Source organism: Amblyomma mixtum, chromosome 5, assembly GCF_055824585.1.
Source record: "Amblyomma mixtum isolate Tamu chromosome 5, ASM5582458v1, whole genome shotgun sequence".
In the NCBI taxonomy this organism is placed as follows: Eukaryota; Metazoa; Arthropoda; class Arachnida; order Ixodida; family Ixodidae; genus Amblyomma; species Amblyomma mixtum.
Window position 1 is genome coordinate 154,884,348 of NC_143016.1, and position 72,089 is coordinate 154,956,436.

The following is a 72,089-nucleotide window of genomic DNA, read 5'->3' on the forward strand; positions in this document are numbered from 1 at the left end:
GATATTCTGATGTTCATTGGCATCATCATATACATTGGAATTGTTGACCTGCCCCGACGGTACTTTAGTGGAGCGGGCGAGGTTACTTTCAACCTCAACCTACTTTCTGTATCTCTACTGAAATACCAGAATAATCTATTCTGGCCCTCTGCCATCAAAAATCATTTCTTGGTTTTTCGCTTTTTTGTTTCTTTGTTTTTTTGCACATAACGGACCCGGATGATTCACTGGCGGCAGTTTCTATTGGCAAGAGTTGGAAAGTGTCCTGGCTTTTGAACCACATCGATAAAACTTATTTCATCGATCCTGATGTTTTATAGCTTGCCTAAAATGCCAAATTTTATCAGCTGGCTTTCAGGGAGCAGCTCATTGAAGAAATCTCCGCGTATGATGAGGGAAAAGAAATCCACGCCCCCAATCCTCCCATAGAATCCATTCAACACCAACCGAAAAGAATGAAAAAAAGAAGAAACTGCAAGCTCGGATATAAGAAAACAAGGGAGGAACAAAGATAAAACCTTATGTGAAGCACTTGTCAGTGTACCTGCTTCACATCTTCACCCCTGATTGCTCTTCACAGTGGCACCACAGTCATGCCCCTGACTTGACAAGCCATGGAAAGTGCAGTAAATTTTTCTCATAGCTGAAACTGTGAATAATGACAGCTATAAACATGTGCAACAGTTTGTATATTCGTTTTCCTCTAATCAAGTTCGAGCTTAGTGCAGCCGGTAATTTTTGTTTTTGCTATAAACTTTTTTTTTGTTTTTAGCAAATTTCAAAAATAAATGCTCCTTTATTTTTGCACACACAACTCTTCTGTTTGTTTCATTCAGAAGTGTAACTAATAAGCTACAATTTAATGCATTGCAATATGTGCTGGGTGTATTAGTTCTTGTGAAAAAAAAAATTCTTTCAGTACACTCCAAATTGTGCATTTTTACGCGGCGAAAGAGTTGTGATACCACATATCCAAGATACCAAGATACCAAGATACCTCATATCAACACCATTTTCTAATATACCGAGACTTATTCAACTAAGACGTCTTTCCATTCAAAAAATCGCATGCAAGTTAGTGGTACCGAAAAGTACTGAGAACTGACGAAAACGCGCTACAGGATTATTGTGGAAGAACTTGCATTGAAATGATAAAAACTAGGCATGATGCTAGACGAACCAGGAATAAATATCAGTTCGGTAAAATGAAACATCACTAATTCGAATTTGCTTAATTGGAATTTCCGGTTAGTTGGAATTGACGTTCGGTACTTTAAAAATCGTCTTTAGTTCGATGAATGGAACCTCTTTGGGTTTTCTAAAACTGTTACCACGTAGCGAGAGATCGGGGCATCGATCAGATGTCTAAGATTATCGTCGCGGCCCTCGTCAAAATCCACAGAACAGCTAGGATCGCTTCGGCTACACGGGCAAGACCAGGAGATGTCTACGTCGTGCATCGGTGTCATCGGTGTGGAGCAAAAGGGCAAAAGACGGACCACTGCTGGGCCTACTGCTCATCGCGCCGCCACGCCGCTGTAGGTTGACGTTGATGTGCTCCTCCAAACGGCCCTTTTGTGGACAACTCATTGCTTCCTGGTAGATTGCGGGCATCCCGTCTCGCGGTCGTGTTCCCTCTCTTTGTCGAAATCGGCGCCAGACATCAGAACCCGCGCTAGGCCTCGTTGCAGGGTTAACCGAGTGCAGTGCGGCTTTAGAGAAGTTATGACTTGCGCTTGGCCTAGCTACATCATTCACCCAGTGCAGTGTACCTTTGTTTCTTTAGCGACTTCTCGCGCTTTGTTTAAATCGGCTTTAAAGCTCACGCTACGCCTCGTTGAATGGGTTAACCGAGTGCAGCGCCGAGCTTTGTTTCTTTGTGTTATAAACTTTGTACAGTGCATTTTGTTCGCTCCTTTCGTTCTTTTCAGTCGTTTCCTGAATCCGTCAAAAGAGCTGGACTTGCCGGATGATTGTTCGCCGTTAATAGAACCACGAGGCGATCGCACTGCATATACAGCACGACTTTGTTCTCTTATGCTTTTAAATAAAAACATCAAATCTCGTGGTCGCGTCCAAGGATTGCTTCGACAGCTCGGTTAAAACAAAGAGGACTGCACATGCCGTGTCGTCGCTGCTTAGAGAAGAGGCACAAAGCGGATGTCGTCCTTACTAAAGGCCGCTTCTCGGGGCCACCTCAGTGTTCCCCTCATTTCCAATCATTTGTAAGTCGCATATCAGTGAATTAACAAATCAGTCAATGCACTTTATTTACCAGAAAAATCTGGCTGGTCACCCTGGGTTTAAAGCTGTACACACAGCTTGACAAGGCCCAGGGGACCATTAGATGACAGTAGTGAACGCAAGAAAAACAAGTTGATACTTAAAAAGAACATGGAAAGTACACCAAACACTATAAGAGATACACATTACAATACCATTACACTAAAGATTGGTTTTGTGGTTTTGTGGGATTTAACGTCCCAAAGCGACTAAGGCTATGAGAGACGCCGTAGTGAAGGGCTCCGGAAATTTCGACCACCTGGGGTTCTTTAACGTGCACCGACATCGCACAGCACACATTACAGTAAAGAAAAAGAAACAACACTTTGACAGCAGATATACAGTATCAATTTGCACTATAATACATACAAAAATTAAGAAATTCAGCACTATGGCACGAAATCTAAGAACAGCACATAAGGTAAAATAGAGAATGCAAGTTACAATAGTACAGATAGATTAGCTGTTTACGTTTACATGTGCATAAAATGAGTCCTCAGCTCCTTGAGCCTAAAATCGGCTGTGTGCTTATATTAGCATAGGTCCTTCAAATCCTGCAGAAGGCTTGAATTTGGAACTGCTAATATCAAAGAAGATTTAGAAGAACTTCAGTTTCGGCTAGATGGTGCATAGTACTTGACAATGCAAACAATAGCACCTACAGTGACAAACACAGCAGAAAACGATGCAGGACAAGCGCTATCCTGCGCTCTACGGTGTGGAACTTTGTGACTGAAAAATGAGCCTTCACGTCAGTGCAATATGAGACTTTAGGCTGCCTACAAAGCCTCATTCACAGAAAGAAAAAAAATATTAGTGAATGAATATCTTTGTGTGCCAAGCTTGCATACTATTCTGTATTTGTTTATTTATTTGCGTTACCCCTCAGGGCCAGTGGCACTACAGAGGGAGAATGGTAAAGATACAAAAACTGAGAAAAAGCTAAAGTTGATTACATGCATGAATGTTAAACAGCGCCTGAATATACAATGTTAGCTAGTGCTACGCGGAACTGCTCATAATTTTCAGTGTCAGCAACTTCTGCGGGAAGGTGATTCCGGTCGCATGAGGTTCGCGGCAGGAATGACTGCGAGAAGCATTTCTTGTTGCATAACACAATTCCGACTTTGTGATCATGATCAATGCGGCGGGATGCAGAAATTGGCTGGGGGATGAGGTGATCACGAAGAGCGGGATGATGGTACAGCTTGTGGAACAGGGTGATACGAAACACTTTTCTACGCGATGTCGGTGATGGGAGGCAGATATTAGACTTCATAGTTGTTATACTCGCTGTGCGGTTGTAGTTAACAAGGAGCAAACGTACAGCTATTTTGCTCCAGCTCAAGATCATTAACTAAGTTCTCATGAGCAGGGTACCATACAGGTGTTGCATACTCGAGTTTGGATCGTATTAGTATTTGATAAAGCAATAGTTTCAAAATAGAAGGAACGTTAAAAAGGTTGCAAAGTAAGTAGCAAAGCATGCGATTAGAATTTTCAATTATATTCTCGGTATGAAGAGACTAGTTAAGACAAGAAGCAATGTGGACGCCGAGGAATTTACATGACGAGAGTCATTCCAACGAAATGTTATCGATGTAGTAGTGAGGTGGGACAGAATTTCTTCTAGATACACGCATGACCTTGCATTTTTTCATATAGAGCGGCATTCACCATTCTTTGCACCAGTTCGTGTAGAGGTCTCACTAAAGTAATGTAATGTTCTTAGCGTTGGTTATTTCTCTGAAATTAACGCAAACATGAGCGAATAGGTGAATATGAGAATCCACAAGAGAGGGGGAACCATTAATGTAAATTAGAAACAGTATGGGTCCAAGAAATGAACCTTGTGGAACTCCAGAAGACACGTCTGTAAAACTGGCATTATAACCGTAAGCAAAAACAAATTGTGAGCAATTAAGCAGGCATTCAATCGATTTCAAAAGTTACAGTCAATATTCAGTTGTTTTAGTTTGTGAGGCAAAAGTTTATGACATACATTATCGAAAGCCTTTGAAAAATCTAGAAATATACAGTCAACTACTGATGGTAGGTCTAGAGTACGATGCAATGCATGTGTAAGCAATATTAACTGTGTTTTACAAGAGTAAGTTTTTGAGAAACCATGTTGCGCTGACGTAAAAAAGGAATTCACTTAAAGGAAGTTAACAAGGTTGGTGAATATTATATATTTGAGCTTTTTAGAACACGTACTGATAAGGGATATGGGACGATGATTACTAGGGGACGCTTTGCTGCCGATTTGCAGACTGTAATCACAATTCCGATCTTCCACTCAGTAGGCAGCGTTGACTGGTCAATTGTTTGCTGGACAACTTTGGTTAATATAATGGGCGAATAAGGTGCAGTACTTTTTAAGAACTCTGTCACAATCCATGCGGCAGTCTGTTTCCCAGTGTGGTGCGCATAATCTAAGATAAAAAGCAACTAAAATGTTTTGTATATATAAGGGGGAAGCAGTTCTTATAAAATTTATTTTAATATCATAGACGCAACTATGACTTTGTCAAGGAACACGTGTTTCTCTGTGCTGATTATGTAACTTGTTGTCGAGGGCTTTTAAGAAATCTTGCTGCAAGAAACTTGCTCAAATGAAATCCATTACTTTTTTGTGACATCAAGGAATGCAATAAAGGTAAAACATCCTTCCAATTATCAGCAATAGGGTTTTGAAGTTGCAGTCTAGAAAAACGAATACAAACTTAACTTGCCTTTTACGAAGTGGCAATTTCAAAACTGATGTTCTATGATATGCAGAGTGATAATTTTAGTTACTACATTCCCTGATGTCAACACAAACCAATGGCATTCCACCAAGTTTCCTCAGCCAAATTTCTCAAAAGCACTCGGCCAAAAACTGACATAACATAGTAGATAAGTGCATAAGGACTTGTTTTCCGTGAAATTAAATGACATAGAATCAGTACATAGAAATACATGTTCCCTGCAGATTTCAGAATAGCAACTTCGTTAATTAGATATTTTTCTAGGAACAGCTTCCCCCCTTATCCTCTTGGATCTTTCAGGATTTCAGAAACTCCCATGCCTTCAAGTTCTGAAAAAAAAAGGCTGGCAGTTTAGCATTGCTAAGCACGAAATATTTTGCAAAAGCACAGTTTTTTGCAGGTGGACACTATCACCACATACTTGAAAGCGTGACTGAAGTGTCCACTGAATCAGGGAGCCAGTTATATACGAGCCTTCACCTTTTTAATTGTCACTGCCAATTTACCCAAGGTACGCCAGCGGCCCATACTCCAGCGCCGTATTTCCACAGCAATGTTGTCAACGCCAATGTGCATTACTCTAGTGCCGTGTTTCTGCCACAGCGTTGTCCCCGCATGCATGCAGTGCACATCTGTCAGTCACTACCGCAGCATAGCTCAAAGTGTGAATATCAGTATGATAGTGATATTAGTTCATGAAGAAGACGATGTGAACTGCAGAGCGTGAGAGTGTGTTGCAGTTCAACACGAGGCGTGTTCGGCTGTGGCAATAGCCTAATTAACGGACATTTACAAAAAATCGGACTTTGTACCGGATTGGTTTCCTCTCCTGATGCGCTGTATATCTTTACCGGCCTTTTAGTTATAATATGTTACTATTATGTTTCTGCCACGTAGCGCCTACCTAGGTGCTCTGTAAATAGCTGTTTTTGTGTGTGTATATACACATACACATATGTATATATATGCTTTGTATACAAAACCATGTAAATAAATACCATGAAAGAAAAAAAAATAGCCTAGTGCTTTCGTGCAGTGCCCAGGGAAGATCATCTGTTTGTGCCGCCACGGGTTCAAATCCAAGTCACGGGTATTTTTTTTTTATTTACTTCACTTGGCCCAAACCCAAAACATTGCAGGATCTTGCATGGGGTTTACCCATTGGAGCAGTGTTTTCATACTAAAAAGCACTGCCAAGTTCCCCCGGCAGAACTGCCAAAAAGGTCTAGTTCAAGACCAAAAACGACTAAATCAGGATTTTTGGGCAGAAACAAGGCACACTGTGGAACACTTGCCTGCTTTTGAAAAAGCCAGCGACAACCAACATCATCGAGAGCAACACAACCCTTCTAGAGCAACTTCGGACACTTTGCACTGATGAGATGGAACACTTTTAATGTACGGTCATAGAACTGACAACAGCAGTGACAATTAACAAAAATGAGTGTTTGCAGCAGGCTGGCTTATCCTGTACAGAACTGCAGTCAGAAGCAAATAGGACTTGAATGCCAGCAGGCTAACGCAGGTCCACCACAGTTCTAGTGCACTGCAGTTCCCCAAGGCTGACGTGTGAGTGTATGGGGTGCACAGACCACAGCACTTATGTGGGCCGCAGGTAGGTGATGTAAGGACGCGCCCTAATCTTAAGCACCAAACGTGACGTCTTTATTCACTTTTTAGTGAAGAAACTTGAAATGCTCTTTATGCCTGTCTTGTCCGCCTTTTGCAGTTTCTTCTGGCTGGCTGTGAGCTTTGGCTCCAGCAATGGTGAACACAGGACATATGCTGCAATGAATACCAGTGCAAACTCAGTGGAAAACAGTGGAATGTGCAAGGGGTGAAGGTCAGCTTGTATATTACTCTTCTATAAATCCTCTCTTTAATAAACTTTACTCTGAATACTGAGTGCTTGCTTCAGCCAATCTTGTTCCGCACTGACACATTACAAGCAGCACGGTTGCACAGCTGCATTCCAATTGGAATGCTGCAGTAGCCAAATACCTGCCACGCGGAGCTTACGCTATTTATATTGTTATTGAAGTACAACACCATATAAAAATGTTCAGTTTTGTCAAGGTGCCATACTTATGAAGAATAGGTAGGTGGCATTATGGTTCACAAAACTGTAAATGCTTGACTCAGCCAAACAAAAACAGCATAGCTCCACAGTTCAGTTTTTCCTGAATTACTCGGTATAAGTTTAATTGAAACTGCGCCATAAAAACGCAATAAAAACTTCCGTAAGGCAAGTCACGCTGGCAAAAGACACGAAGCTGAGTATATCGCACTTGAAGTGCGAGCACCAGCCATTCAGAGGTTGTTGTAGAGGCCTCAAAAAAAAACTGCAGAATGCAGATGTTCCAAGAATGTTCCAAGTACTAGCAGGTAGTGAAGAAGGGGCCCAGCTTTCAAACAAAACCAGGATGGCGGCCATTGGGGACACGGTCGTGGGAAGCAATGGGTGCGAAGTCCTGCCGCAGTTCTCCCCGAAATCGCCATTTCCAGGTTTCGTACGTGTGAAATATATAAATATTTTAGTAGTTCGAGGTCGAATTTCCGCCTTGAAATTTTTTACGCAGGAACTTTAGAGTATATTGATCTCGAACATGCCATTTTGAAAAATCGAAATTTTCACATTTTTGATCATTTCAAGACCTGCGTCTCCTCCTAAGAGGTGCACAGTTACATCACGAAATGGCGTAGCGCTAGGTATTTTTGATGTTAGCACGACACGTACCATGTAGTCCAGTGAGACGGCCCAACCAGTTAACAATCCTTGCGTACCAGTTTAAACCCCATCCGCTGACGTCTAGAGTGTTGTTTTTCCCATGGAGGACACACCTGCCTCCACACCATAATGTTCAATGCAAAATGTGAGGACCATATCATCACTGATACAAACCACGCCCTTTGATGCTGAACCATATTGTATGTGCACCAAGCAGCCTCAAGTTATGCAAGCCCAACACACGGTCATGGCTACTGTTCTGGCCAAGCTGCCTGTGGATCTCACGGCAAAGTTCATCCAAGAGAGAAAAGGTTGCACTGATTACAGACCTTGCAAACTGCTGTGGGAATGCTCTGAACTTCCTAAGCATTGGCTACTGATCCTGAAAGTTCCAATACGGGTTTGGGACATCAATGGTCATCGTTACATGACATGACATGTCACACGAGAGAAACGAACGTCGATGCCTGATCTTTCATCAATCACAATGCAGAGCTTTTGGCAGCAGCCCTACAAGAAAAGTAGCTGCATGTCATTGTGGCTCATCATGTACAAAACGAAAAGGGGGATCAGGGACGAACCCAGCCAAAGCTCGACAGCCAACATTCTCTCTGTGGCGATACACATCAATGCAAAGGATGAGTACGCAGCTCAATGGACGCAGTTAGGCAGGTGCCCATCATGCAGATATGACGAAATGCAGCAAGTGAAAACGGCGCCATGAAGTCCATGACACGGAGGGCTCCAGAGAGCATAGATCACTCCTACGTCAGAAATGACAGTAAAGAGCATTCTTGCTAAAAATGGCAGCAGTGAATCAAACTTGTGGAAGTTGCTTCCGTTCAATCTGCAATGCAAGCTTGCACTGAACTGAGGTTACCTTGGCCGTCTTCAGTATGGCATCCTTCGATGCACCTTTGGTGTAGTCTTCCAGCGGCTCCACCGGCTCAGCCTTTTGTTTCTGAAAAAAAAAAGAAAAAAAGTGAAAACTACATTTTTCTCCTTTCACGTTCATTTTCATATTATGATTTTTGGAAGAAATTTTGGCAGAAGAAAACAAATGCCAACGAACACAACGTGGACTGGTACAGGCTCCCTCCCACTTTTATTTCAAAAAACCAGACGGGGCCAATTTATACCAGGCACAATGAAAACCGCACAAACTTCACGAAGTACGCAGAAAAGGGAGACGAGACACAGGCACTGACTAACAACAGCATTGTGTTCTCATCTCCCTGTGTCTCGTCTCCCCTTTCTGTGTACTTCGTGGAGTTTGCGCTGTTTTCGTTGTGATGGAAAACCAACTAGCTCTTGATGTGTTCTTATACCAGGCAAATCATATAGAATAAAGGGACAGCCTAATAAAAGACTATTTGCTTTTTCAATTGGAGACCATGTGGCGTTTTGCTTCCTTCTCGCAGTTTGTATTACTGGTGGCATCCCGCAAAAGTCTGCAGATTAGACTGTGCCTTGATAGGACACGATTTGGCTGCTACAATTACGCCTTCCTTGGTTTTCCAGAAAGAATTCTGAAGTCCTTGGCAGCACACGTCCCAATTGCTTCTTGCTTTGTCCCAGTTCATTTCTGTGCACTCTGCACCAGCAGGGAAGTGGAATGAGGAACGAACACTCGCGATCGTACCTTCGGTGGAGGTGAGCCAGGCACCTTCTGCTTCTTCTCAGCCACTGGCTTCGTGTCCAGGCTGCAAGGGGCAGACACATATTTCAGGCACTTCCCATAGGGACAGCTTCTGCTGGCATTACCCAATCAGACCTCAAGGTGCTCACAGCTGCAGACCTCTAGTTCTTAATGCTGTAAGCTTAAGCAGCACAGATAAAGAAAAGAAGGAAAAGGGTTATGTCGGTAACTCTTATCCAGTGACACGGAATAAATGCGTTCAGGGTAATCTTAAAGGTTGAGTAGGTTATCAACGAGCCTACAGTATGTCCAGAGTACAGCCCAGTGCAGCTTATCAGTGCAGCTACCAGATGACAGGGCCAAACATGAACAGATACGGCAGTCACGAGTCTACAGCCCCTTGAACCAACTCCAGCACGGCTTCCTTTTGTAGCCGTGCAGGAGTTCGAAAAGACTGGTCACGGCCAGATGAATAATATGCTCATCTAAGGCATATGGCACGACTCCTTTGCCACAAGAGCCTTACTCGCAGTTTGAATTCAACTTGCGGGATGTTCACGACTTTGCTCATGAGGAAAAAAAACGGTTTCCAGTGCTATGCATAAAACGAAAACAAAAAAAAAACTCACAGGGTGGCTACCACTGTGTAGTGCAAGATTCAGTGACGATGGTTTGCAGTGATAGCTATATAATATTTTTATTCATTATGCAAAGAAGAAGATGCATATTCATGAGATGGCCATGCACTTCAGCTGTATCGCTATCGGTACGAATGTCTGTGCTCGACCTGGCTGACCTCAGACTATTTTCGCCACGACTCCCGTCTTCCTAGTTCCTTTCAACAAACAAACCCCCGTGGTGCTGGGTAACAATAGCCCTGGAACTCCGCAGCCTTACTCTCCTGCCCCCTGCAATGCCTGACGACGTTTATCATCAAGCCGTGCAAGTGGGCCCAGCTGCTATCTGTGCCGGCTCCCTTCGCCAGCGGGACTCGGCCATCTTCAGCGGCACCAATGAGCAGGTTGTCGACGACTAGATTCACGTCTTAAGAGCGGGTGAGCCTTTACAACAAATGGGACGATGCGACAAAGCTAAATAACATAATTTTTTATCTCACTGGCGTGGCTAACCTGTGGTATCGGAACCACGAGGTGGACATCCGAACTTGGTCGGCCTTCAAGACGAACTTCTCCAAGGTGTTCGGTCGTCCTGCTGTCCGGAAACTCCACAACGAACAACGTGCTAGCATGAACCGTCTAAGCAGGTCGGCGAAAGCTCCACAAGCTACATCAAAGATGTCCTTAACCTATGCAAACATGTAAACCTCTACATGTCTGACAAGATTAAACACGTCTTGAAACACATTGATGACGCTGCCATTCAAATGTTAGCACGCAACTTGCGTACCGTAGCTAAGTCGTCATCCTCTCTGAAAGCTGTGAGGAGCTGCGCAAACAGAGGGTCCTGACTCGTCAGCAGCCCAGATGGGATGAGTCGCTTGATGGGCTGACACCAGCAGCTGACACCTCCTCGCTGCGGCAATAGATCAAAGACTTTGTTGACGAAGAAGTGGCGCGTCAGCTCTTTCTTCTGCTAAGCTCTAGAGAGCGAGCTGCATACTTGGCTCCAGCTCTTGACATGCCATCCAAGAGCAGGTTGACGAGGCTCTCCTGCCTGCCCATCCACCACCATCTGTTGCCGCTCCACTGACATAGGCCGATGTCGTCGGCCATAAGCCGCCCCCTGTCGCTGTTCAGCTGGCATGGTATCATTTGTCACTGCAATTAACTAATAAACCTCTCTGGTGCATAGTACTGTACACCAGAAGAGCTGCCTGGATGAGGGAAGATGCAACCACTGGATGTGGTCCCACACTTGCCTGACTGGCAAAACTCTTAATGTTGGTTGCTAGCCCCCCATTTTTTGGCAGTAAGTTTTGATGGGCCGTCTAAGTAAACACACTCTAGGCACACGTCACTGATAACAAAACTTGCAAGAGTTCATTTTTGAAAGCCCCCTAAGCAAATGCGTTTGGAAGTCTCAGGAGCAACGCTGATGAGTGGTAGAGTCAAAACACTCTGGCTCTTGCTTACTGGGACTACGTACCCGAGTGATGACTTCAGGAGCAAGCTCAATGCGGGTGGCACGTAGTCGGCAACAATGGAATGCGCCGTCAGCATGTACTCCTCTGAAATGGATACAGCAAGAAGACACATCAGAGCACAGAGTGAAACGGATGCTAATACATGTGCCATTTGTTACGACAAGATGTCATGGTGCACTGACCAGATGACTGTAAACTAGGAGTGAGCAAATATATAATGAAATATCCCAATACAAATCGAATACTGTCCAGCATGCAAAAAAAAAACATTCAGAAAAAGATAGACAGATGATGTTGTCCTTATTTTTATTTTTTTAAAATAATATACAGTCCTTGCAAATGAAATAAACTGAAATACACTGACTCAGCTCTTTAAAAAAAAGAACGATGCACAGAAATGTATACTGCCAGTAATCATTAATCAATAACTACTACAACCACTCGTCCTCTATGCAATTCTCAATGCTGGACACACGAAAAAGATCAAAACTAAGAACTTCCTCAGCAGGGAATAACCGAAGGAGGTCGCAAGACAATGGTTTCAATGCAATAGAATCTCAATGACAACATCAAGCCTGACACAAAATTGTTCAATTTCCTAGCTGAAGAGCACTGTGCACATTGTGGCAAACTTCGGGTGTTTCAAATGCGCTCCTGCGACAAATACCAAATATTCAGATCGAATCAAATACTTCGCTACTTGACCGCATATTTGAAATTACCAAATATTCCCACATGCCTAGTATTAGTGACATCCAAGTGCATCATGAAAGTGAAAGATGGTGTAGTGCAGCTTGTATGTATGCGTAGCAAAGCGCTGATCACAGCACTATCTGCTGAATACTGTGTCTGCATGGCACAAGCAACATTTGGCACGCACTCTGTACTAAGGAGTCACTGTTCCAAAATCTGGCTTTTATGACTACGTTAGTAGAGCGCATCTGGCTACTCACGTGCTATGATGCAATCACACACAAGCCAATTTCTATCTTCCTGAAGATTGAAGCCTTCGGGGTTGAGTATCAGCACAATGCAAGAGATTTTAGCCAATGAGTTTACAGAGATGCAGAATTCAGGAGTGAATCCTAAGAATGATCATAACACGCTATAAACATAACTCGTTCATTTCTTCTTTAACTGCATGCACCATTTATCCGTGGCTTGCCATGTGCCCTGTCATTTAAAAGGCAGTGGGGCCCTATCAGGTTTTGGTACACCTGGCTACAGTGGCGCTGAATATTCCTTTAGTGCATTCCGTCAAGATGGCGAAACCCTCCCAGAAGATAAGGGCGTCACAGGAGTAAAGGCATGAGAGGGGGGGGGCAGGAAACGAAAGCATCACCCCTTGTGTGCCGGCTGTCGTGCTTGCTCCTCACCAGGGCGGCGCTCATGCATGCTGCAGCCACCGGAATGTTGGCCGACTCGAGTGCGGCTGCTGCGGCCTTCACTTTCTTGGTGAGCCACTCGAGGCAGTTGGACTCGTTGTAGCGGTACACTCGGTCCTCGCCAAGCTCTGGACAAGTGCGAAACAGGTTTAAAATGAGACCAAGGACAATTTAATCCAGTTTCGTCCTTAATGAAAACTGACTAACTGGCTATCTGTGACACATAACAAGGCATTTGCTCTCCAACTTTGTTCGTAATAAACACTGACTAACTGGCTAACTGTGACACATAACAAGGCATTTGTTCAGCAGCAGAAGACAGATTTCTTGCTAACTAAATCGGACTTAAAAATGGAGTATTTATGTTTCCACCGACTGATTCAAACGCCGGATACAACTTAAGTATGCAACGAAGCTGCGCCCACATTCAGGACCGCTGCACAGAATCCCTCCGCGACAAAATAGTAGTTCGATAAAACTTTTCTTGTTACCAAAACAAGCAATTAACCACACGAAAAAAAATTACAAGCTCTAGACTTCTGGTAGCTGGCTTGTTCAAGAAAGCCAAATATCAAAAAGCTGATTTCGTGTCCTGCTGCGATTGCCTAGCGATTGCCTAGCAGTTTACTTGAGAAAACAGCTCTTAGGCGGTTAAACCTGTACCGAACTTTTTGGACATTTCTAGCTTATAAAAGCTTAATTTTCAGTAACAGTACCACCTCTATCATTAGGATGTGGTAATCTATTGATACATGCTAACTTCAATTTTTACTCAGTGTCCTTTACTAATAGAAACTCTGCATAGTTCCGAAAGCTATCCTTCTTGCCACTGTAATTAACACATCACGGCAAACATTTTGTTCCTTCTACATGACGATTAAGGCAAACCACAGAGAATTAAAGCAGCACGCAAACACGCATTGATATTAAAGGAATACTCGCACAAAATTTCAGTCAAGATATCTGCATGAACATCTGTACTCTCAACACAGACAGCTAACTTAGCAATCTGATTCTGCAACTTGCTACCGTGCCTGCATAAACATAGAAACCAGTCACAGGCCTGTCACATCTTTCTAATTCCGGGTTCCACTGTCAGAGACTAGGCACGCCCGAAGCATGGTCGTACGTGAACCCCCCGCTAACACCCAACGCACACCCCAGCAGCAATGCAGCCAGTGAGTAGGACAAGAGGAAGACGCACCTTTGACATCTGCAATGTGCTGCAAGCGGCTACTGCAGGAGCGGATGAGACTGATCAGATGGGGAAACGAATTGTCCTCCACAAAATCATCGAGCGGCCTGAACATTGCGTCACTCTGTCAATGCAAAGCACGTTTGAGAGTCATTACAACACCATTAAAGCACAGCCAAGTTTTGCACGGAAAAAACAGTTCAACAAGATGGAAACATACAAGAGACCAAAAATACTATGGTGACTTCAATTGATCATTTTATTCTGAAAAGCAGCACTACATAGGCAGAAGAAAGGGCGTGAACAAGAATGAAGGATATTGGCTTTATTTAATACCCTATGGCATGATAGTGTTAGCAGGTCTTTTCAGCATCCTGCGGTCGTCTCTGCATATCACTTCACGGGCACAGACACTGTTCCTTTGGACGCAGGTTCTGCCCTCGAAGACTTTTACACTGCTTGTGTGTCATTGGTTGGGGCAGCAGCGTACATCAGATCACAGGGGTGTTCCGGTGGCTGCCGCATGCTGGCATCACTATGCCATATCAGGCAAGAAGGATTCGAAATGCCAACATGCACTTTGCTACTGGCTTCATTACTACTTCCGTAATTAGAACCTCTCTAAGAGGCCCATTTACTGTACGATGTCAGTGCGCGTTAAAGAACCCCAGGCGGTCGAAATTATTCGGAGCCCTTGTCTACGGCGTCGCTCATAGCCTGAGTAGCTTTGGGATGTTAAACCCCATAAACTAACTAACTAAACGCATACTTGTTACCATACAGTCGTAAGTTACCACTTTACGTGAAAAACCACAAGACATACATTAAACTCTTGCCTGTACCCAAGCCGTATAAGCCCGCCTGCGTGGCCTAGGGGTAGCGTGTCCGATTGCAACCCAAAGGCTGCATGTTTCAATCCCATCTGAAGTTCTGGAAGCTTTTCTCTAAGTGAAAATCATTTAATTCATAAAGTTAAATCTTTTAAGACATGTGGCAACCTTTAATTCGCATTAAATGTCATCTTTAGTAATTGCTGTCACTCCATAAACACATGTGAATTTTTGTGCATGCTGTTGACAGGAAGCTGCTGCTTATCCCACTAAAAAGAACCCTTAACACTTCCACGTTATAAAAAAACAAAAACAAATAAGAAACACACGAAGGGATGCCGCATTCGCTTAACCCTCTAGAGGACTTGGGTGAGCCAGGCGTCCCAAAAGCCGACCATGATTTCTGGCTCATGACGAGTTGCATCTTGGCAGGTGTTGTCTGGCACTCTTGTGTCTGGTTTAAAGAACTACAGGCACACCGAATTTTAGCAGCATCTTCTCTTCTTTCAAATCATGCGTTAGAAATTAGAATACATGGATCATTACATGGTGTTCGCCTACGACCACTAAATAATTTATAAAAGAATTTCTTCCCTCATACTGCTTTGCTTTCATCAACCAAATGGTGGCTGTGACCTATGACGTGTAGTTGAGCTTTAGGTCACATGAGACACAAAAAAAGTATGCAGTTTTAATTTACTATAACACTTGAACCAGCCTGCTCCATGACCTGGAATGACAGCAAATGACGTATCAGCAGTTGTATTGCCATTTTTTTCGGTGCTTCACGTGACCTATACGCCAACTACATGTCACAGCCATCATTCGGTTGATGAAACGGAAACTCAAAGAGTGCTAAGAAGAAATTCAGTTATACATTATTTAGCGGTCATAGGCAAACATCCATGTAATTAATGTTCAAAGCATCATTTGAAATAAAAAACACACAAGAAAAAATTTGATGTCTTAGGGCAAGTTGAGCTTGTCCAAAACATGTTTGGTTTGCCAATAGATGTTAGCTCGAGTACTAAATAACTATTTTAGTGCCATTAAAAAAAAAGGCGCCCGTTAGGGAGTTCACAAGACAAGAGGACAGACACAAAAAGATGCAGTTGATGAGATGAACAATGATAACAGGTGTAGGTGACAACGACAAGAAAATAGAAGATGAAATCAGTAAAACATGTACAAGGCAAAGTGGGGCCCGGACTTAAAATGCAATAGAAGTAAGAAGCACCTAAAAACAAAACGTGAATACTCAGTCATTAGAAGATGTTAAGGGTAGAAAGAATAAGAAAGGCACATGCACCATTCCACTTCATTCACTTGTCGGTCAGATACTCCAATTCCCATTTTGTCAAGGCAATGAACACAATGCTGATGCCATCATCCCCTAATCTGACAATGTTTTGGGCTTTGATCATCTCACGGGTTATTTGCTGTGCATTATTAGCAATGATGGTGCATTTGTTGAACATTGGCTTACACATCGTTACCATGTCGCTAGTCTTTTTTCCCCCACCAATTAACAACCATGCAGAAAGCATGGTGTTTCCATGTATCATGTACTGTGTGCAGCTAACGACTTTTCTCATTTATGAGCTAGATGAGTCAGTAACTCTGTCAGCAGCTGACAACACAAAGCTAGCAGAAAGCTGTTGCGTAACCGATGCCCAGAATGGGACTGCAGTACCTTGTGGAGCAGGGCCAAAGCGAGGAACAGTGGATCCATCGGAGTGGCAACGCAGAGCGATCCATCTGTTCACACGCGGAAACAACACACATGCAATGCGCATTCCACTTGAAGTGAAATCAAGTGTAATGAACGAACCAAATTTATTGCCACATGAAAATAAAATGCCACACAAATCTGCAAATATAAATTGATACATAGATTTTCCCAAATAAAGTCTAGAAAAAACCGGAATGCACACCCCACGCACGCATTCTTTGGTTAGTGCTCTAACCACTTAGACATACAGCAAGGTGCTGCCTCAGAGATGTTACACAACTGCAGAGGCAGCCTTCTTAATTAATGAGGTCGAATGTACTACTCTCCATTTATTAAGTGTTATCATGGCAGTGTAGAGCAGATGGCCGCTCAACGTCCCGCGAAGGACCACAGTGGGCGAAACGGGCAAGATTATGAGCAGGCGCACACAGTGACAGCCACCTGCATCGCTGTCTGCTTGGCTGTTCTGCTGCTGTGACTCAACAGCACTCTTAACTAGCCGAACCTCGTTCCCAGAGGCAAGGAACCAACTGGTTCAAGTCACCACCAGGACTCTCCAAGCTTTGTAGTTTTGATAAAGAATGAAAAATGCAGGAGCATTGCTACAAACAAGCTCAAAAAATTGCGAGGACATTTTGGCAACTAAAGTGTTGAGAGGCGAAATCCGAGGACACTATTCCGTGACGACATCCGGTGGATGTGACATCACACTGTTCCCGTTTGACACAAATCTGATGTTTTTCCAATCATTCTGTGACAATTTTCACTATGCCGTGACGACTTCCGGAGGATGTGACGTCACACCGTTCCCGTGGCTGTATCGACATCCGCGCTATTTCGATGCAATTTTGACATTTTTGCCTATAATTAATTAACTAATTAATCTACAGTCATCAAACTTGGCTTCTAGGTTAACTTGTTCTCTCCTCTACTCGAAGAAACCATTGGTTTTCTTCTATCTTTTTTAGTTCCCGAGTTAAACGCATGTGAGACGCTTTGCTAACGGACAACAGTATGAGCCATTAAACGCTTTCGCCTTAAAACATGTGCAGCATGTCCAAAGGTGTTTCTCTGAAAGGATCTTTGGACACTTTTTAAAAAAGGTAAACAAACCTACCCCATCATTAGGTCATTTGTTAGTGTACAGGCATGGATCAAAGTAAACAGGATGTTGATTTGAAGAAAGAGAAGTAACCCGTTCACAAATGCCCCAAAGCATGAGGGGACATGCCGGCTCAATCTGCTGCAGTGAACACCTGCTGACCGGTTAGCGAAGCAATGCAGCACTAACTTTTTCTGCACAACTGCGCAACATTGGGTGCAACTGCCATAGAAATGCATTCTTACTCAATTCCCATGACCACCTGAGTATTCTATTAATGCTATCTTCTTCATATTCTTATTCTTCAATGCCCACCTCGGTAAATTGGATACTTTATCCTCCTACCTATGTGTGCTTGGTCTTAACCCTTAACCCCATAACGGTCACATTTTTTTAAAAAATAGCGCCAAAATGGTCGTTTAGTACCCGTCCTGCAATCTGTCGGCAAATAAAAAAAAATGCTTTGGATGAGCCGTAATCACCTTAGACAGGGCACGGAGTGCAAAGAACATACAAGCTGGACTCTTCAAGAGCCAGAAATGACAGTCGGCCTATGACGACCATTGTTTGTTCAAGTCCGCTAGGAGGTTAAAGACCTGAGTGGTCTTTATCGATTGTCCAGCTAAGCTCGGAAATGGGTGACACCTGGCATTTTCATCATTTCAAGGAGCTTACGCTCTCTTTTGGACAGTGCTGGAACTTGGTGGTTTAGCAATTGACATACATAAAACAGATGGCAGCACAGGCCGACAGCTGACTCAACAAAACGCATGAAAACTTTAGTGTCACTTACTATTTGTTCTGTAACGCTTGTCGAAATAATAAGTTAGAAGTTTTTTCTCCAAATGAGATTAATGATGTAGCAAGTTTATTAAAAAAAATATACATCGGCACCAAATTTTTGATTGTGTGCGTGCTTTTTTTGGAATATTGTTTTGGACATTACAGTGCATGGATCACTACATGCAACTTTCCTATGCCTGGCAAATAATTTATAATTAAGTTGCGTCAGTTTTGATTTTAACAGTCAAATGGTTGCTAGACGTCAAAGTTCAGGTCGTGTAAGGCATAAAAACAGCAATATAACAGCTATTTCCTTGTATTAATTAGCACAACTCTAGTGCCAGCCTGCCCCATGGGCCAGAATGACATTGAATGCGGAAGCAGTTATTATACCACTGTTTTTATATGTCTCCCAGTGTGAACTTGACTTGATACGATAGTCACTGTTTGGGTGATAAAAGTGAAACTGAAACAACCAGACTGAAGAAATCAATTACAGATTATTCGCCAGGCATAAGTGAGTTTCACATGGTGATACACATTATGTCATTTCTTGAGCAAAATTACACAGCAAGGACACATTACCCAAATTCAATATCTGCACTCCTCTAAAACTTGTTGGACACCTTTTATGTTACCTGATTTATGACACACTCTGTTGTTAACCAGAGGCACTAATTATCACACCAAACGACAACTGAAGAGAAATCGGCATGACTTTTTGCAAACTGAAAATATACAAAGTGGATGCCTAAAATGCATCATTTCTGCACCAAAAAAAAAGTAATGCGCGAAAGGTGGATGACTACAGGTCGTGCAACAAGCAGCCTGTGACTACCTGGTTCCACAAAGTCGTCGATAATCCAGGATCCATGTTTCTCCTTAAACATGACCAGCTCCAGGTATTCGCCAGAGTCAGCCTTAACGTACAGTGACGACGCTTCTAGAAATGCAAAACAGAGCAAGCGAAAGGTGCAAGAAATCACCATGTCTAACTTTTCCAGGGCTTAACAGGCACTGTTTACGCAATTACCAAAGTGAACTTGATTAGACAAGAAAGTAAACAAATGCCATGCATACACTGTGCTTTATTTTGTGTTGTTTAATATTGTGTCTTGCATTCTGAAACTGTCTCCCATGATTATCCCTTTTACAATGTTATTTCGGTTGTGTGAGGACATTCCGGCAACATCCTCGAAAGAGGCCAGCAGTATGTTCCAAATAAGTAAATAAATAAATAAAGCTTTCAAAACAAACAGAAAGCATGAGAGTGACAATTATTTGTAAGGAAGTTCAGAGATGCTGAAAAAGAAACTATAGAATCCAGAAATATCGTAAGAGATCGAGTGTTTAAGAAAATCATCCATTACAAATGCAGCACACTGTAATGATTAACTTACGTGAAGACATATTTACCTACGGCATAACAAAGCATGCACACTACTGCCAACTGAAAAAATGAAGTCACCAGTTTTTGGATGTGGCAGCCGGACCACACTGTGCACTTCTCTATCCTCTGTTGCGTGCTTATCTGAAAAACGAAACGAAGCAAAAGGGAAAGTTGTAACATAACTGCGGCGCTAATGTTGACTATCTATTCGCTAACTCTACAAGGTACTGACTTCAACACGGAGGCGGAGGGAATACCAGTCCGCCAATGACTGAGGCCCCCGTCCTTTCCCTCGTCCAAGGAAACGTTTTGACAACAACCTCCCTTCTGCTCCTCAACTGAGGCAGGCTAATTGAATGCAAGTAAAGCTGCAAATGGGCCTAGCTGCTTCATTTTTAACTTATTATAGTGCGCTACGCATGGGAACAAACAATACTGGACGCCCTTTCTTGTGTGTGGTTTTTGCGTCCAGTGTTGTTCGTTCCCATGAGTAGCGCACTAATGAAGTTAAGAAGGCTAATTTATTCACTGTTAAACCAGCTTGCACAAATCGCAGCCATAATTGAAGGCAAACAGCACTGCAGGAGCGGATCTACGGGTCACCCTTGGAGGGGCCAGCACCATTTGAACCGTGCATCTCTTGGTCTTAGTTTTTTTATCTCGAAAAATTGGGGATGAGCGCGGTGTCCTCATCAAGTTTCTCGCTTGGTGGGGGCGATCCCCCCTCTTTCTGAATCTGCTTATGAACCGACAATCGAAAAGTAACGGCAATACATAGCCAGCAAACATTTGGAAGCGACACTTCAAGCAAATTTCACTGCTTGCTAAAAGCTTGTCCTCCCTGCTTGGAGGGAGCCTAACCGACTCTGCAGGCTTTCTAAATAAAAGTTGTTCTCTCTCTCTCTCTCTAAAAGTTACACAGCATGCCTAAAAAATGAAATGACATTGCAAACGTTGTGTATTTCCTACTTGCGCGCGACGCCCAAGGTGAAAAAATAAACCCGTTAGTTTCCAGATGAAATAATGTAGAACAGTTTGTCATGAAATTTACGGCTGGTCCCAAACCGATCAGTGGAAACATTACAATTTCACAACAGGCCACTTGAACAACGTCTCGCTCAGATTATGGCAGAACGCCCAATATTTGGAGTAAAAATCGTTGCTGTTATGAAGCAGAGTGCATTTAGGAGTGTTTAATTGTTTTGAGAACTAAGCCCATGAACGGCACAACTTCATAACGCAAAAGCATGCATCGAAACTGCTCTCATGTTTAGTCTAGGCTACGTAAACGTGGCCAATGGACTTTATTTGGTTCATAAGCAGAACCAGTAATACACAAAGCGCAACACATGTCCACGCACCTGGCAGCACGAAAACTCTAAGCGGCTCCTTGGAACCTGCCCGCAAAGACACGTCGCCGTCGCGCTGAGGAGACAACCAGGAGCACGTCCCAGCAGTAACACGGTACTGGGATAATAAACGAGAAAATGGCAATAGTATCTGCGGTCTCCAACCTCGCTGGTAGACTCAAGCTTTCAGCATTTTTCAACTACTTTCAGCACATCGCGTTTATCGCGTTTCCGCGGGGATACGATCACACAATGTTGCCTTTACCCATTCTGACAAACGTTTACAGCAGTTTCAGTTTCGTTCCTATATTTGAGAGCTGCAATAAAATGTACGTACTGAATTTTTTAACGGTTTTCAGAAATTTCTTCCGGATTCGTAAACGTAAAGATTCGTGATTCAAGCAAGTGCGTAACCAGGCGAGTGTCAAATGAAGGTATCAAATAGCGCTTTTGGAAACAGCGCTATAACGCGACGAGAAAGCAAGTACAATTAACGCAGTCGTTTTGACAGCAAAACGAGGAGCACTTTCTTGCTTAAACTGTTGCCCAGAAACATTTGGACCGGAAGAACCACAAAGGGAGACGATCGGCGAGAGCATCGGAGTTGGATGGGTTCCTACAGAAGAAAAAGATGGTTTTTGCACGTGGACGCGTCCAAGTACAGAACGGAGGAAAACGCGAGGGCCCCAGCAAAGCAAAAACCTCTCGGAGACATCGCTAGACGTCTCTGAGAGGTTTTTGGTTTGCTGGGGCGATAGCAGTAGTGAACGCCAAAGGGAAAATAGATTTGGTTTGGTTTATTGGGGTTTAACGTCCCGAATCTACTCCGGCTATGAGGGACGCCGTAGTGAAGGACTCCGGAAATTTCGACCACCTGGGGTTCTTTAACGTGCACTGACATCGCACAGTACACGGGCCTCTAGAATTTCGCCTTCATCGAAATTCGGCCACCGCGGCCGGGGTCAAACCAGCGTCTTTTTGGCTCAACAGCCTAGCGCCGTAACCACTGAGCCACCGCGGCGGGGCCCAAAGGAAAAGGAAAAATAATTACCGACACGTCAATGCGCACAAACACAACACGGGCAGCGGAATAGAAAGCCATAGCTCTAGCCCTGACTGGCCAATCGGGAGGAGCTGAGTTACTGGATAGCGATGGATTCTCAGGCTACAGCTAGGGCATACCGAGTTGGAAGGATCGGCAAGGCCGCGAGGATCCTCTTGGTTGAGGGAAATGCAACTCTCGAGGATCCTCGAGGGTTGACGGAAATGTCACGCTAGACATCGCTGTCCGAGTGTTCCGAGCTGTGTGCTCGGGTCCGAGACTCCGACCCGAGCACACAGCTTATGCCGAGGGCCAAGCGGCGGCGGAGGCCAACGGGACCCTAGAAGACCGACCACTGAAGCTCCAAATCTATCTCCTCCAACCCCTATGCCCTAATTCTTCTCTTTCGAAATAAATGGTTTTACTACTAGTACTTCTCTAAAGCCTGTAGTAGGATACAACTTAAAAGAAACAGCAGTTGCTAACACTTGGCCGCGGTCCGCGGCCAAGTCCTGTATTACTTTGCTGGCTAATCGCAACCGTAAATCAGCTATATCAACAATCCATGTACCAAAATTCTAGAGCTCATAATTCTGTGCGCGGAGGCTGAATGTAGGCGGAGCTTCACTGCAGTTTTAAGTTAGCGTGCGAATATTTGGAAACTTCGAATAGCGAATCGATATCCTCGTATTCGATTACTCGAACGAATCAAATAGCGCACGCTCAAGATTATTCAAAACGAATCGAATATGCCACCACATTTTCGCATACTTTTCGAATAATTGGCGGGAAGTTGGAGTAAGTCCCGCCGTATTTTTATTCCATGACTATCCCAAAAACATGGACCGCACAAATCACTGTTACCATGCTGCCGCGATTGGTATGCGCTGAATGGAGAGTTCAGAACAGCAGCGCGGTCAATTCGTGTGCCAGTGTTTGCAATCCTCACAAACCGACGCGGCAGGGCCCAGGCAGGTCCAGCAAACCCGACTTTTCTGCCTGACCTCGGAGGCCATGCTTCATACGTAAGCTCTAATTTATTTATAATCTTCTGTTATCAATACAGCAAAAGGTACCTTTTTAATGAGTATAACAGGACAATGCTAAAGCCAATATACCGGCTTCATGTGGCGACCCCCCCCCCCCCCAAATAAAAGAAAGAATGAAGATCAATGTTGCGTCTTTTAACAAATACAGCTATGTATCTGCTAACACAGCGTTTCTCTGTTCCACAAGATTGCTCATTCGATACTTGCACAAGTAGCGAACATTCGTCAACATATTCGATTCGTATTCGTGTCGCATGTCTCAGTATTCGATTCGTATTCGATTTGTTTTTTATCTGAACTATTCGTATTCGATTCGATTTGCAAAAAAGTTGCTTGACCTTGAAGCAACCTTGGCGCTCTGTGGCAGGTGGGCAACCTGGGTCACGTGACCTTGCAGCGTCACCACAATTTGCCCATCGTATTGTTAGCACTCTCGCAGGCGGAAGTTCAATTTTAAATGACTGGTCGCGAGAGATTGCTCAGAAAGATCAACCTGGGTCGCACAAGTCCTACCGATGGCAGCACCTTCCATCTCAGGCATAGAGTTTCTTACTATTACCTAGAGGGAAAACTGGCGGCGCTGCACTTCAGCCACCATGGACGCCCAAAGCATCATGGGGTGGTGAGCTACTTGTTGCAGAACAGTTGTATTTTTTTTGGGAACATGGAGTGGCTTTACTAAGATGTTTCATTCCGAAAACGCTGTTTGTGTGTGCGCAGACGACTTTCGCGCGAGCGCAGTGTGCAAAAGCCATAGTAGTGAAAACTCGACGACACACGACGCCAATAAAAGGTTTTACTCTTCCGAAATGCCATTAAAAAACCTCTTAAAGTATCTAAAGAACAACATTTTTTTTGAAAACATATTTACTTTTAAAAGTGCGCCTGTTAAGTACGAAATATTAGTTTTTTTAGTGTTCTTCACTTGGCCAATAGGAAAGCTTGCCATCTCTTATTTTAGGCAAACTTTGCACTTAAATACTTTTCTGCTCGTTTGTTGCAATCATTAGACAAGATATTGAATGTTAGGACGTTTGTAGTTACCAAACAGCTTTATTTTTTTATTATTTTTTGGCCAAAAGTTGCAGTTCCGCAACAAGTAGCTCACCGCCCCATGATGCTTTGAGCGCCCATGGTGGCTGAAGTGGTCACGTGGGGTCTCCATGCAAACTCCCATAGACGGCTTGCCAGCTTTCCCTCTAGGTAATAGTAAGAAACTCTATGATCTCAGGCACTGACTGCGCCAGGAGGGGTATGAGGACTCGCAGGGATCTTTGCATGCAAAGTCCAGAATGACCGATTCCGCATATACGGGCATTAGCCCAATATCGCTATACGAACTTCCATCCGTGAACAATGGATCCGAACACCGAAACCAAAGTGAAAACCGGAGTGCTATAGTCGGATGAAGCTCAAGAACGAAGCGACTTTTCCCCGTCTTTGAAAGAAGCCCCCTCCAGCCAATGGCGTTGGCCGATTATCATGGTATTGAAGAAGCGTAGCTTGTTGGGCCAGTTGGTGCATGGTATGCAGAAAACCAGCGAAAAGGACGCATTCACAAGGAGGAGAAGTACACAGGACAACGCTTCCAGCGTTGTCCTGTGTACTTCTCCTCCTTGTGAATGCGTCCTTTTCGCTGGTTTTCTACATACCGATTATCATGAACCTGCTATAGTGTGACAATGCAGGGAGTGACAGATGAAAGGGGATAGTACCCACCCTGCACTGTCCCGCTAGCAGGCTCATGAGTAACAAGTGAAGGCGGGCTAGTTGGTGGTTCACAATGATTGACAATCTCTTCGTCCTGCGTCGTTTTGCGCGGTTGAAATATGCACTCCATAGGCTCATGAGAATCGGCAGACGCCATTGGCTGGAAGGGCGTCCTTTGACGGGGAAAGGCCGCCTCGTACTTGAGTTTTATCCGACTATAGCGCACCTGAATCACATTTGGTCTAACTACGCAGATCGACCGTCGTTTATTTTTTTTATCTCTCATCGCCCTTGCTCGTAAACTCAGAAGTGCCAGCGGACAAGTGGCTGGTCAGTGACTCTACCCGTGGACCCGCGGACCGCGGATCGCCCGCAACGCCATGCGGTGCCAACAGCAGTGCCTGCAGTGCCGCGTAGTGCCGAGGCGTACTACATCAAAAGCGTTGGTACTACAACAAGGCCTCTGGTGCTTCTGGCGTGCGCCGTGGAAACTGTTGCGGAGCAACACGCGCGTGGCTGCGCGACAGAAAGATGCCCTAGCGCTGTAAATAGCCCACTGGATGAATACACGTTTATGATGCGAATGCACACTTTCAACTGGCGCGGGGAAGGGTGGAAGTAAATACAACACTCATTACTGGCGGCCGTGTCTGTACGTTGCGCGCGCACAGATTATAGTCGGATACTAACTACTCAGGAACGAAACCACAGATGCTCTTCAAAGGAGTCCCTCCAGCCAATGGAGCCGACCTATGGCCGTGACGTGGGGTTAATCTGTGGTTAACCCCAAGTCGGCCTAGGTTAACCTCCTGTCACGCTAATCTGACAAGGGATTAACAACACATTATCCGCGAAGTCATGAATAGCAAGAAGACATGTCGTGGCAGCTCCCGCGTGACACTGGAAGGGGATCACGCGTCTCGTGTCAGGCTAGTTACTCTTCCTAATGTTCATTCATGATCTACCTGCGGCACTAAATCACACAAAATGCATGTTATATGCGGACGATACAACCATTTACACTTCCCACAAATCCACCACCACACTTCAGCATAAACTCAACATAGACCCAAATAATATTAACCAGTGGTGCAAAAACAATATGTTGGAAATGAACCCAAGGAAAACAACTCTAATATTATGTTACTCTCTCACACTCATCAATGTTCCGCCATCACTGCCACTCGATAAGCATACCCTGCCTGTCTCAGAAACCTTCAGATTTCTGGGCGTCACTTTAGATAAGCACATGAAATTTCATATGCTTGTTCAATCCCTCTTGCGTAAGGTTTCGTTCGGCATTCATATCATAGTCAAAACACGTGCATACTTCCAACTGCACATCAGACGTTCATTATATTATGCATATATCCATAGTCACCTTAGTTACTGTTTATCCTGCTGGGGAAATACATATTTCACACACATTGAAAGACTTCAGCACCTTTAGAATCAAGCCATCAGGCTCATATTATTCAGTTCATTCCAGGCACACTCTTTACCACTTTATCGCAGCTAACGCATACTTACACTTCAACAATTAATCACTGTGAAATTGGCCATCATTATGTGCAAGCTAGTTAATCAGCACGCTCATATTGATGGATTTACTGATCAGCTTATAAATACTAATCCTACTAAGTTCCAACACCACATTAATCTTCTTTTGCTTACTGAAGTGAGGACTAATTATGGAACATTTACTACAATGTTTGCCGGCATATCATGTTGGAATACTCTACCATGCGAAATTAAAGCGTCGTTCGCTGTTCACTCATTTAACCATCGCATTAAAGAGCATTTAATCCATTTGCTGTGTAGTTCACCTGCTTAACAGTAGTAACCCTGGTTTAAAGGTTGCATTTTTATGCTAACTGATACACTGCCTTCCATTGTTTGTGATTTTCCCCTACTTGCTTTGCTCTAGGAGGACCCCCGACTGTGGTGTGCAATGGGACCTTCTGTACTGATTTTATTGTATTCACTGTTATTGCGTGCATTACTGAATAAACTTGAAACTTGCCGCTTCTCAGACCGTTTATCGTTAGCATTCACGGCTTTATAGCTGTGTTCACACTCTATCTGAGGTAATAAATCGACGTTCATCTCATGACTGGAAACATTAATGGCTGCCTCGGAACCCTTCCCTCTTCCCAGATGCACAGTTTAAGTGCAGTGACCCGGCGGTCAACTATACGTGTGTTTAAAAGCCAGGTTGCAACCCGCCCGCAGTCACACCTGGACGAAGAAACCGAGATACGGTGTTTTTTTACAAGAACTTAGTTGGCATTTATTTCTCACTTAAATTTGCATCCCGAACCAGACAGGCCTCTGACGAATGTTTTCATTTTAAATGCGTTGTTGTGATTAGTGACGAGGCACCATCATCATCATCAGCCTGACTATGTCCACTGCAGGGCAAATGCCTCTGTCATGTCCCTCCAATTAATCCTGTCGTTTGCCAGCTGCGGCCACCCTATCCCCGCAAACTTCTTCATACACCCACCCGACTTTCTGCCGCCCCCTGCTACGTTTGCCTTCTCTTGGAATCTACTCCGTTACCCTTAAGGACCACCGGTTCTCTTGGCTTCGCACTGCGTGCCCTGCTCAAGCCCATTCTTTCCTCTTGATTTCGACTAGGATGCCATTAACCCGCGTTTGTTCCCTCACCCACTCTGCCCCCTTCCGGCTTCTTAAGGTTACAGCTGTGGTTTTTCTTTCCTTTAGCCTCCACATTTCGGCCAAATAGGTGAGTATCGGTAAGAGACAGCTAATGTATACTTTTCTGTTCAGCGATATTGGTAAACTGCCATTCATGAGCGGCAGAAATGAGGCAACAACGGGTGGGAAAAGACGATGCCGCATATGAGCGGCTTCGATCCTTGCTTGCTTGGACGCGTCGAACCGAACCTTGTTCAGCATGCTCCAGGAGGTCTAGCTGCGCCTGTGTTGAGGAGAGTGACACAAGCCTAGACTCGATAAAGCTTCTGCAGGTGCTCTGTGGGCAAGTCAGTCGCGGCCATGCGGGAAAGCATCTCGGAGCGCCACCATGATCTCCGACAGAACAATGGGCTCTTCTCATTAGCCTATCCGCACACAAATAGTCGTACCGCGCTGATAGGTTACGCGACGGTTATCACAGAGGCCTGTTGTGTGCCGCCTTGCGTGAAACAAAGGAAACGCGCAGATGCATCCACGCCTTGAAGCTCCCTGTTCGTCTCATCGCGGAGTCACTCTTCGCGAACTGATCGTTGTCAACAGTTCACACGAAGAGACCTGAACTGTCGCGAAGTAATGAAACCAGAATCGAAAGTACATGCCACGTTTCTTCTTCTAGCAGAGGCGCCTCTGGGCAGTGGTGACACGCATCTCATACGCGAGAAAATCGAAGGAACCGTGTCATGGTTCAGCAGTGCCTTTTAACGCGACAGCGTTAAGTGCCCCGTTAGCCAGAACATCCGGCGTCGGAGTTGTCGGCGTTGTGAGCAAAAAAATGGCTGAGGCTTAACTTGGTTAACCCTGGTCAGATGCGAAGCATATTGATGGCTAGGCTTGGTAATACATGGCTTTCCTTGGTTGAATACTTGGTCATTTTAATACAACCACTAGAAGCCTTCGTCGTGGGGGAAGACAACGGCATGGCTACAGCGGAGCGCCGACTAACCCCGAGACGCGCGTTAGGTGGGGGCCTGGATTGCTACGGAAGCCGCGTCCGCCTGCCCGGTGGAGCGAGCGTTTCACCTACACCGAGTGTGAACGCGCGTTCGAAATGCGCGGGAATGCCGCTCGAGGACATTCCGGTGTCTGTGCGATGGCATCGTTCTCCCTCTCCCAGCGCGTGACGACGATCTGTCGTGACGTCATGTGTCACGTGGTATGTCACGTGGTGTAACGTCACTGTACCAAGTGGTGTGCACGGCGCGTAACCACGGCGAAGGGCTGTAGTGTACCTCCGTCTTCCTCTGTCGTGACGTCATGTGTCACGTGGTATGTCACGTGTGTGACGTCACTGTACCACGTGGTGTGCACGGCGCGTAACCACGGCGAAGGGCTGTAGTGTACCTCTAGTAATATGCTTCGCATAAAATCGCGAGCATGACTCTGGTAGGTGGTCCCCAAAGAGCAACCGAGGGGGCAGGTGGGCCACCTAGGTCACGTGACCTTGCGCCGTCATCACAATCCTGCCCACCGAATGGTGAGCAAATGCCTAACGTGGCAGGTGGCAGTTAAATTATTGGTCGCTCGGGAAGATCGACCTGGGTCGTGCGAGGCCCACCGCTAGAGCACCTGTCAATACAGGGCAGTGGCGCATCGCTTAACCGCTGCACCAATGCGCCAGGAGGGGTATGAGGACTCCCAGGGATTTATGAATGTAAAGAATAGAACAACAAATTCCGCATATATGAGCATCAACCCATTACGCTATCATGTCATGCCCTTAAGGCGGAATTTGAGTGTCCCCTACAGTTTTTTGACAGAAAGCTCTGGAGATTGCATTAAGAACAAGCTGTTCATAGAGTCGCTCTGACGAAAGTGCGCTTGCTTTTGATCGGCTTGAAATTCTCCCTCTTCACAGCAGCGACCGTCCACGCTGCGAGGCTTTGATCTTGTGGGAAACAGTGGAAGACGACACAGTCACGGCCGTATACTTGTTCGTGCGCCCAAACGCAGAGCAGTACCTCGTGTTGAGCCTGGGGCTCAAACTTAGATGACGAGTTGGGCACTTACGTCCACAACGAACGCATTACGAGGAACAACGCATGCAGCACGAGAAACAACGCTTGCTGAAAGTTCACTCGGGTGACTCGAAGTACTCCGGTTCCTCTGTGGGACGTAACGGAGGCCGACGCGAATGGACGAGGTTTCCATCTCCGCTGCTCTCCTTTCCTGCGCTCGCGCAGAACGCGGCAGATTTGAACACCGCGCTTTCAATTGTGATTGCGCCTGTGTTTTAGCCAAAATCGAAAAAAAAAAACTTAACAGACGTCATAACCAACATGTCTACTTCAGAACGCTAGATGGTTAGCCGATTAAAAAAACACCTCAGTATCCTTTCAAGTTCCTGGAATGCTTCACATTTCTCTTACTCGGATGGCACATCCGACTCCGTTACGCGATGCGCGAAATGCTCTTTACAAATCGTAGTACGCTTACAGCACCAGGAATCGTCGCCCAGCTTTCTTATCGGCCGACTGTGTGAAACTGTGCGATAGCAGTGTCTCTGTGCGCGTCCTGGCGTATTCAGTCACTGCTTACGATGTCACCTTGGAACAGCAGCTGGCCGTAAGCGAATGGCATTTATCTTCTTTTCATTCTCTGCAGCGGCAAAATATTTGACATTGTAACAACGTACCTAATGTCGAACTGCGCGGCACAGGATGCCAATAACGACGACACGGATGCTGATGTAGAAAAAGTGCCCCTCTGCCATCCACCCACAATTAATGCGGAGAACATTATGAATTCACGACGATGAATTCAACGTTATGAAGCTAATGTGAAGATAACATCCTTTTCAATGCCGGACGAAGACACCCAACCCATACAAAGCAAGAAGCCTGCCCTGAGACTCCCATGTTCCGGCTTTATAATTTATTTCACTCAGTAACATCGCCAGCACTGTCAAATCTTAGGTCTTTGACCAGTTTATACACGAGACAAAGCAGCATTATGTTTCATTGTAGTGGCGAATTTAAAGATTGTATCATTGCAGGCATCAGTGAGAAATAAATCATGCCGAAATTTCTTCCGCCTCTCCTGGGCTTTTCTTGGTTTCGGAAAAAGCAGTGCTCGTGTTGTGGAAAGCCACGTTAATTCCTTGAACTTCCTCCGTCACGTTAGACAATTCATTGGTTGACTCACTCGCACCAGCCCTGCTCACCGTGCTGCTTGGGCGGAGGTCACCAAGTCGTGAACGCCGAAATATTTTCCTGTTTTTGTGCCAATATCTCCTTGAAGCGTTGAGACGGACCTGGGGCTCGTTAGATTTAACATCACTTATAGGTGAGAAGTGACTTGGCCTGGTAGACGAGTGCGAAAACATTGAAGCGCCAGTGGGTGTTCCGTGGCCCCGGCCTGCGCTGATGGACCGCGGCGAAGGACGCCGGCGTCGACGAAGGCCGTGTCTGGAACTGGAAGAGTTTCCACGACGTTCACCCGCGACCAGGCGGTTCTCGGGTAAGGCAGGTGTTGTTCCGCTAGACGAATGGTCTGCTTCGTCGATCGTGAGACTACGGTTTGTGGCTTCAGCCTCCACAGCGACAACTGTAGCGCCGGCGGCCCCCGCTCCTCGAGTCGGGGCTGGCTTCTGGACGAGTGGACGCTGCGCCGCGTCCGCCATTTCCGGATCTTCAGTCAGCTCCCTGGGCAGCAGCACCTGGCTCACGGCGAGCGTAGCAGCCAGCAGCCCACCAAACGCCAGCAGTGCCGGGACGAGGAAACCGAGGCGGCGACTCGGGGACCTGGTGGTGGCAGGTCGCTCCAGCGAGGCGCTGCTCAGGATGGCTCCTGGTTCGCCGGCGGCATCTGCCTGAGTCGGCACGCCGACCTGGTGTCTCGGCGGCGGAAATATGGCGCCGGGCTGCCGTGCGGCCGACGCGAAGGGCGTCAGGAGGGACTGGACCTCGCTGATACCGCTGCACGAGACCGAGGTGGGTGGCAGCCAGAAGTGCGGGGACATGGCCGGCGCCGATGAGCTGCCGCGAGGGTGCTGCGTCACCGCGCCACGGAAGATGAGCATCACCGGTCCTGGCAGGGAAGGGGTTGCCTTTGCTGGCTGCCGAAAGCGACGTTTTCGTCTGTCAGCTGTCGACGCAGATGCCAAATCTCGCGAATGGGATTCAGCAGGAGCAGTCAGGACCAAGTGCTTGCTGGACAAACCGCCCTGCCAAGGCAGCAGATCAATCTTCTTCTTCAGCGCTCGCGCAAGATTACATCCTCACAGTGGAATTGTTATTGTTGTTCACCTTGTAGAATGGCGCATACCCACACAGGGGGATCGCCAAGAAGAGGGGTAAATGTATTTAAGTTGAATAATTGTATCGTTGTCTCTAAACAACGGTGTGGAATTGCTATTTGCGTTTTTGTTTTATTTCTATTTGGGGTACTCAGCAGTTCTGTTTATATAACCTAGGTGGCGCTAGGCATGTGCCTTATCATGTGGGGTGACACATGCATTTGTATATAGATTCATCACGAACTGGGAATAAAGAGAGTTGATCGAAGCACGTGGCTGGTGCTTGACGTGGCGGCACTCCGGCTGCTCGGGCCGGGCATGACAAGGGAGACAACAGTTGCTAGTTCCCCGGGGGCAAGGGATACAGCACTATTTTCTTTTATTCTCTCTTAATTTTCGACAGCATGAGCACATCGAGCAAAAGATGCATCGGGGTCTTAATGCATGGGCGCCACTGTGCCTTCAGCGACATTCAGCCGAAAGGAGCTCTACTCATCTAGCAGCAGATCACGTGATGGGCCTGCTCATGTATGCTTGTTCTTTACCGATGAATGCTGCCAAGCAACCATATTAGTATTAGTTACAACCCTCTTTTTTCGTTAAATTCAGTTGATATTCAGCGCCAGTAATGTGCGACCAGGTGGCGGTGCTTGGTTTATGGCTCGTGGGGCTTAATGTCCTAAGGCAGCTCAGGCGCAGTCATTTTTACCACTCATCAAAGGGGTAGAAACGCTTGCTGAAGGTCTTCAGCGCGTCATCTTCTCTGCTTCAGAGCACTCTCAAACACCATGTCCGTGTCGACGAGTGATTTGGTGCTAGCAGCTGAGTACTAAAAATGACGGCAACTGAGACGCCGTCGCTGCCTATGACCGTCCGCCCAATTTATAGCTGCGGCATGAGCCAAAGAGTTATCGATGACTTTCTGCAGACAAAAAAAATGAGTCCCTGTTCAAAACAATGGGCAGTGAAAGTGTGAGGATCCTCGCTACCTATCCATGAATAGGAAAGGCACTTTGTGCATCACATTCCTTCGCCGAGATCGCTCCGCGTTTTCAAGCTCGGCGATTTCATCAAAAAAGTTGCCACGCGCGAACAACGATCCCCTGCGTGCTTCAGACGAAAAATCCTAGGCCACAATCAAGACATCTATCCCAAAGACGTGTGGAGGGACTCATATCCCACTGAAAGAGAAAGGCGGCGGATGCCCTGCAGATGTCACAAAAAGGGCGCGCATTGGAGCAATAAATAACACTTAACAATCGACCCTCAACGTACGAAACGCGGCGGACGTAAACATAAGGTCAAAGAACAGGCTCCAGAACGCTGCTCCCGTAGCCATGCACGGAGAAACTGGAGATCTTCCAGAAACCAAACAAAGAAGCGCAACGTTCATTCTCGCTCGCCCGCGCAATAGACACAAAGCAGCACTTCGGTGGCAAGTTTCGGCTCGCAACTGACCAAATACGCCAGTGTTACGAAGTCTGCACACAAGGACAAAAATACTATGCAAGTAATCCCAATCCCGGAGCTGGGGCATCGACGACGACGAGAGGCAGAAGAACGTGAAGCGTCTGAAGAAAAGCACAGGAACGAACTCGAAACTGGTTAATATCCTAGGCAGCCACTGGCCCCTGGCTCACGTGCATAAGCGGTTTCTTTTCGGGGTTTAACATCCCACAGCCACCCAGGCTATGAGGACGCTCAAGCGCATATGCACCAGCAAGCTTTGCAGAATTTCTTTACACAACTGCAAATAAAACAAAAGGAGCTGTTACTCCAACTGCAACCGCAGTGTGGCAGAGCGACGCGGCAGCAGCATCAACTGACCGAGCACAACAGCACCACAAGCCTGCCGTCATTTCAAACTACAAGGAGGCGACGGTGGCGTCGCCAACTCTCCTGCAGGGGAACTGCCGTGGGTTGGCCACGTGCGCGAACGGCACCAACCCTACCATCAGCCGCTACGAGGTGCACTTCCAAACGGCGATCTAATGTGCCCGTGGCAATGGAACACGCGCCGAAAATCAGGCTGTGGTGCGCGCGCACCGAGGCATCCCACACATGAGACGTGAGGCAGAAGCAGCAACCAAAGGATGGTTGCGGTTTGCGCCGCAATGCGGTCCCTGCCTCGGCGTACCTGCGTCCCGTTACCTAGGTGACTTCTCTTGGCTGACTTAGCTGTGGGGAGCTGCACTCAAGGAGCTGTACTCAAGTCCCCCACCAATACCATCAAGCCATTCCTCGAGAATCGCACTTTTGAAATAAGCGGCAGTCACGAACACACTCGGCAGCCACAGCGGCCACAACCCACCCGAACCTGGTGATATAAATACCTCCACTTCACCGGAGACAGACCGGATTACTACCTTGGAACTTTGAGAAAGAAAAACATTAATGAACTAGAAAGAATGCTGAAAAAAGCAGCAGGGCCTATAGAACTCATGTGGGCGCACATCGGTCTGCGACCTTCCTAAAAAAGCAGCGTGCCCTCTATTTCCAATAGAAATAGTAAACGCTGCGTGAAAGTTTTTTTTTTTTGAGGTAAGTAATAATTATTATAACGTGATCTCCTGCAGTATTTTTATTCCTCGGGATATCATACTCGAAATCCTGATTCTCCTGCAATAACATAAACTCGCATCACACGAAAACAGTGTGACAAACTTTCCAAGCTTAACCGTGGAGCCTTTTGCATTGTCACGGTTCTGCCGAAGCAGACACACCACCCAAGGAGTTTTATGAGCATGGAAAAATGAGCCTGCTTTCGGAGGTTGGCGAAGGGGCAAACCTTGCCCATAGGGACCATATGGGCTGCTCGATGCCTTAGGGCTTAGAGTAACATCAGATTGCTCCTAAGAGAGAAGTTCGCCCCTTCCATCCCCCATGGTCCTCTGCAGTTGGACTCGTAGATGGAAGGCCATTGCCACAATATATGGCTACACGATGTGGGGACTGGGAGTGAGGCAAGCGCTTAGCTAAGGCGCAAAGTAGCACAGTGCTCAAACTACGTGGCAGCCACCCATTATCATATAGACCGATATTCATTCATTCATTCATTCAGAATTTAGAAAAGGTTGTCCAGGGTGACGTGGCAAAAGGCATACTTTGCCTGACGAGGCCACGCCACCCGGATGACAGGCGGCACCACTGGCTACAAAAACCAAGAAAGAGCATTACATAATAGAACACACATTCAATATTTTTACACAATACATAAGACATCCTTACAAAACACAGGCTTTCGGCGGAAAAACAAACAGCATACTTCAAAACACAATTCGACCATAGCAGTATTTACAAAACATACACTAGTGATAGGTATACGTTCAGTTTTCACCTTTAAGGTTCATTTATGAGCATTGCTTTAATTAACATTTTGTATTTACGTATAGAGGGAGTGCTGCGTACAGTATCCAGAATAATAGGGTATTGATTAATTAAGTCAGGAATTTGCCATCCTAACCTCTGAAAACCGTAATTTGTGCGTACACGAGGTGTTTCCATACATTGTTTCCGAAGTTCGTATGTGCTAAGTTTAGTGTGATAGGTGGTTTCGAAGGTTATTTTGTCTAGTTTGTACTGGCGTAATATTTCCAGACATAGTTTGTATGTGTGCAGTTTACTTATTTCTAGTATTCCATAAGACCTAAACAAAGGCCGGCAGCTGTGCAATAACTGTATTTTCCCAATAGCTCGTAATGCCCGCTTTTGAATTGCAAAGAGGGAATCTCGATTTGTTTGTGTCGTCGTTAACCATACAAGGGAACAGTAGCTTAAACGGGAATGTATTAATGTATAGTATATTTGCCGCTTTATGGACGCCGGGAGATAATATCTCATTTATTTGTTTAAAATGCCAACCGCCCGACAAAGATCACTTCGAAGCTGATCAACATGCGAATTCCAAGAGAGATTTTCTTGAAACAGAACACCTAGAAAAAGAATTTGCGAGCACTGTTTCAGCTGAGTGTTTTCAAAGTTTAAGTTTAGGTTGTCAGGAGCTTTTACACCTTTTGCTCTGAAGAGAATGTATTTGGTCTTACTAGCATTTAATTGCATCCTGTTTAGTTTTAACCATGTACTCAAGCCGGTCAACCAATAGTTAGCCTTTCTTTCGAGCGCGTAGGGGTCAATACCTGAGAAAAAGACATTAGTGTCATCAACGTACAACACTAGGTTTTCGCTGCCTGGTATATTCACAATATCATTCAGGTATAAAATAAAGAGTACAGGTCCGAGAATAGATCCCTGAGGCACACCATATTTTATTGTTTTTACGTGTGAGGCTGCAGCATTTATGACAGTAAATTGCTCTCTTGACGTTAAATAGCTCTCAATCAAGGTCAACGACACGCCACGGAATCCGTAAAATGGAAGCTTTCTTATTAGAACATCGTGCTGAACACAGTCGAATGCCTTTCTGAAGTCGAGGAAGATTCCCAGGGTGTGTGCCTTTTCTTCAATGTTCTTTAGAATTTTTTCCTTTATCCCAAGGAGTGCGGTTTCGGCTGATCTATCTTTACTAAAGCCAAATTGCTCATCGGCTATAATATTTTGCGCGGTGAGAAATCGGACGAATCTTTTGTTTATAACCTGTTCGGCTACCTTTGCAAATACTGGTAGTACTGATATAGGCCTATAATTTGTTAGTTCGTTCGCGGGGCCACCCTTGTGCACAACAGTCACTTTGGCCAGTTTCATTTTCTGCGGAAAAACGCCCGTAGATAAAATAATGTTGCAAATGTGAGAGAGCGGGCAACTGATTATTTCACCTACAGCCTTTAGAGGTTTCGGTTTAATTTCATCTGCTCCTGGAGCACAGCCATTTTTTAGTGTCAGAATAATATCCAGCACTTCACGTTCGTCGGTGGGTGTTAAAAACAATGTGTTTGCGGCATTCGATGCAATGAACTGCTCGCACAGTGAATCAACTGAATTCCCATCGCATGATCCAACTGCAATGAAATGGTCATTAAATAAATTTGCGACTTCGTTGTCAGTCATAGCATAGAGATTGTGTTCCCCATAGCCTGTGACAACAGTACCAGTGATTATGGAGTTCTCAAGCATGTCCAGACAGTGGCATGGGTCGGTATCACTCATCGTGTGGTGAACACGGCAGCATAGCCCATCGTCGACGGCGTCGACATGGTGGAGGAAGAGCTTAGAGCTCCTCTCAAATAGCGCTGTGTGCCCTGCAAGTATTTACACGACAGGACTCCAGGGACAGACTATTTCTTCATGGATGCTTCTCACGAACAAATGAAACATGCAGACGAGTGAGCGCGCGCCCGCTTACATACCCGAGAATCGCCGGTGATGAAGCCACTGCATTTCAAGAACTGAGACTAAAACTCATGGAAAACCTGTCCCCCCCCCCCCCCCCCCCTCGTTTCGACGCGGCCGACCATCATCACCGTGCGTCAAGACAGCACCGGCTGGGCGAGGAGGGAAGTTTTCTCTCGGGATAAGCGGAAGCAGCGACGGGACCGCCACCTCGAAGGCTACGCTGAGCTCCTTAGAGCCGTTGAGAGTCTCTTCGGGATCCGGCCAGCGTCGCGAGCGGTTGCAGCCGCACGCTCTCGTCACCTTCCGCGGCAGGCGCACGGGGACCCGTCGCGCCTTGCCGCTGGACTTCAGGTTCCAGGCAGCGAAGCGAGCGCAGCAAACACGCGCTCTCTCCCCCAGCAAATGATCGGGGATGGCTTTGCCCCCAAAGAATGAAAGCGCACGGGAAAACCCGGCAGCCAATGTCGGCGCGTGCAAACGTTCGCCGCCGATATCGCCGAAGTAGCGCCCCTGCGCCAGCCGGTAAGTCGGAAACCCTTCTTACGTTAGCCTTCTATCTCCGAGAAATGCCTCGTTGATGTTTGGTAGCTAGCCGGCCCGCTCTGTGTATTAATTGCAAATGTAATAAATACGCTCGTCCTGTCTGCTTGTTTTCTGTGTCCTGTTTCCTGCGTAGTTTTGTGTCTTCAGTAATAAATGGCATATGAGTGTTCACGCTTTGTCATCCCTCCCCTGTCCCTCGAGCACGAACCCCTCCGCGGTTAGCGAACGGAAACGCTGCATCCGCGGTGTGGTAGTGCGGGGGCGGAAGGCGGTCCCACATATTTCCATAAACTCGACATTACTGCAACGATTTCGTGGGTGCCTGCACACGCAGGCATTGAAGGAAACAAGTGGGCCTATACAGCGAGACGCGAGAAGCAGCATTCAATATGGAAACCGCGCCGAAAGCACATACCAGCTTAGTAGGTACACACACGTCAGCAGTGGACCCCTCAACCTCTAAAGAAACCGCGAAAGAGGGGAGCGCCAAGGCTCTTCACCAATTCCGCAGTGAAGGCGAGGAATTTCTGTAGACCAGACGTGCCCTGTTCCGCTTATGCCGCAGTTGCTACCGAGGGGCACGTAGATTCTAGTCCAATGCTTCGCTACCGATGCTGCACTAACTCCGGCCTTACGGCAGACGTTTTCCAACGACGACTCTGAATAAGGGATGCGCCGTGGCTTCAGAACCCGCTGACCGTTTCCAACTTCGTGTTGGAGTGCCAGGAATATTCGGAGCTACGCAAAAGGAAGTTCACAGAACTTTCTGTTGCGATCCGCCTGGCCACATACAGCGACTGGGTTCTTCCAGCCACAAACAACAGCACGAACGTCGCTCTGCTCTAGGCAAAAGCTCGCAGAATTTGTTGCAGAAGGCATGAGCAGCATGACGAACTGCTGGGCTGCAGTCGGATAGAGCTCAAGAACGAAGGGGCACAGGCCCTGTCGTGCCGGCGCCCACATTTCGCTGGCGGGCCTGTCTAAACAAGCGCTGCGCGCTCGCCGACGCTCAAAGCAGGCCCAGACTTTCTCGGACAAGTCGCGACATGCAGCGTGACTCATCCCGACACCGCGGCGCCGACACGGACCCTTCCTCCTCTCCGTCGGTGCGAACTCCTCAGACGCTCGCCGGCTCTCGACCATTGGTCTAATTTGAACGGTGGCCAGTGATTGGAGGATTTGAACGGCTGGCTGCCGTAACCGTTTCCAGCGGCTTTAAAAGCGGAGCCGCGCTGAACCCGAGCAGCAGACGGGCAGCAGAAGAGCCATCACGCCGGAGCTACGCTCGCCGCCGGGGCCGCCCTTCTTCTTTGTGCTCGCCCGTGGTGCTCTTGGCCCTTGTATCATGTAAAAGCGCTTGTACATACTGTACATAAAGTTCATTTGACTCACCGTCGCCTCGACCGTTTCCTGGCTCGGACCACAAGTCCCAACAGTGGTGGCAGCGGTGGGATGCCACCAGTCCCATCAGTGGTGGCAGCGGTGGGATGCCAAAACCCAACAGTGGATGGCAGCTGCGGGATCGACCGGCGTCAGATACCTCGGCGCGGTGAGTGCCTGATGTTTTCCCCTCAATTCGCCAGACTGCTCTAGCACACGTGATTGTAGTCTAGAGTAGGGCTGTGTGTGTAGCACTGTAGGAGAGCTTTGCTGTTTCGAGCCAAGTCGGAGCGCTTTGAAACGAAAGCTGGTGCAGAGGGAGTAAACGAGGCGTTTTGGAAAGAATTACTTGCGCGTGTCATACTAGTAGCGCTATAGTAGTGAACGGCAAGGGAATTCTAAGAAAAGGGCAAACTACAAGAGGCTATTGTGAGCGATGGAGAACTTCAAAGTGAAGGAACTCATCGAAATTTGTGAAGAGTTGGGCATTGATTTGGGCCCCGCAAAACGAAAGCATGCGATTCTCGAGATCATGCGAAAGGAGAATGTAACGGCTGAGGAAGCCAATGAGGCCTGGGAAGAGATCACAGAACGCCGTGAGCACGAAGAGGCTGAAAAGCAGAAGCAGCTTGAGCGCGAACAGGCAGAACGTGAGCGCGAGGAGGCAGAAAAACAGAAGCAGCTTGAGCTCGAAGAGGCAGAAAAACGGAAGCAGCTTGAGATAAAACGGCATGCTCGCGCTAAGAAACTGATGGACCTGGAGCTTGAAGCACACGAGATATTTTATGAGAGAGATAGAACATTGTCCGCTCTGCATGAGACCGACGGTCAGCAGCTGAGAGACAGGCCGCAGCCCTTCGTGATCGCCGAAGATATGGCGAAATATCTTCCGGAGTTCGAGCGCGTCTGCGAGAGAAAGCGCGTTGAGCGGAATGGTTGGGCACAGAAGTTGGTAGCCCTGCTTTCCAGCGAAGCGTATGACGTTGTCAAGCGCCTGTTGGACGGCGGCTTGGCGGACTACGATGAGCTGAAAAGCATCTTACTGGCGAGATATAACGTGTCACCGCTGGGCCTTCGCCAAAGGTACCTGCGAGAGAATAGCCCCCCATCGTTTAACGATTTTCCCTACCAGTTTAAAGCCGACATTTTAGAATGGCTCGAAAATGCGGAAGGTTCGGAAGATCGGGACACAGAGGTAGAGGGCGTCGCTGTGGAGCAGCACTGCCAGTGCGGCACAGAGGAAGGTAGTCCGTACGTGGCAGATGTAACTGCTGCGGTAACATTGGGAATTGCCCCGCATTCGCCAACTGAGAAAACCTCTACACCATCGGATAAGGTAGTCACAGCATCGGACGATGCACTAACAGAGGTCTCGCCCATTGAGATTGTGGCAGAGTTACCGGAAAGCGAATCTCCTAGCGTGTCGAAAGCAGGAGAAGTTGCCGAACAGGGCAGAGAGGACGTCCGTCTGGACATTAGTGAAAACACTTGCGCCGACGCAAGCGAAGTAGATGAGGACGGCACACCGTGTTGTTCAGCGCGTTCGGCAGATATGCAGAAACCCGAAACTTACGATCAACGGATGCGGACGCATATAAAGTTTGCGGACGCGGAGTTGTGCGCTAGCGTTTGCAGCGAGCGATGCGAAACGAGTCCCGCGCTTTCGCACTGCTCTGACCTTTGCGACATTCCAGAAAGCAGCTGCAGTAGCGGGAACACCGCGACTGAGTGCACAGCCGACCCTCAACCGAAATTGGCTGAAACGCGTCAGGAGCATGACGAGAGCTGCGTGTCAGCAGTAATGTCAGTAGAAAACACTGGTTCGTCTGCGCCTGAAGAAACTAAGGTGCTGGACGACAGTGGAGAACAGAACCTTCCAGACAACATAGCGGCGGTAGACGTCAACCCGTCCGAGAAAGATGAGGCCGAATGCGCACTCAGAGACGCTGAGCAGGAAGAGCGTAGCTTTGAGGGACTTAGTAAAGGCGCCAAAGACAGGTCTGATCTAGGTAGCGCACGTGAATCGGCTGCGAATCATAGTGACATTGTCAGAGAACAGGAACCTAGGCGACGAAAGCAGCATGTGCTTCCTCAGGAGAAAATGATAGGAAAGCACGAGAAAGAAAGCTGCAACCGGAAGGAAAGCCAGTTCCGAAAAGTGAGCTATCACCACAAGGTGACCGAGAAACAGTGCTGCCGCCGAAAGGACAGTAAAGGCAAGCTCGAGAGAGAGAGCTGTCACCGAAAGACGATGAAAGGCAGGCAAAAGAAAGAGTGGTGCCGCCGAAAGATGAAAGGCAGGCAAAAGAAAGAGTGGTGCCGCCGAAAGATGAAAGGCAGGCAGAAGAAAGACGGGCGCCGCCGAAAGGAGAGAAAGGGCAAACGCGCGAAAACGGGTTTCCACCATCGGAAGCGCCAGCGTCGCCGGCAAAATGACTTCAGTAAAGTCAGCCACGTTGTCAGCCCTGTAACTAGCGTCAGAACCAGAGCTAAAGAAATGTGCGAGGCATCTAGTATCGCGCAAAGCGAAGCGCATAAGTGTGCCGAGGCTCATGGATCTGGGCAGTAGAATAAACTGCAAAAAGAAAGCATACAAGCATTCACGCGAGAAAGAGTATCAAGGGATGAAACCGAGATACACGAGAGCGCTGCTCAAGAAGCTCAAAATAAAGGAGCGAGGCAGGGGTGAATCTTGCCGCGAGCACAGAGAGAGCAAGACACGCAAAGGCACGTGCTCTCATGCGGGCTCTCGCTTTCCGCTGCAGTCACGGGCGAAACCGCGCTCCCACAGAAAGCGGCACGCGCGCGCAAGGAAAACGCGAGTACGGCTCAAAGAGCGAAATATTGTACGAGGCCGCAGTGACAGGGGCAAGAAAATTGCCAAGAAGAAACCGTCTAAGCGCTCAGCCAAGCACAGTTATCGCGATAGAAAGCCGCGATTCGAAATGACGCCACCTAGTAGGCGTAAAATAAAAGGCCGTGTAGAGGCGAACTACACACCGAGCGGAAAGGCAAACGGATGCGCGAGAAAGTCAAGACTCGTGCAAGGTCTGACTTGCCCCCACGAACAGAGAGAAAGAAAGAACGGTCCCATCGGAAGCGTTGCGCACTCGCTATGGGACGTCGCGACTGGCGCGCGAAGCGCAAAGAAAGGGACAAGTTGCCAGTCTATGAAAGCGAATCGCTCTCGTACTGTAGCTACCGTAGAAACTGGAAAGACAAGTACAGAGAGAAAGAAAAGCGCGTATACCGGGAAAGAGGCAGAGACGTTAGCTACCACGGTAGCAGAGAGAGAGAGAGAGAAAAGCGCAGCACAGCGAAAAAGGCAGAGTCACTAGTTTCCGCTGTAGCGGGTGTCGTTTACCGTCCGTTAGAAGCGAGGAAAACGCGAACGTAGACGCACTAAGCCGTGTGTTCTAAGCAAGGCTGGCTTCGCCTCCTCGTGACCTACATTTTGTCTCTTCGCGAACAGCTGTTAAGTTCGCTCGTAGATCGGGGAAAAATTTATATCCTCATTTGTGGCCTCAGCTGACTGTTTTCCTGGCCGAGTGATCTCAAGAGAGCGAATTTATTTTGCATTCATTTCATTCCGAGTGTTTCATGTGTTTGACACTTTGTTTGAGTTAATTACTTTGAAGTCCTTGTATCCCACATGTGTCTCTTGTAGAAGAGGGAACAAAAAGGGGACAGAAATGTAGCCAGCAGAGTTTTTTTGACTTGAAGTCTGGTGTTTTGACGGGTGACGGAGGGCACTTGCTCGTGTTGGGTGTTGCCTGTTGTCGGTCGGTTCTTGGAAACCTGCAGAACGATCAACGACCGATGCTGAGAAGCAAGCTCTTCTAAAGGACCGAGCGAAGCTGATCCAGTCACCTGGGCGACAAAGCTGCGGAGCAGTGATCCTGTCCTGACGAGCGGGACCCGTTCTCGGAAAAGAGCCTGGAGCTACCTGCGGCTGAACACCGGACGAGAACATGGAGGAGCCTGGCGTATGAGCGCGCCCCGCATCCGAGCCACGCGGAAGTAGCTCGTCTTCGTGGCGCATTGTCTGGCGGCGGTGGTGCTGTCGTGCCGGCGCCCACATTTCGCTGGCGGGCCTGTCTAAACAAGCGCTGCGCGCTCGCCGACGCTCAAAGCAGGCCCAGACTTTCTCGGACAAGTCGCGACATGCAGCGTGACTCATCCCGACACCGCGGCGCCGACATGGACCCTTCCTCCTCTCCTCCTCTCCGTCGGTGCGAACTCCTCAGACGCTCGCCGGCTCTCGACCATTGGTCTAATTTGAACGGTGGCCAGTGATTGGAGGATTTGAACGGCTGGCTGCCGTAACCGTTTCCAGCGGCTTTAAAAGCGGAGCCGCGCTGAACCCGAGCAGCAGACGGGCAGCAGAAGAGCCATCACGCCGGAGCTACGCTCGCCGCCGGGGCCGCCCTTCTTTGTGCTCGCCCGTGGTGCTCTTGGCCCTTGTATCATGTAAAAGCCCTTGTACATACTGTACATAAAGTTCGACCGTTTCCTGGCTCGGACCACAAGTCCCAACAGTGGTGGCAGCGGTGGGATGCCACCAGTCCCATCAGTGGTGGCAGCGGTGGGATGCCCCAGTCCCAACAGCCCCTAAAAGGAGCGCCTTCAGCATGGACTAATTCTCTTCTTTCCCACTGGTCTCCCTCTTGACCGGTACCCTTGGACCAGCTAGCGTGAAATTGCAGGGGGTGACATATCAATTCGGAATAAGCACGGCTTAATAAGATTAACCGTGGCACCCCGAAAATTTGTCCACATAATTGATTGGACGGCTTCCTTTGAGCGGCATCTGCCCCTTCGTTCCTGAGTTGTATTCAGCTATAGTTGGTTTCATACGCTTAACTCTACCACGAAGCACAAAAAATGAATACGGACAGACAGGGCACCAACTTTGTGTCTTTCTGTACGTGTTCATTTTTTCATGTGCTGAGGTGAAGCCGAGAAACATGCTTTACAGAAGTTGGCGACGAGCGAATCAACATCTGCCAAGGCTGCCGTGAGAACGGCGGGGTGGTACTCCCGCACAAGCAACCCTCACGTTGCTTCCTGGGCATGCCACGATCCCCGGTAATCAGCGCGTTCATGCGCAGACCCGAGAACTATCCCTCCGGGCCCTGGAAGATCGGACATCCAAACTCACGCAGGAAACCTCACAGGCCCTATACACATGCCTCTAAATCACCACTCATTAAAAAAGCAGCCTTTTCATCCTCCCACCACCTCACCGTACAATAGATTCATAATACAGTGTGGTCTGGAGGCAACTGGGGACAAACTGCTACATCTCACCGTACCTCCATCGCTACAACCCCACCTTGGCCCTCCCACTCTGCTCAACATGTGAAGCAGCCAAGGACACCCCCATGCACTACCTGTGGGAATGCCTCAGTCCATGGCAGTTCCCAACATGCCCAACGCATGCGCCTCCTCATGGGAGGCCGCTCTGCAAGTTTCGCAACGAGCTGGCCAAGCCTTAGTAGCGGACAGAGCTCTCCGTGAAGCCCAGGCCCGTGGACCCTTGAACAAGTTGACGCCCACCCTTGTGGTCCTTTTGTTCTTTCGCTAAAATAAAGTTGTTCCTCCTCATCATCCTCTGCTCGGAGTTTTGTTTTTCTTTCTATTGCGTACGCCTTGCCATATGAGGTGACTGATGAGCCGCGTGTCACAACCGAAGATTGAATATTTGAAGACACTTTTCTCAAAACACACCGGCAGGCCACTGTGGCAAAGTGGTGATGGGATATGGAGGCTGAGCACAAGGCTGCTTTGTTGAATCCGGGGTCTTTCAGAGCTCGAAATACTGTAAACTATCGTAGCTTATTTTCTACTCTACGCTGATAGTCGCATACAACCGGACGCCGATGAGCATTTCTTTTACTCTGCAGGCACGATATGCAGACAAAAGTACTGACTGCCTTACGTAACTGCCAATCAATCAGGGACTGGAAATGAACGCGAGTTAGACAATACTTTTACTATGCTTCATGTTCAGAAAATCTATACGCTGCAGTTAGCTAAACGTACTTCATCCCTTTATAGCTCACTTCGGCTTGAGACAGGTCTTCTTTGATAGCGTGAGCGAATCATTTGGGCATTCGAAGGCTTCCGCGAAGCTTGCAGAGTTCTGCACGGCCAAGTTAATATCTTCCTCAGGCCTTACGGGTGACTCGCAGCGGTTATACACCCAGAGAAGATACGCGAGCTGTCCTTCAGTGAAGGTCGCCCTTCCCACTCTGTAGCTGTTGCTCCAGCCTTCTTGGCGCTCCGAGTCGATCATCGAAGCGAGTCCCAGTGCGGTGCTATATGCGCTAAGCCACCTCTCGTTAGTACTGCGGCTCGAGGGGTCACCGTTTCCAAAACAGCGAAGGTGAGCTTCGATGTTCGTTGATGTTTCTTGCGACCACGTTGTTCTCTGCAGGAGGAACGACCACACTGCTGCGGCCATCCCGACACCGATGGTCGGGATGTGAATGGTGTCCTGTGGGTTCACCTCTACCTTCAGCAGCATATACAAGTTAGAAGGAACGAAGACAATATCTTCACGCCTCGTAACTTCTGGTTTGAACAGGTCCTCTGCGCTGGGGATGTTTCGAGAGTTTCTAGCTTTCTTCAGATCGTAAGCATACGCGCGAGCAAGCAGAAGATTTTCGGGGAATGAATTTTTGAGATCAAATTTGGGGACGGCGATATCGCAACCCGCTATCTCTTTCGGCAACATCAACTTCATTCTCTTCAGGTATCGAATGATGACTGCTGTGTCCTTCCGGGAAAATAGGCCTGGTGTTAAAGAAATCAGAGATTTAGTGGAAACTGTGTCGACGACATGGGAGAAGTAGTCACGAATGTAGTCGTCAGTTTCCTGCGTAGATATGGCTTCTGCTTTGAAAACTTCTTCCACTTCGCACACACCCAGCTGCTCGCACGATGGTGGGTAGCTCACAACAGTAGATTTGCGCATCAGCGGTCGCATCGCCTCGTAAGTGTTCAGGGCCATGCACATGACAATGTAGGCAGCTGAAACGGGGCGATTAGCGGCGTCTGCTATGGCAGTGAGAACGTCGCTCAATCCCTCCTCTTGTAGTTGATACACCGCGCTTACATTCGGGTACACGGGCAGAACGAGTTCCTTCAGGATTTCATCCCATTCGTGGTGCGTCAGGGGCAAGACCGGCGTGTCCACGGTGACGACCGTAACGTTCCTGGAACCGTTACTGCCGCTAATCTTGGAGAGAGCCCTGGCGAAATACACCACCTGTTCGACCGTTACGGTAGCGTTCCAAATTTTGTTGAAAGCGCCCACGGCAGCAGCTGCCGTCAAGTTCCAGAGCGCCAGAGCTGGACCACAGTTTGTGTTTCTTGTCAGTTTCTGCGCCGAGAGAGTGCCTTGGGAAGCGGAGGAGGCCATAGCAACAAATGAAACAATCGACGGAAGACCGTACTTTATGCTGGCTTCCACAAAGAAGCGCACTATTTGGCGCAATTCCGCTGTGGCCAGAGAAGATCTTGCAATCGCGGCGATGGCAGACGTCAAGTTGGCGATGGCTGCCTGGGGCGTCACGTCTGGCGCGTTAGCAGGTACTGCCTGGCGGAGAACTTTGAGCAGCGCACCGGCTTCGCTGCGCCTCGACTGCGTGCGCAGGAGTTGCACGAGCCGCCACTTGGTGAGCACCCGGAACATGGGCGACACGTAGTTGGAGTCCGGACCCCCTGACCTGGAGCAGACGTAGTCGTAGAAGTCACTGCAAGGGTCACCGCTGGCATTGAGCACGGACGCAACTTGCACGGCCTCAGTCTCGCAGCAAAAACCGCGTGTCCTCGTCTGGTCTTCTTCCGGGTCTGCCTTCAGCGGGACCTGGGGTGTCATGGAGTGGAGGACAAGTGCGAGAAGGATGACGCTGAGCACAGACAACACGGCGGCGACTGTCACCACGAAGACGAAATATTTTCTGGCCTTAGAGACTGGGCGTCCGATCTCTGAGTCTTCGGGAGCAGAGGGACTGCCTCGGCTGGGCTTCTGTGATCTGCTGGTGTGTTGTTGTGCACATACCCGCGAAGGAGCTTGGCCGCCCACGGAAGGAATCAAAGACGCCTGTGACCTTCCCATTTTCCAGCAGTCCTCCTCCGTCGTCTTCGTCTCAAAATGGCACGCTCGAACTGCCAACGCTCTTCTTTATTGCAAAATGGAAGAAACAATTTTCGACCAAATGTTTAATAAACATGCCTAACAATTCTGGGCAAAATCATTCTTGAGCGGGAAACCGTTTGTGAACCTAATTTTTTCATATAATGAAAGTTTCACTATAACAATCGATATATCCGCAGATCACCCGATACACTCTTGCATTTTTTGCTATTTACGTTGTTGCTATCGCCAAAAGCGTGTTCACCATGGGCTTTCTATGGCAGTCTTAACTTTTCGGTGCGATAGATGGAAACACTCGAAAAGAAAGACTTTGATACATATCACAAGAATGGACCATTACCTTCAATATTCCGAAAACACTGCCGTACAATTTTCCTATTTTCGAAACTCTTGCCCGAGATTTCCCGACATGAGAAGCGTTATTGCTTTTACTAATTCGAAAAAAAAATTTTTCGTTGTGCATCTAACACCATGGGTCTGCCAGCATAAGTGTTTCTCACCAAACCGAAATACAGTTTGGTCGTAGACCATAAGGAACACTTGAGAAGAAGAGGTTTGGTTTTATCTTATTTGTTATATCCTTTTTCCTTTTTATTATTTCTTTTAATTCCACGCCTTACTTGAATTAGGACCCACCGGTGTTGCACGACAGTGTGCTCTACCATTTGCCTTTTTTTTCATTTTTAACTGCATTAATGTACAGCTGAACGGCTATCTATGCCTCCTGATCGTTGGTCGATCCCGCACTCTGGGTATGTGCCATCTCTTGTTAGGTCAACTAGAACAACAGCGACGACACTCATGGGATTTTATTTTTTTCCGCAATATTGTTTATTTTCGCGTATCTGGGCTCGCACCGTCGAAGATCTGTAACCTGCGTTGGGAAGTCGTGTTCCTATAACATTTTACTATGTGTTACAGAGAAGACTTCAAGAAATTTTTGAAAATAGGCTTTTTTAGGTAAAAGTATGTATTTTGCGGCATAGTATTACCAGTGTTAGCTGACACCGGAATACCGGTGAGTCTTAGGTATTAAGCTGGTTAGCTAATTTCCGATAATTAAATTTATTTCACAGTTAGGCAGCTGGTTGTAAATGGAGATTTGTAGCCGGCCGTTAGTAATAGCCACGTCGGCTTTCGATAACTTTCGATAACGCGATTATCCTCAACTGTTGGACCAACCAATTTTGGCTACATCGTGCCAAAATACACGCGGTTACGAAAAGCATGCAGGCAAAGCAACCTTTCCAGTGCGCGTAATTGTCGGCCCACAACGGCAAGGGTATTCGCGTTTTCTAAATTCTAGAAACTGATATGGCTGTTACTAACAACGCGCTACAAAGCTCTGATTACAACTACGTGCCTAACTCTAAAAATTAATAAGTTATTAAAAATTGTTTAACCAGCATACTACTTAAGACGATTCACCGGTTTTCTGATGTCCGGTGTCCACCAACACTGAACCCGCCGCGGTGGCTCAGTGGTTAAGGCGCTCGACTACTGAGCCGGAATACCGGGGTTCGAACCCGACCGCGGCGGCTGTGTTTCGATGAAGGCGAGACTCAAAAGGCGACCATGTGCTGTGCGATGTCAGTGCACGTTAAAGATCCCCAGGTGGTCCAAATTAATCCGGAGGCCTCCACTACGGCCCCTTTTTCTTTCCTCTTTCATTCCGTCCTTTATACCTTCCCTTAAGGCTAAGGAAGGTTCGAGCGTCCGCCGAGATATGCGAGACAGTTACTGCGTCATATTTTCCCTCAAACCAATTTTCAAATTTTTAACAATAGTAATACTATGCTGAAGAAGCCTGAACCTCAAAACCATATTTTTAAGACTTACTTAAAGTCTTCCCTAAAACGCCCGGTACACTTTCCTACCGGCGGTTTGGTCATCACAGAATGAGTTATTTGAAGATCTGTCTCGTACAGTTTGGGTTGAGTATCTGTAATTGTTCTCTACCATTAGATGCAAGCGTATCAGGCAGTGTGTAACGAAACTAGTATATTGCCGCAACGCATTACTGGCGCCGCCTAGTAGTCGCGCTCAGGAGGCTGGCGCGCGCTCTTCGCCCGTGAGCTCGCACGCTAGTCGGTTAGCCGGCCGGGCCGTTTCCGCTGGCGCTTGGACGTTGTGGCAAATACAAACCTGCCTACCTGCTTCTGTGACATTTTGGTGGAGGTGCTGGGTACATCCCATGTCCGAAGAGCTTTTGGGTGCCTCCGAAGCCCAGCTACACACCGTGGACACACCTGTGCACAAGGCCAGCCGCCGCTTGAGAGGCTTAGCTCCCGAGTGTGGTCCCCTTCTTTCCTTACCGCGAACCATGACGACTACAGAGGCAAGCCAGCCCGTTCACCTTCCAGTAAGTGCCCAGCCGCTGTTCTTCCATGCTCCGCGTATGCCCACGCCGTTCCATGGCGACAAATTTGAGGATGTTGAGGACTGGTTGACCAACTACGACCGGGTCGCTGCGTTTAATGCGTGGGACGAGGAGCGAAAGTTGCGGAACATTTATTTTTCACTTGAAGACGCCGCCAAGATGTGGTTCGAAAACCACGAGGCTACCATCACCACCTGGCAAGATTGCCGGCAAAAGCTGCTCAGCACATTCGGCAACGACGCAAGAAAAGAGATGGCTGAACTGGCTCTACAGTCCCGAGCGCAGCGGCCCAATGAGAGCGTCGCCATGTTTGTAGAAGAAATGACTCGGCTTTTCAACCGCGCGGATCCGTCCATGTCGGAGGCAAAGAAGGTGCGCCATCTTATGCGTGGCGTTAAAGAACAGATCTTTGTCGGCCTTGTACGTGACCCTCCATGTACTGTGGCTGATTTTAAGAAGGAGGCGACAAGTATGGAGCGTGCCCTACAACAGCGATTTGTGCAATTTGATCGTTCTGCGAACATCACTGCTGTGGACTTCCGCTTGCCGATGAACGGCAACGAGAGTGGCGCCCTTCGCGAGCTTGTCCGAAGCATCGTACGTGAAGAACTGCAAAAGATGCCCTTTATCGAGCAACACCCGCGTGTTGGCGGCATCTCGGATGTTATACGTGAAGAGCTCCGGCAAGCAGTGCCATCAATGCCATCCCCCCAGCCGCCTGCGCCGCACGTCATGTCCTACAGCGACGCGTTGCGTACCCCTGCGCCAGCACCGCCGGCACCCTACATTCCCGCTCCTCTCGTCCGTCCTGCACCCCGACATCCAGCTCCGGCTGATGCGCCCGACACTCGACCGCCCGTTCGCAAAGCACACGTGTGGCGTACGCCGAACAATCTACCGCTGTGCTTCCACTGCGGCGAAGCCGGACACGTACTGCGCCACTGTCCATACCGTCAGATGGGCTTGCGCGGATTCTCACCGGATGCCCCTCGGCCGCGCTATGGTGAACGACCTCGGGACATCGACCAGTACCTCAGCGCCAACGTCCCACCTGCGTCCCCACCGCGACGCCAGTCCAGGTCGCCATCGCCGCGACAATTTTCCCCCAACCGGCGTACTTCCTTCAGGCAGTCCCCAAGTCCGCGCCGGGAAAACTGAGGACGGCGACTCTCGGAGGTAGAGCCGCCGTCGATGAGCACTACGACCAAGATCCTCCATTCGCCGATTCGATCAAACATTCCGACCTCCGACCCCCCACACCGACCAGCAGTCCGACCACTTTCCGACGATCGCCGCAGTTTTCGCCGATTCGCCGATTCGATCAAACATTCCGACCTCCGACCCCCCACACCGACCAGCAGTCCGACCACTTTCCGACGATCGCCGCAGTTTTCCTCCGACGCCCCCAATCGACGCATCGAACGACCAACGAGTCCGACGACCTCCCGACGATCACAGAAGCTTACCTTCGACGCCGCAATTCGACGCATCGAACGACCCGTCAGTCCGACGATCCGTGATACGGCGCACTTCGTCGACGGTGAGCTTCTTTCCGCTGAGATACCGATCGCCGTTGACAACCACCATACGACTGCCCTTGTAGATACGGGCGCTGATTTTTGCGTTATGAGTCGTGGCCTTGCTACAATCCTACGCAAAGTCCTGACTCCTTGGCACGGCGCGCCGATAAGGACAGCCGGAGGACATGTGCTGACGCCGCTAGGAGTGTGCTCTGCCCGAGTCGAGATTCGCCACGTAACTTTCTCTTGTTGCTTTGCTGTGCTGGCGGAGTGCTCCAAGGACCTGATCCTCGGTCTTGATTTTCTTCGAGAAAACGGCGCAATCATCGACCTCCGTGACCTCATGGTGACTTTTTCGACCCAGCGCGCAGTTTCCGACGACTACACAGCAGACAGACCAGTTTTCCGGGTATGCGATGACCATGTCACACTACCTCCACGCACCAGCATGTTTGTTACAGTTCACTGCGACAACCCTCCCGCCCTTCAAGGCCTCGCGGAAATTAATGTGAATTTATTGTTGAGCCTACAAGTCTGCGTCGCTCGTGGGGTCTTTTCCTTGAGTAATAACCGAACTGAACTGCTTTTAACGAACTTTAGCGCCGAATACCGCCATTTACCGCAAGGGGCAGCCATCGCCTACTTTGATGAAGTCGGCGAGCCATCAGCCCACTGAGCCCTATCGTTGCTCAACAAGAACCCTCCCGAGAGCACTGCCCATACAGTTCGAACTGACGTGAATCCTGCTTTGCCTTTTGACCGGAAACGCCGCCTTCAAGCAATTCTTGACTCTTACCATGACTGCTTTGCTGTCACGTCCAAGGTGGGACAGACGTCAGTAGCAAAGCATCGCATTATAGTTGACCCCACCGAACGCCCTATTCGCCAACACCCCTACCGAGTGTCGACTAAGGAACGCGAGGCTATTCGGGCGCAAGTTGATGAAATGCTTCGCGATGATGTGATCCAACCGTCCACAAGCCCATGGGCCTCACCTGTTGTGCTGGTCGCTAAAAAGGATGGAACACTCAGATTCTGCGTCGACTACAGGAGGCTCAACAAAATTACAAAAAAAGACGTCTACCCACTGCCTCGAATCGACGACTCGTTCGACCGACTCCGCCATGCCCGATACTTTTCATCGCTCGACCTACGCAGTGGCTATTGGCAGATCGAAGTCGATGAACGTGATCGTGAAAAGACGGCGTTCATTACTCCTGACGGCCTCTAAGAATTTAAGGTGCTTCCCTTTGGTTTGTGCTCCGCCCCCGCGACCTTCCAAAGAATGATGGACACTGTCCTAGCCGGCCTCAAATGGCAGACGTGCCTCGTCTACCTTGACGACGTCGTCATTTTCTCTGCGACTTACGACGAGCATCTCAAGCGCTTGACGGCCGTCCTAAATGCCATCCGCGCGGCCGGCCTCTCACTAAAACCGGAAAAATGCCACTTTGCATTCCAACAGCTGAAGTTTCTGGGTCATGTCGTCAGCGCTGAGGGTATTAGCCCTGATCCAGAGAAGACGGCTGCCGTAGCTGCTTTCCCGACTCCTACTGATAAAAGTTCTGTTCGACGGTTTTTGGGCCTCTGTGCCTATTACAGACGCTTTGTCCATGACTTCTCCCGGATAGCCGAACCACTGACTCGTCTAACAAAGGACGACCAACCTTTCATCTGGGCCGACGAGCAGCAAAGGGCTTTCGAGGAGCTTCGCACACGCCTCCAAACAACGCCCATACTTGGCCACTTCGACGAGGAGGCGGATACAGCATTGCATACCGACGCCAGTAACGTTGGCCTCGGAGCAGTTCTCGTTCAGTGGCAAGATGGCGCTGAGCGGGTCATTGCTTACGCCAGTCGCACCCTCTCTCGTGCCGAAGCGAATTATTCTACTACCGAAAAGGAGTGCCTTGCAATTGTCTGGGCGGTGACAAAATTTCGGCCGTATTTGTATGGTCGGCCGTTTAGAGTGGTCAGTGATCACCACTCTCTCTGCTGGCTAGCCAACCTTAAAGATCCTTCTGGCCGCTTAGCCCGCTGGAGTCTCCGCTTGCAGGAGTTCGACGTCACTATTGTGTACAAGTCCGGCAAGAAACACAGTGACGCTGACTGTCTATCCCGAGCCCCTATCCCGTGTTCTTCACCTGAAACAGATGACTCCGTTTTTCTCGGCGCTCTCACGACGCCTGATCTCGCTCAACAACAGCGAGATGACACCGAACTGCGGCCCCTCATCGATTACCTCGAGGGAGCCGCCTCATCGCCACCTCGCCTTTTTACGCGTGGCCTGTCGTCGTTCTGCTTGCGGGACGGCGTCCTTTACAAGAAAAACTACGCTTCCACAGACACTCAGTACCTGCTGGTGGTCCCAACGCCGCTGCGTCCCGACGTTTTGCAGGCATGCCACGACGAGCTTTCTGCCGGCCATCTCGGTTTCTCATGGACCTTGGCTCGCGTACGACAAAAATACTACTGGCCCAAGCTTGCTGCTATTGTCCAGCGCTATGTTAAGACGTGCCGTGATTGCCAACGTCGGAAGACGCCGCCTGTCAAGCCGGCCGGTCTGCTGCAGCCTATTGGTCCTCCTCGAGTACCCTTTCACCAAGTCGGTATGGACTTGCTCGGGCCGTTTCCTACGTCATCTTTGGGCAACCGCTACATTATAGTCGCCACTGATTACCTCGCCCATTATTGTGAAACCAAAGCTCTTCCCAGCGGCACTTCTACTGATATGGCGAACTTTTTCATCTTTAACCTTGTCCTCCGTCATGGTGCCCCTGCGGTCGTTTTAACTGACAGAGGCACTGCATTTACTTCAGCTCTCACCCAGGAAGTTATGCGGCTCAGTGGCACTTGTCATCGCAGAACAACAGCTTACCATCCTCAGACGAATGGCCTTACTGAGCGACTGAATAAGACCATCGCCGATATGCTTTCAATGTACGTCGACGAAGACCATAAGAACTGGGACCAGGTACTACCGTATGCAACATTTGCGTATAATACCGCAGTCCAGGAAACGACCCGCTTCACCCCGTTTCGTTTGGTGTACGGTCGCGAAGCCGTTACCATGCTGGATGCAATGTTACTGCCCGATGTCGCCCTTCCATCAGTTGCCGGCGCTGACCAATTCGTCCAGCACGCTGAGGCCGCCCGTCAGCTTGCTCGAACGAGACTCCGGACGCAGCAGGTTAAAGACGCTCAACGCTATAACCTTCGTCACAGGGAGGTAATTTACAACCCTGGCGATAAAGTCTGGGTGTGGGTTCCTGTTCGCCAGCGGGGTCGCTCCGAGAAGCTTCCGCGCCGCTACTTCGGCCCGTACGAAGTGCTGCGCAAACTCAGCGACGTCACCTACGAAGTGATTCCGCAAGGAACTGTTCGTACGTCCCGACGACAAACACAATCGGAAGTCGTACACGTTGCCAGGATGAAGCCCTTCCACGCCCGCTAGGTCAAGCCTACGGTTCTGCTTGACCTCGCCACGCAGCATCGGGACGATGCTTTTTCCACCGGGAGGGGCAATGCCGTAACGCATTACTGGCGCCGCCTAGTAGTCGCGCTCAGGAGGCTGGCGCGCGCTCTTGCGCGCGCTCTTCTTCGCCCGTGAGCTCGCTCGCTAGTCGGTTAGCCGGCCGAGCCGTTTCCGCTGGCGCTTGGACGTTGTGGCAAATACAAACCTGCCTACCTGCTTCTGTGACAATATGAGTAGCCTCATAGTTACCTTCACCGAACGAACCTATTAATGAACCATCGGCCCTCAGAGTGCTCAGCAGTTGACCACGGACTTTCTCAGGCCTGCGGCTCATTGGAAGGTGCTACTAACCTAAGATTTGAACAGGCCGGAATTGGAAACTCAATCGGGACGGTATTTTATAGGCTGGCATTTTGTTTCTTTTTCTCCTTCTTTATCTGGTAGCGAAGGCCTGTAATTTTCGAGCTGACATTTCCAAGCAATGTGGCTCGCCGGCTCCTTTACTGTAGCAGAGCTGAGCAAGTATGACGTCACTCGCTGCAGCATAATCTGCGCATGACTGAGTACGTCAGCGCACTGTACATATATGCCATCTTATCGGGAATAAACGTTGTTCATCACCCGATGCCGGCCCGTGCACATGGGGGCAGCGGTGCCCATTCACTATGTCCGCCCCGTCGACGCTGCTCCCGGCACCGAAACCACTGGATACCTCGGGCGACGCATGGACTGCTTGGAAAACATGGAAAAGTGAGTTCATGCTGTTTTCCACGGCCACCCAGTTAAGCAAATAGCCTAAAGAAGTGCAAGCAGCGACGTTACTTGTAACGATCGGAGAAGACGGCAGGAAAACTTATAGCAATTTCAAATTCGACGGGGAAGAGGACAAGAACGACGTCGACATTTTGCTTAAAAAGTTTGAGGAATTCTACAAACCATCGACGAATCTGACATTCCATGAGTTCCGCTTCGGATCAAGAGACCAAAAACAAGGGGAACCGTTTAACGACTGGCTGACGGACCTAAAGCTGCTAGCAAAAAACTGCGAGTTCGGAGACTTGGAAGACCGCTTGCTCCGCAGCCGGATTATCCTGGGCGTTCAAGACAAAGGTTTACAGCAAAAGCTTATTGCCGAAAACCCGTCGTATGAGAAGACAGTTACAATATGCCGAGCCCACGAACAAGGAAAGGAGCAGTTTAAGGAAATCAGTGACGGCACCGAAACAGCAGGCGACGCAGTACTTCATGCGATCGGGCCGCGAAAACGACCTTGTAGTCGTTGTGGTTATCTCACTCACCGTGGCGGGATGTGCCCGGCTCAAGAGAAAGTGTGCACGAATTGCGGTGGGCGTAATCACTTCGCTCAAGCATGCAAAGCACTGGCGCCCCGTCGTGACAGAGGTTCGAAAAAGGAACTGCGCCAACTGCAAGACGACGATGACAGAGATTTCATTTTGCAAATTTTGACCGTCGGTGCCCTAGCCTCAGTCGATTGGAGCGCGACAGTTTACATCGCAGGACGCCCATACACGTGCAAGTTGGACACAGGAGCTAACTGCTGTGTGATTTCAAGCAAGGATGTCGACAAACTACCGAACAAACCGCACCAAGAACGTCGCGTAACGTTAACAGCGTTCTTCGACCATAAAACTCTGGCCACAACAAAAATTAGGCCCCATTTGCGCGCAAACGACAAAGTGCACGAAGAGACGTTTTTCGTGGTCGACCAAAACGTGCCCGTGACCCTCAGTGGATCAGTGGCTGAACGCCTGGGTTTTATTTGTCGCGTGCAAAATGTGCACGCCGACCCGTTTCACCCAGCAGCGCAATCGTTTGAAGATGTTTTCAGTGGACTGGAGCAGTTAAAAGGCATTCAGTACGCGATGAAGCTGAAGCCCGGATCCGTGGGAGTGGCCGTGCCGGCGAGGAGAGTTCCGGTGGCCCTCCGAGAAAAAGTCAAAGAGGAGCTCCAGCGCATGGAAGAACAAGGAGTCATATCCAAGGTAAATGAGCCAAAAGAATGGTCCAGTCATACGGTCACGGTGCTTAAGAAAGAAAAAGTGCGCATCTGCCTAGACCCCACAGCACTAAACAAAGCTTTGCTACGAGAGAACTAGCCCATGCCGACCCTTGAAGATGTTGTGCCTAGGCTTGCCGAAGCAAAGTTCTTTACAACTCTAGACGCAGCGTCAGGACTCTGGCAAATCAAACTAACTGACGCAAGTTCGCAGCTGTGCACAATGAGCACACCTTACGGAAGATATCGCTTCCTGCGCATGCCTTTCGGAATTGCCTCAGCCCCGGAAGTGTTTCAGGCAGCGATGCATCGCGTGCTAGAAGGTTTGCCAAACGTTGCAGTAGTAATGGATGACATCCTATTATGGGGCAGTACAAAAGAAGAGCACGACTACCACTTACAGCTTCGTTTAACACGCTGTCGCGAATATAACTTGAAACTGAACTTGAAGAAATGTTCATTTTTCCAGACCGAGGTACGCTACCTGGGACACGTGCTCACTGTGGACGGCCTGCGAGTAGATCCACAACGCGTGCAAGATATTCTGGAAATGCCAGCACTAAAGAATAGTAAGTAACTGCAAGTTTTTCTGGGCACAATAAATTTTGTGCAACGTTTCATCCCTAACATGTCTGTAGTTACCGCCCCTCTTGGGTCTTTGCTGCGCAAAAAAATTGCATGGGTATGGACAGAAAAGCAGCAAGAAAGCTTCGAAAAGTGGCGCCACGCCCTGATAACAGCCCCGATCCTTCGTTATTTTGACCCCAAGAAAGCAGTTACCTTATCAGTTGACGCAAGTCAGTTCGGGGTAGGCGCCGTCCTGATGCAAGAAGCGCACCCCGTTGCGTTTTCGTCACGGTCACTCACAGATTCCCAGCAAAGATATGCTCAGATAAAAAAAGGAAACTCTCGCAATAGTGCACGGCTGCACAAAGTTTCATGATTATCTATTTGGACAGCATGCAGTAACAGTTGAGACAGACCATCGGCCACTGGAGGCCATATTCAGTAAACCATTACACCAGTGCCCGCTACGCTTGCAACGCATGCGACTGACGTTGCAACGTTGTTACCCCATCATCGTGACTTATAAACCTGGCAAAGAACTGTTCCTAGCAGATGCTTTATCCCGTTTTCCCAGTAAGGCATGCATGGAAGAACACGAGCAATTTCAAGCCAATGTTCTTGATTGCGTTTCAGCCTCCGAGCACTGTTTGAAAGACCTGCTTGCAGCAACCGGTGACGACACCAACCTGACAAAGCTGCGGGAATATGGAATGGAGAGACAGATTGGCCTCTTCATAAGCTCGAAGTCTCAGAGCAACTTCGGACCTACTGGGGGTACCGCGACGAGATACACGCGCAGGATGGCCTCGTGTTTCGCAGCAACATGGTAATCATACCGGAGTCAAAAAGATACGACATGATCTGCCTCCTTCACGCGGCACACGCTGGTGCGGATAAAATGAAGGCAAGGGCTAGGAACGTAATGTTCTGGCCGAACATGGCAAGCAACATTGATCATTTCTGCAAAGGGTGCAAGGTGTGTCTCAAAAATCAGCCGCGAAACGCCAAAATGCCCCTTTTAAGTCACGAAGTTCCCACCCTACCCTCGCAAGTTGTTGGCATTGACTTGTTCTTATACGAAGGTCCCGAATTTGCCCTCATGGTCGACTTTTACTGGTTTTTTTCGAACTGCGGGAACTTCGCACCACCACAGCAACCTGCTGATCTCATGGTGCTCTGAAATTTTCTCTGTTCATGGCTTGCCTGTGAAGTTGTGCAGTGATAATAAACCGCCTTTTATCAGCCGTGAGTTTAAGGATTTTTTGAACAGCCTAGGTATCGCCCAAGTCACGTCAAGCCCCTACCACCCGCGGTCTAACGGCATGACGGAAAGAGCGGTTCAGGAAGCCAAGAAGCTTCTAAAAAAAAATGTTCCCTTAAAACGCCTGCATTTCAGATGGCTTTACTTGAATGGCGCAATACACCGCGTGATGATGTGCTGCAGTCCCCTGTGCAGAGGCTGATGGGACTCCAAACGGACTCCTCTCCCGGTGCCTACAAGCCATTTGGAGCCACAAGCTACACCCAGCAACGTGGTCCACAGCCGTCTTCGTGAGATACGCCAACGCCAAAGGACGTACTACAACCGTGGCAGCAGGTACCTGCCACCTGAGAAGCCAGGCCAGCAGGTCACCGTGAATGACACAATCAACCGGACCTGGTCTCCAGCTGTCGTCCTCAGGCCAGCTAACGAACCTCGCTCAGCGATCTTCAAAACGGCAGATGGCAGGGAAATTCGACGCACACGAGAACATCTACGACTGATGGGTCCGCAACAGGAAACCAGTTCCGCCCCTCAAGAAGACCCTTGCACAGAGCCCGGCCAAGAGCTACGTCGAAACACAAGGTTGCGACGTGAACCTTGTCGGTACCCTCTACCGGAGCGACATTGAACCCGGTTTGTTCGAAGAAGGGAAGATGTAGCAGAGCTGAGCTCTGACGTCATTCGCTGCAGCATAATCTGCGCATGACTGAGTACGTCAGCGCACTGTATATATATGCTATCTTATCGGGAATAAACGTTGTTAATCACCTGATGCCGGCCCGTGCACAGTGGGTACTGCATCCTGCTGCCTTTGTAGTTTTTGAGTATGGCCGAGTATTCTTGAGGTACTGGCAGGGATTCCTCGAGGTCGTTGACGTTGGATGCTCGGTAGTTAGTATGTCCTCGAGCTATCCTGTCCGCCCCATGGTTTCCTGCCCAACCCCCCGTGTGCCCCGGTACCCAGATGATCTTATGTTTGATCGGCTTGTGTGGTTTTGCATGTGTTTGATCCGTCTTGCAGTCTACAGAGCGGAGCATGCGGAGCGCTCTGTGACTGACTCTGCCGCAAAGATAGTTGTGGCAGGCTGCTTGTGAATCAGTAAGAATTGTCAGTGACCGCCCAGTCCGATAGCCCTCCGTTGCCGCTAGAGCAACGGCCGCTTCTTCAGCCTCAACTATTGTGCAATCTTGTGCAATCTTGCAGTGAGGCGCTGGTAATTCCGAGTTGACTACAGTTGCCACTGCGTTGGTGGTGCCTTGTCCCCTTGTCATGGCGTATGTGGCAGCGCCCACATGCACTGTTGTATCCTGGGATGCGTGGGTTTTCTGTAAGCGGTCGGCCCTTGCCTCTCTGCGGTCTTTGTGGAGGTTAAGGTCCATGTTTCTTGGTATTGGTGCCACCCTGAGCGTGCTACGGTACTCATCGGGGACCGTTTCAGTTCTCAATATTTCTCGAATTTGCTCGGTGTAGCCCAGTTTCTTCAAAAGAACTCTGCCTGTGGGGGTGTGCTGTAGTCTCCGCATTTGGGCAACATGCTGCGCTTCCCGTAATTCCTCGACCGTGTTGTGCAGTCCCAAGGCTAAGAGCTTTTCAGTTGAGGTGTTATGGGGTAGTCGAAGTGCGGTTTTATACGCTTTGCGTAAAATCGCGTCCGCCTGTTGTATTTCACTCTTGATATGATTGTAGTACGGGACACTGTATGTCGCCAGGCTGACCACTTGGCTCCTGACCAGCTTGAGTGGGTCTTCTTCTCGCATGCCCTGACGTCTATGGGAGATGCGCGTAATCATGCGGGCCACTTGGAGTGTAGATGCCTTTAATAGCCCAAGGGTATGAGTACAGCGTTGATTTGACGGTATCCACATCCCTAGTACCCGTATGAGTGTCTTCTGTGGTATTGGTTCTCCTTCGAGGTAAACTTGTAGTCGATGTTCTTTACTGGTAGGGACTGTTCGGCTCTGTTTTCCTCTCTAAACCCATAAGAGCTCAGATTTTTCGGTCTAGCATGCTAGCCCTCTTGCTTTGACGTAGTTTTCAACGCAGGTGTCTGCTTCTTGTAGCCTATCGCCTTTCTCGCCGACTGAGCCAGTGTTAGTTCATATTGTGATGTCGTCGGCATAAATGGCAAGGTGGATGTCGTCGATTTCTTTTAGTCGCTTCGCCGGTCCGATCATGGCCAAGTTGAATAGCGTGGGTGAAATGACCGACCCTTGAGGTGTCCCCTTATTAGGCGTTTGAAACTTGTCGGACCGAAGTTCTCCTATACCGATGATTGCAGTTCTGTTTGATAGAAATGCTTTGACGAAGCTGAATCCTGCGCCCGCAGTTCAGGTCGTCCAGGCCCGTAAGGATTGCTTCGTGGCTCACATTATCAAAAGCCCCTTTGATGTCTAGGGCCATTATTACGTTTTCTCCGTCCCTAGGAACGTTACGAAGTGCACCTTCATATAATTGAAGGAGTACGTCTTGAGCTGATAATTTTGCTCTAAAGCCGAACATGCTGTGAGGGATCAGTTCGTTGTCTTCTATGTAATTTTGAAGTCTCTGTGTTACCACTCGCTCGTATAGTTTTCACAGACATGACGTAAGCGAGATCGGTCTGAGGTTTTCTATTTGCAGTTTTTTTTGCCTGGCTTGGGTATCATCACCACTTCGGCATGTTGCCGCTCCTCGTGGACAGTTTCAGCTTCCCAATGTTTGTTGAGGAAGTCTGTCAGTTCAGCGACCACCGCATCGCTGAGGTTGCGGATGAGTGCGTTGTTTATTTTATCCGCTCCCGCGGCCGTATTTCTGGTGGTGTTTCGCATGGCCGCGTAGACCTCTTCTCGTGTGATGGGTCTGTCCAGATTAGCGTTATCGTCTCCTCGGTACTCCCCTCTATAGGTCGGCGGGTTCGTGCTACCAAAGCATTTGGCGGGCAATCTGTCTAGGAGTTCCGAGTCAGTGCCCTCGAACTGGTGAATCAAGCGGTATATGGATTTATTGTTTTCAGCTTTTGTCTTAGTCAGATCGAGGAGCGCTCTAAAGATAATTTCAACCATTTGTATGTTTTTTATGGCTACTGCTTTTTCTTTTCATGTGTATTGGGCACATGCGATGCATTCTTGCTACTATTTTAATTTTTGTTGCCCGCGGTGATGTATGTCTTATAGTTTCGTTTTGCCCTGTATATTTATAATTGTGTTTAATTTTTGCCTGGTATCACGTGTTGTTTTTAATTTATTCTTCCTATTTGCTTAATCTATTGTTTTTGCCCCCCTTACTCAATGCCCTTCTGGGCCCTGTAAGGTATTTTGAATAAATAAATAAATACGCCAAGTCCGTGTCGTGCTTAGCGTCCCAATAAGAGAATCGCTGAATTGTTGCCAATTTTGTTTTGCCAGCTGTGTGGCGTACTCCTCTGCTTTCGCTGTAATTTCGGCGATTTTAAGCTTGAGTTTCCTGTTAAATTTTTGTTTTTTCCATATCCTGGTGAGACTGCGCCTAGCATCCCAGAGCTTCAGCAGCCGACCGTCCACCTCGGGTGTTTCCGCGGTTCGGTTTATGGTTTTGGTGTACTTGTCTTGCGTATCCCTTAGTATGCTTCCCCATTCCTCTGACGACTGTATGCCATTCTCGGTAAGGTTGGTGTCGCATGCTTCGGGGAACGCAATCCAGTCCGTTATTTTTGCCGTGCCCACCGGCGTCTCAGCCTGTCTGAGGTTACTTGCGTCTTGAGAATGTAGTGGTCGCTGCCTAAATTTTCCAATAGGTTCTCCCATTGTGTTTGTCCGATTCCTCTTACGAATGTGAGGTCGGGGCAGGTGTCGATGCTTACGCTATTTCCAACCCTGGTAGGGGTTGCTGGGTCCGTGAGTAGGTTGCAGTTGAAGTTATCTGCAGCCTCGGCTAGCGTTTTACCTTTAATGGTTGCTTTTTGGTACCCCCAGCTCTTGTCCATGGCGTTGAAATCCCCCAAGATGATTAGCGTATTGTTTTTTGCTAGGCTGTGGACACCGTGAAAAAGTTCAAAAAATTTTGGTTTTCTTCGCTTCGGGGAGCTGTACACGTTGACGATGAATACATTTCCCCCTTTCCTTTTCCGGTACGATCTCTACAATCACATGCTCAATGTCAGTGTCGGGTATGCTGTCGTGATTGATGGCTATGACTGCCTTGCTCACTAAGATGGCTGTCTTTCCCGTCATGTGGCTGTCGTAGCATGTGTATTCCGGGAGAGTGGGTGTCGCGCCCGTTTCTTGAAGTGCGATAACGTCAGGCGGTGTGAGCTGCGTCTGAATGAATTGTTTGATGAGGCCTTGTTTCTTGCGATAGCCCCTGCAGTTCCATTGCCATATGTCTAAGATGTCTTGTTTGCTGTGGTTCGTGTTAGATATGATATAGGTTCTTGAGCTTGAGCAATTGCCCATTCCCTGGGATGTAGGTGGATTGGCGAGGCTGCTAACGCAGGGAGGTTGTAGGCCTTTTCCTTAATATTCTCTGTGTGTTTTTGTTTGCGGAAGGCACTCCGTAGCTCTGCTAGTTGTGCTTTTACCTGATGCATCATCTGTTGCATCATTTGTTGCATCATTTGTTGCATCATCTGTTCCGCTTTGAAGTTTGAGCGCTCCTCATCGTTCATCTGCAGCGAGGAGTGCGTTTGTGTAGCGTTCGACAGCGGGTGGCAGTTGGATTTTAGGTCTTGAACTATCTTTGTGAGTTCCGCAATTTGGCGTTCCAACCCATTCTGTTTAACGAGGGAAAATTCTAGTTCACACTTAAGTGCTCCTTTCTCTGCGTCTCCATGCTCAAGGTCACGGTTGCATGCGTTGTTTGTATTGGTGTTGTGTTTGTTACCAGTCCCACCCGAGTGCGGAGAAATCCCGGGAGCATCGGCTCTCCAGCTCACCTTGTTGCTGCTTTTCTGGGCGGACCCGCTTTCTTCGTTCTTCTGGAGCTGGTTCCCGGCATTCGTCCCCGCAGGGGGTGGCAGGGGGGGAAACGAATGGGACCGCGAGCGATGCCGTGATGAGCGGGATCCCGAGCGGCTCCGTGATGTCTCTCCCTCCGAGCTGAACCACCGCGGCCGTCTGCTGCGGTCACCGCGGCTGCGGCGTCTGCTGTCGCGTCCGCCGCTGTTGCTGGCGTTTTCACCTGTAGCGTTGCTGAGGGCGGTCTTGGTTTGCTGCCTTCTGACTTTCTTGAGTCGTTCGCGGCAGTCCTTCGACCCGGTAGGGTGGGCCTCACCACAAATCACGCACTTTGGAGTGCAGGAATGTCCAGTCGGCGGGTTTTGCGTTCCGCACTGGCTACACGCGCGCACATTAGGTGTGGGGCACACGTCGGAGCGGTGGCCTTGCTGGAAACACACATAACACACTTGTCTCCTGAGGCGGTACGGGTAGCATGCCGTCTCGCCCCGTAGTAGATAACATATTTTGGGGACAATGGGACCGTCAAAGGTGATGAAGGCCGTCTTGGTTTTTCCTAATATCCAGGCGCTGAGTATGGTGACTCCTTGGGTGCGCACTCGTAAATGGGCCTTGAGTTCTTTCGGTGTCGTCCCGGGATCAATTCCATGTATCACGCCACGTTGGACATCGCCCAGCGCGGCCACGTAGGTGTTCATCTCAAATGCGCGTCCCGCAAAGGTGAGCCTGGTGATGCGCCTCACTAGTTGAGCAGCTGATTCATGTGGGGTGCTTACGATTATGATGTTAGATCCTTGGCGGAGCCTTATGATAAAATCTTCGTCTTTGCATTGGTGGTTGCACGCTGCGATTACAGCGCGGGCTACCTGGTGGGTGTGAAGCTGTATTGCAGCCAGTCCCTTCTTCGGTCGTATGATAATTTTGAAATCGTTCTTAAGAAGCGGAGACACCCTGCGCCTAGGCTGGTGTCGTTTTCCTTGTCCGTTGGCGTTTCTGCCGGCGGCGGCTGGCCCTCCGTCGGTCGGGGTGAGTTGAGTTGAGTTGTCTTCGCCGGGATTGTTTTGGGCGGTCGAATTGTTCTCCGCAGCGATCCGTCTGCTTTTCCTTTGGAGTTTCTTCTGGCGTTCGGACAATGCCAATTCCCAGCTGGCGTCGTTGTTGTAAGGGTTGGGCGGCTCCTGCGTGGCGGACGCCACGTCAGCGCTGCTCACCGGGCTCTCGGAGTCAGTGGTGTTGAGGTCGTCCTCATCCATCTCCTGGGCATCTGGCAAGTTTCGGGGCAATGCTTCCATGGTCTGATCGAATGTGTTCGCTGAGCAGGGTCGATTCCAGGCGTCGATGCCTTGTTAGGCTTAGCGGCCCATGTATTCCCGTAGTTGAAGATGTCCTGCCGGTAGGCTCGGCGAGACGCCGTCCGAATAGCAGCTTCCAAGTCCGATAAGGAGCCAAAATTTGGTCCCATCGTTCTGAACCTGGTGTCCAGGTGGGCCAGCTTGTAAGGTTTTTAAGCTCCAAATAAAATCTGGTGGCGCTGTGGATTGGTACGGTTCGGAATGGTCAAAAACATCGGAGGCGATGCGACACACGTCCGCACCTGTCGGCAGCCATGACGGATCTCCGTTGAAAACCGAACTGTGAAAAAACACACGCAGGCATAAACTTCCTGCATAAAGCCTAGTAAACGGGGGCGTTCAGTAAAACTTACGAACTACTAAGTTCGGAAGTAGAGTCATGAAGTTAACCTGCAAGAATGCTCTAATAATCGGATGGGAACAATAACGAAAAAAGAAGAAACGGGCAGCCAACCGTCTCACATACAGGTGCTCTAGGCCCATTCCTCCTGCACAAACAGGCCTGAAAAGGTTATCACGCCGCATGGGCTCGAATTTGGAAGACCAAATAAACGTCGCAAATATACGATGGAAAGGCTGTATGTATTGGCTGACGCAGTGAAGGACCTGGAGTACGTAATAAATTCTTGTTGCCAGAAAGGTGTTGCAAGCCTGGGCTCGACTAAAGATTGAAAGCCGATGCGGTACAAACGTCTGAGCATAACGCTCAACGGCGGGATCTCGCTCTCTCCAGTAATGCGCACTTGATTTGTAGGCATGAACTGGAACACCAAGATATTTAGGAGGCACACAAGACCATTCTATTCCCGCGTACCGGGTCGAATTTGTGGCTCATGAACCAAACGATAGGCCAGAACGTTTGGAGCGATTCATTTGAGCACCAGAAACGACGCCAAAACGATCTAAAGTGAACAACACATCATCAATGCTGGGCTTGTCAATGCAGAAAAATGCAAGGTCGTCAGCATATGCTAGCAATTTCACTTCATTACCCCAAACAGGGAACCCATGGATGTTACTGTTACGCAAAACACTCAAACAAAGCGGTTCCAGGAAAAAGAGCAAAAAGCAGAGGAGACATCGGACAGCCTTGCTTCACGGAAGAGCGGATTGGCACAGGGTTCGAGAGCTGGCCATTAATGATTGTGTTGAACAGTTTCTGTAGCAAAGTTGTACCCCGTTAAGTACAGTAGAACCCAAGTTTGCTCGCTCTAGAAGGGAAAACAGAAATGAATGGCGAACGCGGTCAAATGCTTTCGAAAGGTCGATCTGAAGCAGGGCAAGCTGGTCGTGACAGCTGGAGGAACACTCAAGAATTGTACGCGCAGTGTGAACATTACTTTGAATGGAGCGGCCTCTCAAACCGCACGTCTGGTGAAATCCAATGAGTATCGACATTGCGAATTGCAGGCGATTCGACAAGACTTCAGCAAAAAATTTGTAATCCACATTTGCCAATGTAATGGGCCTATAACCTTCTACGGAGCGCAGTTTTCCTTCATGTGTAGTTTTCGGAATTAGCACTGTGTGGCTTTCTGTAAAAAAGTGAGGAAGGGCTCCTATATCGAGCCCCACCCTGAAGACCCGCAGCTGAACATGAGTGAGAATAGGTTTAAAAGCCTTGTAAATATCGACCGAAATGCCGTCAGGACCAGGCGTTTTTGAGACAGCTAGCTGATCAATTGCATGTTCCACCTCTTCCTGCGTGAAAGAGCCGCTAATAACAGAACAATCGTGTTCTGATAAAAGGCTCACCAAGGTACTGAAATGCCCCAAATTTTCCGAATTATGTGCGTCAGGTGGAGCACTAAACAAGTCTGTGTAATAATCCACAAATGCGTCCATCACCTCATTTGTACTGGACACTAGTTTGCCATTGGACACCATCCCCGAAATGAACTTTGCAGTCGCATGACGGCGCTCATCAAGCAAAGCCTGTCTTGTCGCGTGCTCACATTGTAGATCACGCTTGGTATGAGATCGAACACGGGCACCCCTTTAGCGTTTTGCATCAAATCTTTGCAACTCACTTTTGATACTAGCAAATTCTTCCGTACATAATCCAGGTGATTCGCATTCTATTTCATACAAGTTGTACAAATTTTTCCTGGGTGTCTGCTCCTGATGTTTCCGGTAAAAGGACCTCACGGAACCAATTTCTATAGCTGTAGCACGCACGTCCTGCTTAAACATTTCCCAAGCGGCAAACAACGGCATCCTGCTCGAGACACAGGAATCCAGTTGCGAGTGGACACGAATGACAAATTCTTCATCATTACGTACTGAGGAGTTCAGCTTCCAAAACACCCATTTCGGCCTAAATTTTGAACAATCACTGCCTCCGAGGCGAGCAACCACCATACAGTGATCAGAGAATGAAACTGGTACAGTGCCCCAGAAGAATGCTCGGGAGACAAGTGCGAAAGATGTATAAATTCGATCAAGGCGAGCGTTAGAATGGCCCTGAATGCGTGTGAATAAGCGGGAACCAGGACATGAACTTCCGGTATCACTGAGCCCTACATCTTCCGTAACAAGTGACAAAAAATTGGCAGAGGCTTAGCTTGGTTAAGCCCGGAAATTGCGAAAGCAACTTCATCTTTTTGTTCAGCCCGCCGTCGTTTCCTAGCTTGAGCGAATCGTTGCAGCCTTGCCTTGTGCATGTCGGACGACATGGCCTGGCTGAAACGCACAGCGTGGTTACGCCGGGACGACTGGTGTTGTTGCGACTGAGAGAAAGATGAAAAGGAAATTGCACGGGCCTGCCTACTGGCTCAAGCCGAGCCACCACCGCTGCCACGTGCAGATAGAGGAGAGTTAAAAGATGTGAAGAAAGAGAAAAAGAAAATACGCGCGTCGCAGCAACAACCGCGTCCGCCGAAGCGGACTCTGGCTGAAAAAACAGATAAGCGGCCGAAGCCGCGATTCGTCACCACCTCCCGGGACGACTGCGACGAGCCGGGTCGGAGCCCGATATATCTACGTCTGGCGTGACGTCATCATAGCGAGCGCCTCCTCGCGGCAGCGGCGCGCAGCTGCTGCTCGGCGCACCGTGGTTACGCTGGGACGACCGCGACGAGACGAGTTGGGGCTCTGTCCCTCTCCGTCTGGCGTGACGTCATCACAGCGAGTGCCTCCTCGCGGCAGCGGCGCGCAGCTGCTGCTCGGAGCACCGTGGTTATGCTGGGACGACAGCGACACGACGAGTTGGGGCTCTGTCTCTCTCCGTCTGCGTGACGTCACAGCGGAGGTCATGCTAAAGGTCAAATGTGGTCACACCGCCGGGACGACGCTGAAGGGCTCAAACTGCGAGCGGTATTGCTTCCGCAATAAAATTCACGCTACTATCCCTGGGTGTATCAGGACCGGCACGATCAACTGGGTCGCACAGACAATTAAAGTCAGCCATTAGCCTAAGTTGCTTTGGGACGTTAAACCCCAATAAACCATTAGCACAACGTGCCGGTCAGAGTCCAGTAAGCTGGCTATGTCTTCAAAAAGACTAATGCGATGTGATATAGCATTAAAAGCATAAACATTAATTAGTCGCCATGGCTTTCTATATAGCAGAAAATCGCAGCATATCAACTGGCCCTCCTTATCAACATTATAGGTCAAGCCCGAACAGGGCAGTGTCTTGCGCAGAAACAAACAGCAACCCGCCGACAAGCCCACAGCATGCGTCATGAGAACATTATATTCCGATAAAAATATCTGCAGGGCCACCTCGGTATCCTCCTCACTTTCAATTTTCGTCTCCTGGACGACGATAACATCAAGGTGCCTGCTGCCGAAGAGTCGGCGGAGTTGCACCTACCTCTGGCGAGACCTAAGGTCACCTACATTCAGTGTTGTGAATACGAACTCTGCGGAAGCAGCCAGGATGACTAAACAATTATGCCTACAGTTTCATGTGCCTGTCGGTAGACGGCGAAGCCGCCTTGGAACCACCGCCAGGCCTCCTGGACCTCGAACGTTGGCACTCCCCCTTGTGCATCGACGCTCGACGCCGACGGCGATGTGGGCTGCGCACTGGGTCCTCATCTGATCTCGTTTCGGGAATGCAGGACGCACGGCGCTTCTGAAGCGGCTCGTCTGCGGAATCAAGCTCATCATCCGCTAGAAGAAGGCCCTGATCCGGAAGCTGCTGGCTTGCAATGACAGGAGGCGAAGTATCCGCCGTGGTATCCGTAGCGGCTTCAAGGATGGCGACTTGTTCTCCACCAACAGCAGAACTCGGCGCCTCACACCGAGTCGGCGCTGCATGGTCATCCGCCGGTTCTTTACACTCCGCGGCAGCACTTTGGGGAACAACCGGCGCACTGACACTCGAAGGCTCAGCTACCGCGGCGACTGGCAAGTCCCCAGTCGCGTCTAGTACTTCTGTGAGTCTACGATGTGCTCCTGTAGAGCGTCGTCAGGGGGCCACACGCGATGCCACAGCTTGTCGGCGTACGTCACGATGCACTCCTCCGTTGTGTGGCCGAAACGCCGGCAGTCGTCACACCGCGGCGTACGACAGTGCCGACGAATGTGTCCAACGCGGTTGCAACGTAGACACAGAGGTGGTCTGCCCGGAATTAGAACAAGGCTCTGAATGCCGCTCACAGTCAGCTGATGTGGAACGTCACTGACCCCGACTCCGTCAGCTAGAGACAGGACGACATCACGGCTTAGAGTTCTCATCTGCTCCATGTCTGAAACTTTACAATTTTCCGCCGAGATAGATGTCACCTTCCCGTACGCCTGGAGTGCCTCACGGATGAAGCAATCTTCAAAGCGCTTGGGAAGCCACAAAAGCTTTAGCTTCACCTCCTTCGGTTCCGGGTCAACAACAGCATAGCGGCGGCTCTTCACCAAGAGGTCGCCGCACGACACGAGCTTTTCTTTTGATTGCGCCGATTTGCAAGTGACCACCCACACGTGAGACATCTGGAATTGTCTAATGGAGCTAATTTCTCTGAGGTCAACGACGTTTCGCAGCGAGTCTCTGAAATCCTGTGCCCTGTACGGGCGCCCGGCAAGGTCTGCATGCAGAAATACGGAGTCGGTCACCAGCTTAGCGGTTGGGAGTTGGGGCAGAACGATACGATAGTCATTACTGCCAGCAAAAGCCTGAGCAGTACCTCGGCCAGAGGCCGATTGAACCTTTTGTGCGGTGATGGGGGTGGCGGAAAACACTTATGTACAGATACACTTCAGGAGGTTAGGTACGAGCTGACCCAGAGGGGGCCCGCCCTCACAAGTGCTAGGTGGAGGTTCCTGGTTCGGAACCCCAGTGGCGTCGGCCGCCGCCTGGGCTCGTGCGACCAGCGCCCGTTCGGCCTGCAGGTCAGAGCAGGCGAGAAGGGTCGCCTCCCAGTCCTCCCGGGTTGGGCTGGGGTGAAGGAGGATAGCAGGGTTGGAGGGGCAGGCCCACACCATGTGGTAGATGTCCGAAGACTTCTCCGCACAGTGCGGACAGCTGCCCGAGAGAGAAGGGTCGAAGTGTTTGAGAGCTGCCAAGCACAGCAAAGTATTAGTATACAGGCGAAGCAGAAGCCGCTCTTCCGCCTTTGAGAGACCTTTACACGGGCGAGGATAAAGACCATGGCCAGATTGATAATGTAAAACAATATCTTTGAAGGAGTAAGCGGGAGTGAATTCGAGTTCCTGATCGTCGGGGTCGGAGGGGAATGTCCGGTGAGAGAGCGCGCGGGCGGCGGCGTCAGCTGCCTCACTTCCCTCAAGGCCCATGTGAGCAGGAGCGCAAACGATACGCCGGTGAGCGGGGTCTCCGGTGTAGACGCTGTTTAGGAGAATGCTGTAGGCTAGATACGGTACCCAGCCCTGCTCGACGTTCCGACATGCCCCTCGCGAATCGGAAATAATTGTTTTTGAATTGGAATCAGGTGCGGCCAACGCAATGGCAACCTCCTTCGCGTGTGTTATGTCACGGGCTCGGCTCGTGTCGTGCAGTTCACTGTTTTGGATTGGTGGACGACTGCGGCAGTGTACCATAGCCCATGGTGGGGGCCGGAGGCATCCACATAAAATACGTCGGGTTTCGATCCATAGTGGCGGGCCAGGGCTTCCGCCCGCACCAGGCGCCGGCCATTATGGTCCTCACGGTTCATGCATTGGCGGGAAGAGGGCGCACGTGGAGGGTGCATCTCCACTGGGATGGAGGCGGCAAGGAGGCGACGGCAAGGAGGCGGCGACCCGACGATGTCTTCGAGAGACATGTGTATTGGTTGTCAAGTGGGCTTCCCAGAGCTTCCGAAATGTATTCACCATGCCCAGCCCCAGGAGGTGCTTGTTGGAGGTGTTCACGGGGAGGTCCAGAGCCCGCTTAATAATTTTGCGGAGGATGACTTCGAGTGAATCCTCGTCTTGCTTCCGCAGGGGGAGGTATGAAGTCGAATATAGAATTCGACTGGTTACAAATGCATACGCCAGCCGCAAGGCGTCCTTACATCGTAACCCCGACGCTTGTTAGAAAAGCGGCCCACCTGGTCCGCCACCTGACGGAGTTTGGACAATGTTGTTTCTGACCGTCAGTCTTGATGTATAAAAAGCCCCAGTACCCGGACTTCGATATTTTCAGGAATTGGACCTGTCTCAAGAGACAATGAAACTGTGGCTGTGCACTTTGGTGGGGGGCGTATGTGCACAAATTCAGACTTTTGGGTGGAGCACTGGAGGCCGCAGCGGCAAGCATAATGGTACACTATGGTCACCACCTCCTACAGGTTGGCCTCAATGTCTCCAAGGGAACGCTGTATGGCCCACAGGGTGATGTCATCGGCGTACAGCGCATGCTGCACACTGGTGACAGCGCCCAGCTGGGCCGGTAGGCGCATCATAGCCAAACTGAATAACAGGGGAGAGAGCACCGCGCCCTGGTGTGCACCCCTGGCTCCGAAATGAAACGGGCCATGTTCCTTATCCTGGATTCAAACGTAAGATTGTCTGTCGGTCAAAAATTGCCGAACGTATTGAAAGGCGTTTCTGCCGCAGTTAGTTTGAGAGAGGTGGGTGAGAATGATCTCATGGATAACGTTGTCGAATGCTCCCTTCAAATCCAAGGCGAGTACGACTTTGTCATTGTAAGGGCATTCGACGGGGTCGAGGGCAGCCCGATTGAGTTGTAGCAGGACATCCTGTGCAGATTTGTGTGGGCGGAGAACATCGAGGAACGCGTCCGCTTCGAACAACGTCT

The 72,089-nt window shown here is 48.9% G+C and overlaps 1 protein-coding gene and 1 pseudogene across 1 annotated transcript; one reads left to right on the forward strand and one right to left on the reverse strand.

Annotated features, from left to right (window-relative positions):
* Positions 1-6,619: 6,619 nt before the first annotated feature.
* LOC149344197 (ribonuclease H2 subunit B-like) lies at positions 6,620-31,810 on the reverse strand. Its single transcript, XM_089547170.1, has 10 exons — positions 31,228-31,810; positions 20,000-20,062; positions 19,370-19,474; positions 16,608-16,672; positions 14,094-14,208; positions 12,847-13,017; positions 11,507-11,588; positions 9,404-9,464; positions 8,633-8,722; positions 6,620-6,789 (listed from the first exon to the last, which is right to left on the reverse strand). The coding sequence occupies exons 1-10, from the start codon at positions 31,808-31,810 to the stop codon at positions 6,703-6,705; spliced, it is 1,422 nt and encodes a 473-aa protein (XP_089403296.1). The 3' UTR covers positions 6,620-6,702.
* Positions 31,811-56,660: 24,850 nt separating this feature from the next.
* LOC149344198 (uncharacterized) lies at positions 56,661-59,284 on the forward strand (annotated as a pseudogene).
* The last annotated feature ends 12,805 nt before the right edge of the window (positions 59,285-72,089 follow it).

Bases quoted from the DNA above. Each gene is read 5' to 3' on its own strand.
- LOC149344197 (XM_089547170.1), bottom strand. From the start codon at position 31,810: ATGCTCATCTTCCGTGGCGCGGTGACGCAGCACCCTCGCGGCAGCTCA. The intron at 20,063-31,227 runs GTGAACGTCGTG...TTCGTTTTTCAG, and splicing joins CGAGAACCGCCTGGTCGCGG to ATAAGCACGCAACAGAGGAT. The intron at 9,465-11,506 runs GTACGTAGTCCC...TGCCCCTTGCAG, and splicing joins CTCCTGAAGTCATCACTCGG to CCTGGACACGAAGCCAGTGG.